The sequence below is a fragment of the Aplidium turbinatum genome, chromosome 7, assembly GCF_918807975.1.
Source record: "Aplidium turbinatum chromosome 7, kaAplTurb1.1, whole genome shotgun sequence".
Taxonomy (NCBI): Eukaryota; Metazoa; Chordata; class Ascidiacea; order Aplousobranchia; family Polyclinidae; genus Aplidium; species Aplidium turbinatum.
Window position 1 is genome coordinate 20,311,541 of NC_137478.1, and position 72,089 is coordinate 20,383,629.

Consider the following 72,089-nt stretch of genomic DNA (forward strand, 5'->3'; position numbering starts at 1 on the left):
ACACGCACACAGAGTGTGTCCCTGAAGCAGTGACACAGCCAAAAGGGGGTTTTGGGGGTTTCAACCCCCCCCTTTGGCAAAAGTGTGATGTCACGATATTGAGAATGATGCTTTCAGTCTCTTTATACCTCCAAAACAAAGTTTGCCTAATTTTAAACGAAACTGCATTAAAAGAGAGTTTTGCCAATACAAAACATTCACATATCTCGGCAAGGAATTAGCAACAAGAAAACACATGTAGAGACTTAGCTTTATTTTCGAAAAATGCGAACATGATCTTATTCTTTTGCTGTGCCACCGGACAGCACCATTTCACAGGAATATTCATACCCACATTTTTGTTAAAAATGCTCTCAGAATGCACCAAATTAAAAAAAAAATTTAAAATTTTTTGGTGGAGGTCCCCCCAGATCCCCCGCCGCTGGGTGTCGTCTTAGGCAAACATGCCATCGGTTTTGCCTGTCAGTTATCAAAAAAAAAACTATCAAAATTCCTGGTTACACCACTGCCCTCAAGTTCCAATTAATATGCACCACTTTGGCCGAAAAGCCGCAAATGTAGAAAACCCTACTTTGCTCAAACCATACTGCATTTGAGTCTCATTGAAAGCTGCATGTACCTCCTTCAGATTGCATAGAACCAAACGTTTCTGGTGTTCTTATTTTTTCCCATTTTTGTTACAAACACTTACTTTGTCCTTCACTCCTGGACACATACGACTGTTGTCATCATTTTTTTTTAAATGTATTATTTTATCCCGGAGTGTCAAATCCATAGCTTCTCCCTTCTTTTTGTCACATTGGCCTAATATTATTTTTTCATTTTGACAGTCCTGCTCTTTTTAACCATGTAGTTTGTTGCTTCAAATAGTTGCATAGTGCGCTCAATGGTTAACAGAGAGAGAGTTTGTATTTGAACACGTTCAGCATAGGAATTTCTTTGTTTGGATCTACAGTAGAACTCGGTTATTTCGGATTCGGTTAATCCGGATCTTCGCCTAATCCGGATAAAACTGGAAGTACAAATGATTTGTAATCTTTTTCTTGAGAAACAGCTTTGGATTATCTGGATTATTTAATCTGGATCTTCGCCTATTCCGGACAAAATTCGCTCTTTCTCTATCGCTTTATCCGGATTTGCTTTGTTTGACCGTGGTTTTTTGTAAGTTTTCCACAGAAATTCGTCTTTGGTAAGTGTTTTCAAAAGTTTTGAGTGACTACAGATTATTCCGACACGCATGTCTGAAGATGTAACTTTTGCCAGTGTGTTCTTGCGTTAGACGCAGAGTCTACAAATACATTCATTTTACATACATACTGCATTTCAAAAGAACTCTATCACTGGGTGGCTTATGTGGTGATCGCGCATCTCGGAATTGGCAGATGACCACACTAATGCGTTCAATTTCGGTGATTTTTACTGATACCCTTCTATCTAGGTAACGTCAGGCTTGATAGAACCGTCATCGGTTAACCCTTTGTTTACCACGGCGAGTTTTTTATGAAAAAAAATTGTGATTTTTCGTATACCGTCTAGTTATGATCCCAAATGCCTAACTGCAAAATGATTTTGCTGTACGTCCACCGTAACCATGGAAACTGTGCAATGGGACTCACAAGTCCCGACAGGTATTATGCGCCTAAAGTGCATAATTACTACTGCTGCCAAGGGTGCTTTACCCCGATTGAGTTTTGGGCTTTGTAGACGGAAAAATGACAACAGCAAGCGGCGCTGGTCGACTCTCAGGGTGTGCACTAGAGCAACGCACTTCAAGGAGAGCTCACCATTCAGCAGCCACCTAGTGGATGGAATAATTTATACAATTCTTCGACAATCAGCAAAAATTTTACTCGGCCAGTCTCGTTGATCAGACATGTGTCAGTGGTTCAAAGTTTCTCCAAGTATGTAAAACTTGTCAGGATTTAGTTTGCAGGAGGTTTTATCAATCCGATGATAATATTTTCACAACAGAAGTGAAGAGGATAGCCAAAATCAATGCAATACCTGAAGTCAAATAGCATACCACATGCATGGAGTATATTGACAAATAGTACATGACATCGAGAGGACAAGAACACACAATACACATTGAGAATATTGTAAATAAGGAAAGCACACGGAAATAGACAAACATATCACTGCTGAAATGCTGATGGTCCAAATAATGCAGAGACTAAAAAACAAACAGCAATGGCACACTTTATCAGACTTCATGAAATACCACAAAGCAGTTCTTTTGCTGATTGCAGCACAAAAATACATCACAATGAGAACATTTTGAATGTAGGTGAGACTCACAACCATTGGCAGAACAAACTTCACAACGTCTCCTTTCTTTTACAAACACAGGCTAATAGCACCCGCGATTTTCCAAATGCATAGATTTGGACACTGAGAAGTTGGACTTGCGTCTTTTGTTGCTTTTGACATTTGGTGAGAGAGTCTACAATGGCCTACCAACCTTGCTGCTTCTCCCAAGGGTTAGCAAAGTTTGTGCCACTTGCCTGCGGAAGTCCAACAAAGAGCAGTTTTGTTCCTCAAGCTTTTTATACACAACATAGGCATTGGCGACTGTCCGATCAATCACACCAAAGAAAATCCTGTGCCACCATTTTTTAGACTTGCGGTTGGTGCCATAGAGAGCACAAAGCATATCAGCTTTGTCAACTCCACCCATAAATGCATTATAGTCTTTGATCGCCACAGGACACTCGAATTCTTTCCTTGAGCCGTGTTTTAGTTGCCTTAGCAGGGATGTTGGTTCAATCCCATGCAAGTTGAACAACATGTGGACTGCTTTCCTGTCCATCAACTTGTAGTAAATCAAACCCTCTCCCACTCTGTGGTCAAACTGCCCATGGTCCAGTTGCTTATCGGAAGCAACAGTGTGAACTGGGAGCCCTTTTCTGTTGGGTCGAACTGTCCCGCATGCAAGGACTTGATTTCTCTTCAGGGTTTCTAACAACTTCACCGATGTGAAGTAATTGTCAATATATACTTTGTGGTATTTGTTTTTTATATCATCCGTCAACATTAGCACAACTTTTTCACCTAATCCGAAATCTGAATAAAGCTCGTCATTTTTACAGTCCTTGCCTTGGTATACATCAAATTTGCTGATGTATCCATGCATATCAGCTCGCACCCAGAGTTTGTATCCCCTTTTGATTGGCTTCATGGGATTGTATTGCTTGATGAAATGCCTGCCCTTGAAGAGAATCATGCTTTCATCAATGCTTAGATTCTCTGTGCAACAATACAAATCTTGAAATTTTTCATTTATCTTAGTTAGTAGAGGCCTAACTTTGTAAAGTTTATTCTGGTTTGAATCAGGAATGGAGGCATTGTCATTCACATGTAAATTTGACAATATTTGGGCAAATCTATTGCGAGGCATTGTGGATGCAACCAGTGCAACATTTACATCTAAATCTGCCCTCCAATAAAGAGGCCATGAAGGCAATCTATGATAGCCCATCAACATAATAATTGTTTCCCAAAAAGCCATAGAGTTCTCTTTCTGACATAACAGTTGCACACTTTTGCTTCTGTACTCGGTATAGGTAACTACTTTGTTCCAGAAGCATTTGTCTGATGTCAGTATCAACAAACCCCAGAAAGTAGTCTCCAGGGGTATTTGCAGTGGGGGCATTCTTAGTGTACTGTACCAGGAAAATGACAAAAGTTAACCCAACCTCTCAGATTTTCCTGAAATTTGGTACAGTTGTAGAACTTTTTATGCTAATTCCAAAAATGTAATTTTTTTGAAAATTGGTCTATGGAGTACTAAGTTACGGGTCGTTGAAATTTCCCACTTTTTGCAGGTAATTGGCAACAAAAAACACATAAAAATCATTATGAATATAACTTTGAAAAATATATTACCATTATAGTAGTTATAGAAGCATTTTTCTTTCTAAAAGTGATTTAGTATAGTGTTGTGTCATAATATTATCATACAAAACTGATCTTACTTTTTGCTTTTCACAATTTCAAAAGGGTTAGTTAAAACCAATTTTTGTAATCAGTCATGCGTAACGCAAAATTCAAACCCCTGTATATTCTGGTGCATAGCAGCTATCTTGTCACATGATACCTCATTTGATTCGCCTTGATGAGAAGAATACAATGTTAAAATATCTCCATGACTTATTTTTCCTTATTCAAAAAAATGGGTGAAATGTCGGAGCTGGTGTACAAGTCCCCCCCCCCCCTTGGCAACTCATGACAAAGACAGGACGCAACCAAACATATAGGGTGAAACTACTTTACCTTTGCTTTACTGTTCACACACTTCAACCCACATGTTTTGGTCAATTCCTCTTTGTCATGAGTTGCCAATGACTTGTATACCAGCTCCGAAATGTCCATTACATAACAAAAGTGTTTTACAGACTCAATATCTCACTCCTTTTATCAACCGTGCAAAAAATTCATATTTCTGTACATTTGATGTGATAGCATAATCCCCTAAGATCTCTACAAAGGAAGAATGTTATCTAATAATTCAACATGCATCCGTATATCCTACCCAGCACTAAACGGTCAGCGTAAATACAGCAAGCACACAAAATTGTACACTTTCATCAAAGGAAAAAGAGTTTCTGCTCACACTCAGCACTGTTTCAAATTGTGCTTTATATAAACTACACAGCTACATTGTCATTTGTACTTACAGAAAAGTAATGTTAATTAAGCCTTGACATCATGATTTATTTTGGAAAGACAACCATTTTGTGTGTAATTTTTCTTTGCATCCAGCTGAAAGGTGATATTGCCCTCGAGTGGTAGCAAGCGTGGGAACATCAATCATGCACAGAACATGCTGGAAGGGAACCCAGCAAACATCTTCATGTTGTGGCCAATGAAATGATCGAGAAGGACCATTTGGGTGCATGCACTCAACTAAGGCGTCATCGTTTATTCCATCAACTTTTTTCACAACACCAATGTACCATTTTTAGTCATACACAATGCAAACAAATTGACCTTCCGCTATTTGCAGTGGTGAAGATATAGTTGAATCTGATTGTGATGTTGTCACCAAAGCATCACTGCTTACTCTTTTCATCCCTAATCTCCCAGAGTTGAGTGGCTTGAAGTAGTGGAATCCACGAGTTCCTTTGATGGTCGTAGCGTTTGGTAGCGTATTGGTTCTTTCTTATGCTAATGCAATCCTTCATCCCAGGCATCACTTTGGTATTTTCATTATTCTGATAAAAATGCTTTACTTTTTCAACAACATCTTCTGAAAGAGATTTTCCTTTGCGAGGCAATGGCAATGAACAAATACCGCTGGATTTTTCAAGTGAACAAGCTATCCTAACCATTCGTTCGCTAACAGAAAACTCTTCTGCAATCTTCTTTCTAGACCAGTTACTAGGTGCCATTGTTAGAACTTGAATTTTTTGAGCTCTAGTGCAATCACTGTTAATTTTTTGTTTCATTTTAAAAATCATATCTTCAAATGATTTATTTTTGTTTTCATTATCGTTGTTCTTGGTGCTGTCACATTCCTCCTGCAGTTTTGCATCATCAAAATTTAGCGCATTAGATATTTTTGCACGAAATGCATGATTAATTAGGTCTAGTTTTCTCTTGCCATATTTTACTTTACTAGCTGAAGGAATACTGTGTAATTTGGTTGGTGACTCTCCAATTTGTTGCAAAGTTTCATTGATATTGTTAAATGATTCATTAGAATTTACGCTGCATTTGATTTCATCGATTTCGCTATCAGTGGAACTGGAAACTTCATTGAATGTGTTCTCGGCAGTTTGCTCTATGGCTTCTAGAATCTTTGCTTTGCAATTGATGCATATTTTATTTCCTGGAGCAACATTCAAATGACTGAGTCGAGATTTGATGGCATAATAAAATTCCAAGGATATAGGACGCAAACTTTTATTCTTGATAGGTTTTCTGTGAATGTGAAATGGATCACAACATTTTGTTTTTAGAGCTGAATAACGGTCAAGATAGCTGTACTTGTGGAAAATACAAATACAACGCAGAAAACATTCCGATCCTGTTTTTGCCGCAACACGAATATTCAGTAGCTCTCTCTCATTGATAGGCAAATCGTCTATAGCTAATACACCCTGCTTTTGTGTAGCATATGACTTCTTGTGACATTCTGCGTTTAGTAGGGCACCAACACTACAAGTCTCCATCTTCAGTGTGTAGTTTAAGTTATTTTACAGCTAGAGTACTCTTACAATCAATAGGTTACATACACTTTTTAAGAAAAATCTGCAAAAATATTTTTTTATTTCAATTCATCATAGCTTGAAAACAAAGAAATAAGTCATGGCAACATTTAAAACAAAGCAACTCCTCAACAAGACCTTTCATTTTAGCCATTACTCAACTTTCTAGCTGCTATGCACTGGATGCTATATGCTTTCGAAGTTAGTGTTACGCATGAATGCACACACCTTCACCCCTGGACTGAGACCCCCGTAATTTACCTATTCGAAGATTAAAAGTGTCAAAACGGCTGAAAAGCTCTTAAACATAACTTGGAGCATTATTATGCCAAGTTTCATGACAACACCACTTAATACAAGAAAGATATTCCATATTTTGCATTCATGTTCATAAAAAATAATGTACGTTCCGCTTCAGTAGTTACAAAACCACTAAATTTTGAAAGTCCGTAACTTCGTCATTTATTGACTAATTTTAAAAAAAAAATTGTGTTGGAATCAGCGTTGTTTACTCTACAAGCACACAAAATTTCAGGAACATCTGAGAGATTGGGTTAAATGGCCTGGATCACTTGACAGAGAATGGCCCAGTGGCAAACATAGCTTCTTGAGGTCCTGCAAAGAAAAATCAAATCATTATAGCTTATTTACAATGCACATAAATTCATAATATTCATGAACTTTATTACATGCAAGATCAAAAATATACAAAATGCTAAATTTAGAAGTAATTCAAACAAGTACTTGCAAGTACTAATTACTAATTTGGTTTTTGATTTGCATTTGGCCTATTGTATAGCATACCTTGGGGTGAATCAAATTTGCTTGCTTTCATATTCACATTTGCTTTCTTCCATACTTTCTTGCGAACACTGTGAGATGTACTGGTAACTTCATCAGTGCAAGTAGATGTACTAGTATCACCAACTTCTGCAGTATCACTTTCATTAGAAGTATTGTTCATGACAGTAACATCCGAACACAGATAATCTGTATCACTTAGATCCATTTCATTTCCAACTTCAGTATCGCTGTCAAAATCTGATTCTTCATCTGTAGATAAGGAATCATCTGGAAAGTTTTCCAATATAATCATTGCATCATTTAGTCCAGGGGTGTGCAACGTGCGGCCCGCGGGCCAAATGCGGCCCGCAAAGAACAATTATGTGACCCGCAAAGATGTGCCAATTTTGAATTGTGTGCGGCCCGCGAAACGTGTTTATAATTTACTTTAATCTGGTACGTGTGAACAATTCATTGTGGAGTGGATTATTGCAGATTTTGCACCTTCTGTTAACCATTTTAGAAGTCTCCCACCGGCCACCGCTAATCAATTGTATTTAATTATTTGGAACATAAAAATGTATGGTCACATAAAAGGCATTATGAACAAAGTACGACTTTAGAAAGCTCACGTACAGACAGGAAATCTTTTCCACTTTCCAACTTTAAGAGACTATGGAATGCATCCTGAGAAGAAAATTGAATTTGCTGACCAACTTGAAAAATTGTTGTATGAATTTTTGGCTTGTTTCAAGGACTTCAAATCTTATGAACATTTGTTTGGTACATTCGCTTCGCCATTCAACACAGACATTAACAAAGCACCAGAAGATATAACTTGACCTGATTGATCTTCAAGAGAAAACGGATTTGAAAGCAAAGTATTTAGAAATGAATCTTGGCGATTTTTACCGAAAGCATTTCAACTAAGATGACTTTCCACATTTGAAAAATCCATGGCTTCAAAAATGGCACTTTTTGGCTCAACGTATTTGTGCGAACATTTTTTTCTAAAACGGACGTCATGAAATCTCCCTATTGATCGGTTCTGACAGACAAACACTTGGAAAATGGACTTCGAATTGCGATCATTAAAGTAAAGTATTAAACTAAAGTATAGTATCCATTAAAGTAAATTTGGAAAAAGCCGTCGGAAAAAGAAGCCAGCTGCAAACTTCTCACTGAGCTCGTTTAAAGACGGTGTGACAATAAATTTGAATAGCAGTTTTCTTCAGAAATGTATGCGTCCTAACTTATTATTTCTGGAAGGAGATAACCCCTAATATAAGAATAATATGAATAACAAAAAAAATACTCTTTTGTGCCTGCAACTACTAAAAATCAGATGTTAAATAAATGTGCGGCCCGCGGTTTCACCCAGTTATTCATATCTGGCCCTCCTGTAATAAAGGTTGCACACCCCCGATTTAGTCGATATTTTTTACTCATTTTGAAGCAGTAATTTTACAAGCTTTTCTGAAAATAATACACCATTGTTCAGCTTCTGTACGACACCATAAACACACAAACATACATCAACTTCACAGTGATACACTAGCACTGTGTGAGCTACAACAATTTAGAAGTACCTGACTAGCATGCTCGATATAAAACTTTGCTGCCAAACAATTTACCATACATCACTAGTATACCGAAGGTTTAGATAATTGACCTAAAAATGTCAGCAAAACACTGACGAGACTTCTGAGTCCCACTGTAGTTTTTCACCTGTAAAGGACGAGCTAAACAAGCTTTACCTATTTTCTTTAGTCATTTGTTAACAGTAACTATATCATTAGGTGTAAAAAAACTCAACAAAGTCCAACACTGTCATTTTTGTACCAAAAAACATGATTGAATATTTCGACTAGCTGGTCAAACTGCAACTTGAAACATTTCTCAAAACTGATACTTTGAAGTACATTGCGACCCAGCCAAGCGTGAATTCTCTTTGTTTGAAAACATCTAGAGTTAGTACCGTACTCACATCGTTTGGTGTACTAAACAGAATAAAATGTTTCTCAAATCTTTCGGAGTTGAAGGGAAGCATTTTTGCCCAGCGGGACTTCAAAGTCCCGACGGTAAACACAGGGTTAATCCGGATCTTCGCCTAATCCCGATGGAATCGTCGGTCAAATCGAATCCGGATTAACCGAGTTCTACTGTATTTATCAGCTCACCGAACATAGAATTGTATAGTTGAAGATCGTGGTTTTCATTATCAGTCTCTGATTCTGATGATCACAGTTGAGTTTCATAGAGCTTTTCCAGACTACGCCTTAGTGACATCGTCCCTCTTTTTAGCTTCTGTTTTCCTTTCGATTCTTTGCTTGATGGTGCCAAGCTTCCAGATTTGACGGGTGCTTCATCGAGCCGAACTAATGAAGCGTTTTTTTTTCTGGTAAACTAAACTCTGTTGTACTCATAAGCTCACTGCTTTCAGTGTCAACTGATTCATCATCATGCATTTGTGTTGGACCTGAACATGTTGCCGCTGATGGAGTGCTAGTTTCATCAGGTGTTTGTTTTCATTTTATCATGCATGGACTGTGCACAACACACCTTTTCTCCTGGTATAACACATTCTGGTGGATTCATTAGACTGCCATATGCAACAGCAGTCACATCTTGCAATGACTTTCTTCTGATTTTGCTGTGCCTTGAATAAGAATCACAACATTTTCTTTTCAGTGTTGAAAACTTCTTTATAAGCAGTTAATCGTGATGGCAACATATTATGGTTTCAATATTAGCTTCAGATATTTTGGTTCTTAATGCCAACAATTCAAGTTCATCCTCTTCCACATTTTGCACTGTCTTTTTTTGTGTGTGAGTATTCTGATGACGCGGACTATCTTTACTGTTAAAACCACAACTCTTTACCATCTTAAGTTCTAAAATTACTTTTAGCTTATATTGGTACTGCTATCAAATTAGTAAAAATTAACACCTGAAAAATGAAGATATTAAAAAATGATTGCTAAATAATCACAATTTATGAAAAAATAAACAACTTTGCGGAATTGCATGATTGCAGGTCATCCGTATCATGTGAATTGACCCTAACATTATGTTGCAGAGCGATCATCTCCAACAGCATGCTTAACATAACAGTTTCTTCCAATTAAACCTTTTCCAGTGATATTTCTCCATAATTAAAGTAGTACCATAATTATTAATTAATATTGAAAATGGTTGATCTGATCGTTTTGCAAAAAAAATTGCACGTGTGGCCTGCGTGCATCAGCTGTAAAATGCTTGCACTGATTGTGAAATTGACGCAGTTGCATGCGCAACGGCATTACCTCATACACGAAGAGAAATAAAGAGAAAATCAATTTATCACTGCTATGCAAATTGAAATTGTTTGAAAATTTTTGTCTTTTATATTTTGGTCAATTAACCAACATGGCCATAAGTTTTTTTAGGTCACTGCAAAATCATTTTAGTCTAAGGTCGAAAAAACAAAAAGCTTAGATATCACTTCACGCCTGTATTTTTATTGGTCAGGACTTGAAATAAGTTTGGTCACTTTTTAAATGCAGTCTAGTAACTTTGAGTCACAATACTATATTATACTGCAGTTCAGGATGCTAATTGTAAAATAAAGAATACCAAGTTCCAAAAGCCTAGATTTTAAGTGACAACCAAAAAAAAGTTCTTTCCATAAAATACAGAATTTTTACATCCACGTATCTCAAAAACGAAAAATTATAGTGTTCTGATTTTTACAGAGGTTATGGTCCATTACCTTGAGTACAATTTGGGTGTTTCAAAATAAAAATTGAACTTGTTCCACAAGGTGAAATTCAAGGTCAAAATATAGGTGAAAAGGTCATTACTTCTAAACAAAGTTAAACTCAGATTTTAGTGTCAAAAATGAATTCCTGAGTCAATTCCTTTTAAAATGATACCTCACACATGGTCAAGTGGTTAATGAGAAATTGAGTTTTAAACTATGGCGCCTCGTCGAAAAGATCAAAAGTTCAAAGGTCAATAACCGTTGGTCCGATCATGATAAAATTTTATATTTGGGGGTTTCTGCCCATATGCAACAAGCGTGCAAATTTCATCAAAATCGGAGAAGGTAGTGTTTAACCCAATGGGTGATTTTATATGGTATGACCCAAACCAAGTTTTTAAACTCTCCCCAGAGGAGCATTTACGCTGGTTAGAAAGAACCTTTCGATTGTTCTCAATAACTTGAAGAATGTTCTGATACTTTTCTTATGTTTTGGAGTGATGTAAGAAATTAGAAGCAAGTTTCACCCCTGGACACTGGACAGCAAATAAGAACGTTTGCCATTGCCACAAAAAATCACGCTGATGCATTGCTTTGAATGCTCTACCTTTCTTTCTACTCTTCTCAATCCTCTATGTACAATCACTTTTCTTGAACCTGGATTGTCGCTAATGTTTGTTTCATCATAGCTTTCAGAATTTTCTGGTGCAATTCCTTCCACAGTTTTCTACAGGCTATCGGATTCATTGTTGATCGTATTTGTTAATATTTTTGCTCTGTTATTTTCAAGTGGATTAGTTGTTCTAGGTATCTAATGACTTTGCTGAATGTGTGGCGTTTTCTACTTCGATTTCTTTTTCCTACTTTGTGTTTTTTTTTTCCTTGAGAATGATTCCACATCAGTGGACTCCATATCTGACAATAGTTGTTCAGTGGTAAAACTTGCAGAACCACTTTCAGCTTCGACGTTTTTTTGTTGTGTATGGAGGGCACGTTTTAGATAAAAATGTACCGATATATCCGGAATGGCCCGCTTCGGTGAATCCGATCCCTTAACGGGAGATTTTTTCAATTTTTTTTTTAAATTATTGGGTATCGTAGCCTAATTATCATTGCCGTTTTAGGGTTAGAGGTTAGGAACTCACCGAATCGGACTCACTGAATAGTAGCAGACCCCGATATATCGGTATCGGTGATATCGGCCATTTTTTGAGTATCGGTATTGGCAAAATTTGGCCAATACTGTGGCCGATACTAAACATGCAAAAAAAAGGCGTTTGCTGCGGATTTTCTGCAGAAGCAAAGATATAGATTTTTTAAAGTGGTAACTAACGTCACATTGATGTCGGGTCAATCTTAACTTTTTTTTTCACTAGCCCACCGGACTAGTTGTTCCCCGTTTTCACTAGCTCGCACGATTTTTCACTAGTTCGACCAGTTTACTGACTTTTCACTTGTCTGATGCTGTATTAACAATAGTGATAACTACCCAGCTAACACTCAGCGTTAGACACTTTGTAGTAACGTTGAATCAGCATTTGATCACGATATTATTATTGTAACTGTCTCCGCCGCCAGTGTAGCCAAATCGTTTGGCATCCGCTGGCTTCGATCAGTCTTTCAACAAGGTTGATAGGATCTCCATTCTGTTTTGTCCTTTGCGATGTTTTGCAATCGATGGAGATGTGGTGTGCTGAGCAAGGATCCCAGGCCAAGATTCCCAGGCAAGATCACGATATATCAACAAAAAACGTTAATTTCGCTAACTGTTGCTTGCTGGCTTTGTGCTGGCGACTACCACGTGTCGTGTCTAGCAAAAATGTGAGAAAAAAGTAGTCACGTGCTCAGTTGACTGACTTTGCAGCCTTCTTCGTGCAACTTCGCCTCTGGCAAGCAAATTTCTGCAGTATTTCAGAGTGAGAGTGACGTCGCCAATCGCCATTTTGTAAACCAAAACTCTTCACCAGCGAATATTTTCACTAGCCAAGACTAGTACTGCAACATTTCTACTAGTCCGTGCGAATTTTCACTAGCCATTGGCTAGCGGACTACCGCTAAGATCGAACCCTGGATGTAGAAAAATAACAACCTGTTCAAATATTTGATACCTCACACTCCCATGACTTCATGCGCGCACCTTTTGGCATTGTTTGCTTACAGTGATTCTTTCACTCAAACAAAACGATTTGTTTGAGTGAAAGTGAACGCCGGAACAGTAAGGATGACCAAATTCGGTCTTATGTGAAAGATATGACACATACTGACAGGACACCAGAAACCATTAACATCACAAGGTAATAAAAAATCAATTGAAGTTTCTTTACTTTTTTCATCAGGTTAACTCAGCCATAGATGTTTCCATTATCTATATAGCAGCAACATTTCATTGTTTGGATCAAATTTGCTGCAACAGCCTTTTTTTTTGAAGATTCAACTTAGTTTTTAAAATGTTTGCCAAACTTCTAATGGAAAGCCTGTTTCTTAAACAAGATTTGGTGAGTTTTTGCAGGGGGTGATTTTTTGCACAATCAGTGTGTTCGTAAGCATAAGTCCAATAGGTGATGTTGTTTTTTTTGACCTCATCTGGTGCTGATATTAACTCTGTATTGATTGTATTGTTCTTCATATAAATTAACATCTTCTAAGGTAATGTATGGCCTGAACGCCTCATAGAATATTCCAAAACATTCCAAATAAAAATATTCAGGTTGCAAATACTTCATTTTTTGAAAATGGTCAATGTTCTCAGGAATTCTTTTAAGAGTTTTCTTGAAAGCCAAGTTAATAAACATTGTAGCCCTCTCTTTTATTGCTGTTATTTCATGGTTTGGTAGATTAGTGTTTTGCAGACAAGTGATACACAGTTGGCAAGCACTGGGTTGTAGCAAGTGCTCTTTCCATCTGGAATTAGTGAGAAAACATTAAATGCATTGACAATTGCCATTTGAAAAACTAGGGTACACAACTTTTGTAATCCAGCACTGTAAAAACAGGAATAGTTCATCATACAGTTTCAATGGATTAACCGACTCGCTTTCAAATTTGTCATTCAAATTCTTGAGCTGCTTGACAATTGGCTGAATGAACTGCAGATACAACTTATTCACAGGATTGCAAAACATCCCATGCAAGATTTCAACAGTGTAGCATATGTCAGTGGCTTTAGTCTGTCTAAACAAGTTGCCCCAGTTCACCCCATTGATTTAAAATTGCAGTTATTGCTGGCGCATGGCTAATCCAGCTGGTATTTGCAGCACCAGGAATAGCAAGAGGGCTATCACCATCATCCAAGTCCCTGTAAACTTGTTGGTACGTTTCCTTTCTTTTTGAAGAATGACTAAACCAATTATATGTTCCTTAAGAAATTCGATATTCCAAGGCAGGAGAGTGATACTGTTGCTGCAAGCCCAAGGCAAGGAATGACAAATGCATTTCACCAATATTACATTTGGAACTTCTTGCTTAAATAAAGAATACACCAAGTGATTTCTCCCGCACATTGTGCTTGCCCCATCAGTACCCAAACTACCCATGCCTATGACTTGGGAAAGTGGCAAATTGCACTTTGCCAATACGTTTGTCAGTGTATGGAATAACCCTTCACCTGTACAGTCATTGACTTCCACCACAAGCCCAAGAAATTGTGTTACCACATTCTCTTTTTTCACAGAGAAGTAGCAAACAACAATGCTCATTTGCTCTGTGACACTTATGTCAGTTTTTTCATCAATTATGAGTGACACAGGTGAAGTGTCAATATTTAGTAGAAGTTGCTTATGAAATGCAGAGCCAATGACATTGTTAATTAAAGTTGTGCATTTAGTGCGTTTCAAAGAGAAGGTTTTTGAAATGTCAGAATCTTTGAAAATGTGCATAGTACCTCAGATAAATGGTCTGCAGTAAGCAATGAAAAAAAGTTCTCCACGATTGCTCAAATGTACCGATAACTGAATCCTTGTTTTGCTCTTCGAATATTGACAAACAAGTCTGTAATGTTATAGTTTTTGCTTTTTAAAGGTGCACTGGTGCAGCCTATGTGAGGTTGCAGCGTCATTCAACGGGATAATTCCGTTTTCTTTACCAAGATTCACGGCTTCACTTGCTACATGAGATATTTAATCAATAATTAATAACACCGGATCTTCAGGTGTATAACGTACATGTTTTATGAAGTGCTGAAGGTAACAGTAGGTGACATTTTTCAACTTTTTCATTATTTTTTTCAAACAATTATATAATTGAGTTTACCTGATTTGACTGTGCTGATTCCGAATTTGCAGTCAGAATTCACCTATCACGTCACACTTTTTTGCAAAAATTGAATGAAAATTTAACTCAAAATCGGTTGTATTAAGGGCGCTTGTGCCCTATTACAGGTCAAGAGCTTCGTCCGTGAAACTAAACATAGCCGGCGCTTAACTTACTCAATTGGATTTGAGATTTTGTTAGCTTAAACCTCTTAATTCTAAACCCTAGACCCCAATAAAACATAATTATGCTCATTTACTCAATAAACTTTTGATTCAAACAACTTTTCTTTCCTATTCCTTATTGGTGTGTGGCATGAGTTTTCTTCTTTTAGCTTTTTTTGCTGTCTCACTATTCTTGCAGTCGTGTTTCAGGCACCAACAGTAGTATGCCATCAACGTTACATCCCATCGCCCTTGATACCGCGTTTCCATGGTTTTAATGTCCTGGTGAAAACGTTTACCATGCTCCTCACTCATGTCACCCAAGTTTTTCAGGAAAATTGTTCAAATGTGCTTGTAGAAAATGAACCTTTAAACTCATTAGACATCCAAGTGCTTGCTAAAAAACTAACATGTTTTCTGCAATATTTTGGTAATTCGGATCTTCTGTATTTCAAAGAAATTTAGATACAACTTTGGTGAAAGAGAACCATGCTTTTTTTCCATATCCGTCATGGTAATAAGAAAATGGAGGTCTTTGGTGAGTGTTTTGATCTGAGGTCCAACAAATACACCCTCTATAACTTTCTTGGCACTCAAGTGAGGAAACTTTTCCCGAATGTATTTAAAACATGCACCTTCTTTGTTGAGAGCTTTTACAAACTGTTTCATGAGACCCGGTTTAAAATGGAATAGTGGAAGTATAACATTAGATCTGTCGATAAGAGCAGGCTGGAAAACATTTTAATAGCCTGGTGTGAGATACTCCCTCAACGGCCACTCACGTTTAATCCAATGATTTATCCTGATTTAGCTGTCCCATTCACACATAAAACAAGGGTACTTTGTAAATCCAGATTGTTGACCCAGTAGCACATTTAGGACTTTAAAATCAAATCAAACTTTTTATGTATGAGTGCTATATTGCAACTTCGAAAGCAAAAGTTTCATATTTTCGTAAGACTCTTTCATGCTAGTTGAATGAGCTGCAGGGAAAGAAGCAAATTGATTTGTATTGTGCAACAAAACAGCTTTTAGGCTTGATTTTGATGCATCAATAAAGAGGCGCCAGTCGCTGGGAATATACACTGTTTCCAATTTCTCTATAAGACCTTGAACATCCACACAATAGACTAAAGAGGGTTCGGAGGCAAAGAAGCGTGTGTATTCATTCTCACGATGCTTATACCAAGCAAAAGTGGTATCAGTGCTAAGCATACGATTGGTTTTCAATCTGGAACCCACAATCAGAGCAGACTCTTTTGGCAGATTTAAATTTCTGACAACGTCCTTTAGTTCCACTTGATTGAACTTTGACTGCTGATCATCATCACACTCATACTCGGAACATTCTTCAGACAAAGACTCTTCGCTGAGAGAATCTTCTTCAACTGTTTGTAATACGTTTTTAGAGACAATGGAATTGGGACATCTTGCCCATGAGGAATCAGTCGTATTGCGCAAGGCAAGTTAGGGCATTGAATTCTGTGCTTGTTTTTGACATTGAATCTAAAAACAACACATGAGCAAAAGTAACATTCTTTTCCATGTCCATTCGGCTCTCTTCAAACCATTGGCACACCAAATGCTAAAGATTTTTGTTTTCCAATGCTCCACTGCCTCAATGATGACATGCATGTATGACACACTTTGTGCGGGGCCCATGGATTGCGGCTTAGCCACAATCAACTTCACCTCACCATTGTATATTCTGAGAACAAACGAAAGCATCACATGACGCTATCACGTGACATACAGCAATTGTGTATCGCAAGATATGGGTGGCCCAACGTGCCCCGCCGGCCCAACTTCCTCCAGTCTCCCCTACTGGAATTCCATGAAATTCCCAATTTTGTCTTCCATATTGGTCTTGCATAGGCGTCTCAAATTGATCTGAGGGCCCAATGAATACTTGTAAATTACCCCAATGGCGGCCATACACAAAAAAGTCACATAAACAAAAAACACAGTAAGAACGCAATAAAAAAGATATATACCGTAGTACTAGTAAGAGCACAATAAGAACGTAAAAATTGCAATAAAAAATAATATTGTGGCCTAGTAAGACCAAAAAAATAGAAAAACATTACTAAAACACAAAATTATCCATCGACCTGGACCTGGAGAACAAAAACGTTTAAATTTTGAAGAACTGACTGCTGCAAATACCGAAGTTACTATTACAGTTAACTTCGCTTAAACTGACCACCATACCATAATCAAAAGTCAAAAACATGCCTAAGTAGTAGTCTAACTACACTATTTTTCTAATCCTGCACACCAACACATTTCCAAGTTTACAGCTTAGCACTTTTTGTCAAACCTTAATAAAGAAAAACAAAAAAATGTGATTTGTAGCAGACGCAGTTTAATTCTTCCTGGTTTAAAAAAGTTATAGTATGAAACGTGACAAATTTGGTGATGTGAATGACAAGCAAAAATTTGCTTTGTTGACTGATAAAACAAAAAACTCTAACCGTTACAAATTGGATGAGTTTTGTGAAAGAGGGTTGAAAAATACTTTATTTTTAAATTAATTTGATCACTTTTATAAACATTTCAAATTTTAGTAAAAAGTGACATGGTGTAATTAACCATTGTTGTTTTTCAACATTATATACTAATACTAGGTAGTAGGTACGCAGTAATTGAATAGTAAGCTATCTCAGGTTTGTTTTCGCGCCTAGCACGACATGGCTATTCCTAATATTAAATAATTATATAATTGAACTATTTTTAAATAATTAAATAATTATTTATGTTTATGAACTGAAATTATTTGTATCGAATCTCACTTTATTTTTAGTCATATTCAAAATTGAAAAATCGACATTTTATGTGGCTTCAATAGATTTTTTCCAACTGTGTTATAATAATATTTTACTCAATGATTGTTTTCCAGCTTTAATATCACTTTAATTTTTAACTGTGGTCAATTTTTTTCATTGATGTATCAGGTACCGTTCTGCATATCAATTTGTGTTAGTTAACTGTTGGAAAGTCGTCATTTGCATATTGCTTACAAGAATGCAATTAGAATTATTTATCAGTTGGCCAAACAGAATAGCATTTGCAAACATGAAATCACTTGTGTGTAACATTGCACAACCTTTGATGCATTATGAGTTTATGACGTGAATATACTTATCTGTGTCAGAAAAAAGTGAAATGTCACCCAGCAATTTTGTCTTAATTAGGTCTGACTGCTATCGTACATCGACCTACTACTTCTACGTTCTTTATTACAAATTTACAGTCACATGATGCATGCTTTTTTCTAACCGCGATGTTTACCGCATGTGACTTTCTACAATCTTAATGTTTTTGTATGTTTGCTTCACTAAGGGCTTAGGTTTACCTGTTGACATATATTTTGTGCCGATCTGTTGGGAATGGTTTGGTAGTGAGTTTGATAGCGCTCTTTTTTAATTTCACAGTGCTTTTTTTTCATTGGGGAGCTTAAAGTTAACCCAGTTTTTTCAATTCTAACTGATGTTTTTCTGATGCAAAATGTATATTTCGGTTTGATGTAAGAATACTGGTAAATTTTGTCTATTTTGTTATTTCCAGAAGTGGGCAGTAGCGTGCTACTTTTGTTTCGCCGCTACTAGTGTGCCATGAATCGTTTTTAGAGATTTTGGATGGACATACCAGAGCATAAAAATAAAATTTTACTTAGAGCTTGTTTTCTATTCGACGTTGAAATGGCAGTGTGAACGAATGTGCAACTGAAAGATGGTGTCATTCGTTTTTATGGTCATTTTGACTTCACAAGCTACTAGAAATGTGTCAGTTTAGGACACAAGTAGCGTTTAGAAGTGGCGTTAGCACCACTCTTTTGCCGCATTGTAGCGGGAGTGATAGCATGCTGCTTTCAAAGTAGAGGATGTCCAGTGTCCACCTCTGTTTATTTCATTGTATTTCTTCTTCTGATGCATGACTTGTCTTATAATGAAGCCTTATACATGTAGCTATTTAGTATTAATTTCTTAAGTTAATCTAAATGTGATGCATTAGTGATGCACGTCTGAAATAAATCTTAGTATTCAGATAACAACTATCTCCCGAAACTATACATACTATATATACTTGGTATGTCATTTATTGATGCAAGACTTTTTTATCTAGATGACTATGAATTACTCAGTGAGAGCAGATTTGAACAATAAAATTGAATTGCTGTTTGCTGATATAACTACTTTGCAAGTGGATGCAATTACAAACGCTGCCAATGAAAGTTTGCTTGGCGGAGGTGGTGTCGATGGGGCTGTACACCATGCAGCTGGCCCCGGTTTGCTTAAAGCATGTAAAAAATTAAAGGGCTGTAAAACAGGTGATGCCAAAATTACAGAAGCTTTTAACCTTCCCGCAGAATGGGTTATTCATACAGTTGGACCAGTTGGAGAGAAACCACTTCTTTTGAAAAGCTGCTATCGCAGCAGTCTTAATCTTGCTAAGAAGCATAATTTGAAGTCCATCGCCTTTCCTTGCATTTCCACTGGCATATACCGTTATCCCAATAAAGCAGCAGCTGAAGTGGCCCTCAAAACAGTACGAGAGTGGTTGGAAGAAAATGAGGATTCAAGCTTGTCAAGAATCATTTTTTGCTTGTTTGTTGCTGTTGATGAAAAGTACTATAAGCAGCTTAAGCTAAAGTATTTTCCTGTAAGTGATCAGGTTGGGACATCACCAACTCCAAAACAAGGCTCAGTGCACTTGTCAAAACATGGTTCATCGACTACTCATGGTGGGCATGATCAACTTTTCGCAACTGGAAACAGTGAACTACTAGAAACGAAAAATGCACAAAAGGATGTTCTAGATATTTCAGCTGTGTCACTGCAACCAACTAAAGTAGACAATGCAACTCCTGCAGAAGCAAAAGGAAGTGAAACCAACCAACCCATTGTTCTTGAATGCGGATGTTGTGCTGGACTTTTATAGTCATCTTCATGAAAGTTGATCTTTTTGATACTTGACGCTATTCAAATTGACAGATTTAAGTTCATTAGCTCGAAGTTGAAGGGTCGACAGTTATTAGTTTTTTTTTTAGATCAGTAGTTTTCAACCAGGGTCCCGCGGAACCCTTAGGTTCCGCCGGTAAGTCTAGGGGTTCCACAAGTTTACATTCAAATCCGAGAGTCTATTTTATTATTATATGCATATTGTTTAAATATAATAAAATATTGATTAGGTTTGCCACTATTAATAAATTTGCTACACTTTAACATGTTCGCTGCAATCCCGAATTTTTGTTGTTTTCTTGTGGTGCGATTACCTTTAACTTTCTGCTTTCCCGCCAAATTTCGTTGACATGTTTTCTTTGCTTCAAGGAGTTCTTTCAGACAGTTTAATCATTTGTACACCGGTGGGTCAAATCGCCGTGAACGACTGAACGTGTTATTAATTAAATTTTATTAATCAAATGATGTTTTTTGTATAAGGCAATTAAATTATTGAACAGGGGTTCCTCGAGCTTTTGGAATGTTTCATTGAGTTCCGTTCCACCAAAAAGGTTGAAAACCACTAGTTTAGATGTTCTTGGTATTTTCTACAGGTGTCCCGCTTTGCCCCGCCTACGTTTATTGCTGAAATATGTGTTTTTATGATTGTTTTTAAATAATATTACAAAGCCATATAAAAGTACCATCTATGAGTTACGGCACTTTTTAAAACGTCTTTGTGATGTTTTTAAGCTAGCATTCGAAGGAAATTTTGGGAAAATTATGAATTAGTTTTGTTGCATTAGAATACAAAGACTAAATAAAACCAACACTATTAAAAGTTTTAAGTCTTATCTTAAACTTGACATTGGTCCTGGCTTCTGAAACTAACTAATATACTTTGATCAAGAACAACGATATGAAATTCACAAATGATGCAAGATTTTAAATCTTAAAACTCAACACAAAAGTCGCACACAAAAGCGTCTTTTCCATTGTAGTCAGAACACTTATCATGGCACTATGTCGCACACTTGCTGCATTGGATCCAGTCTTCTTTAGGTGGATCGTCATATAAGGAAAATTAGTCAACACTTCTGATTTTTACCCTTGCGCTTTCTTGATGTGATTTGAGCAGTAGAGGAGAGATTTATGCTACAGAAACCCTTACACTTGCTGTTGATTGGTTTCTATCCGAGAATGGATGTGTAGCAACTGGCAAGGTAGGGGGGGTCGGTCTGGACTGGGTTGCTTGAGATGCATGGTGATCCTTGAGAGCGATGGTGCCTCCGTAAATTCTATGTAAATTTGTTTCTCTAAATCTTCTGCTGCACTTTTCGACTCAGGCGAAACATTAAGTTCAACGTTACACTCAACCAAGTTATTTCCTTGATCACTCGCCGTTGATTTAGTATTGTTTGAGCATGAGCATGTTCGAGCGAGAAGTAACAGTCTTATAGTGATTTGTTTCTCGGCAGCCGATTTGTAGCAAGAATTGACAGCGACAGACACGTGTTTCGCCCATGAGGCTGGGCTCATCAGTATCGCACCGTATTCTGCCACAAATTTATTCGACCACCGCTTTACCAGTCAGTTTAACTCTTAAAAGAGTATGTACTTTCATAACTGAAGGAATATAAACCACTTCTTTAAACTTTTCCATCAACTGGTGGCCAAGATGGCCGACTTTTCATAAAAACGAATAGGGAGCGCTAACGACAATATCTGCGAAAATAATCCGCTGTCCCACTTTTCCTCTACATCTACTATCACAGGCACAGTACCAGCCAGTAAACCATCACTTTTTACATTGATTAAACATGGCACAAATAAATCGTCGGGAAAAATATTTTCATCCAATGGAAATATTCCAGTCTTTTGAAGCCTGAAGCAATGTTTGCCGGAGTGAAAGCTTTACCACTTAACCCTGCCAAGTCATGTATTGTCAAATACGACCCTGGGTTTGACAGCAACCAAGAGTTGCATGCAGTATTGTAATAACCGTTGAATGGGCCATAGATTGAAATATCCAAAGGAGAACAGTGCGGTGGAAAAGTTAATAATGTAACCCCATTTTCATTAGCAAGGTTAATAATTACATCAACTGATAAGTGACTTTTATGATTGTGCATTATCAATACTGATGGACTTGCTTTCGATGCATTCATATATTTTAAAAAATGCTTAGAAGTCTCAACAAACAACTTTGTGTTCATCCATCCAGATTGACGGGCCAAACCAAGACTGCCATTTGGAGCACCATTTAACATATGCGATATATAATGCACACGTAGAAATATATATGCAGGTTTAAGAGCTTGGCCAACTGCATAGTCACTGATACACCTCGCTCTGCTGATGTTAACTTTCCAACTTGCTTCAAGCCTTTTTCCGCCAATACCCTCTTTGGATTTTGTACTGTTGTGATGCCAGTTTCATCCAAATTTCAAATATTATTTGGACTTTAATTTTTGTTCAGAAAAAACTCTTTAAATTAAAAAAAAAAGCTTTACATCATGCCTGGTAAAGGCCATGGAACGAGCCAAGCTAGTAGCTTCAGAAAGTCTCACGGCTAGACTTTTGTCGATCTAAAAACTTGTAAAACCAGTCTCTTCCCGCTAAGCCATTTTTCCCAACTGGTAGGAATCACTTTGCCATTAGGTTTAGCAAATTGAAATGCTAATTGCCTTCTCGAGAGAGACCATGGAACATTCTAGACAAATTTATCAGGTAGGCTACGACGACAGTGCATCTTCTTTACATTGATTAAACACCTAAAAACATATTGTACATATTCAAATAAAAGGAAACAATGTCATGTTTGTAATATTATCCATGATGAAACTCGCAGCCTTTTCAAGTTTTTAATAAAACATTTAAAATGGTAATAAAACTTTTTCAAGAAACTGAAGCATGACACTTTTTATTGTACGAGGCTTAGTTTAAGATAAGGTGCCTTTAACTCTGTAGTATTTTTTTAGAGCTAATTGAGATTGTAGCAGCTAATAACTCCAATCGAGGAATCGTCATTGCCTTCATTGGTGCAAGTCGAGTTTTTCCCAATAATAGGCAACTGTGAATACTGTTTGTTGTGTCAACTAGCCTGAGGTAAGAAGCAGCACCATAGGCTTCTTCCGATGCATCTGAGAAATGGTGAACTTGGGCGTCTTCGACAGCACCAAAATTTAAAGGCTTATAACACCTTGGAACGTTAAGTGGTTCGAGCATTGGCTGAAGTTCTACCATTTTGTCCACGTGGCTCATCCCAATCTAATTTCAGTTTACAGAGCTTTTGAGAAAGCACTTTCAGTGGTTGTACAGCAGCAGCACCAAGACCAAGGGGTCGTATGTAGAATTGATTACTGAAAGAATGCCTCGACGTGAAGCTGGTTTAATCTTTTTTTATTTTGAAGCAAATGGTATCATTTTCCACGTGCCAATAAAGTCCAAGTGCTCTTTCAGCAGGTAGGTCATTTCGAGAGAGATCCATATTTGACTTGCAGCGCTCTGACTTTGGAATTGATTGGATCACTTCTCGGTTATTGCTTATCCATTTTAAAATGCAAAAACCACCCTTGGCCAGTAGCTCACGAAGTTCCCTTACCAATTTAACTGCTTCTGAAACATTTGCTGTTGAAGCCAAGCAATCGTCTACGTAGAAAGACTCTTTTATTGTATCTACAGTAGTTGTACTGAAAAGAGATGAGTTGTCTTCAACTGTGCGTTTTAAAGCAAAGTTTGCACAACTTGGGGAGCAGTTAGTGCCAAAAATATACACATTCATTCGGTATTCTTGTAGGGGCGCTTCTAGATTTCCATCTTTCCACCATAAGAATCGGAAATGATCACGGTCTTGTTGAGGAACTTTTACTTGATGAAACATAGACAGTATGCCTTCTTGAATAACAATTGTTTCACGGCGGAAACGAAGAAGAACGCCGACCAGGTTATTTGTGATGTCTGGGCCTTTCCATGCATCCTGGGGACATCGGTAACGTTTTCGGTATATTGATTCATGATCATGTCATCAACAGACCTTTTATAGTCTATGTAGAAATTAGCGTCCCTTTCAAACTTTCGTTTCAAGTAAATAATTTTTTGGAAAGCTTGAGATTTGAGGGTAATTTTAGGTCCGGATTTCGAACGGGCAAGTCGATTTTCGCAAGTCGAGTGCGAGTCTTCCAAAAGTTTGATACTAGATTTAACAGATTTCATGAATTGAGCTTGTTGAACAGATAATTCGGGTTTACAGTTAACAATTGAGTCAACAGCGTCAAAGCACATGTCGCACATTGGATGGGTAGAAGTTTTGGTAAAGAAAGATTTAGTTTTACTTTGATCCTGTTTGTTGTTAGGATAATTCACTAGCCAGCCAACGGCCGTTTTGATGGCATAATAGCCACCTTTTGCTTGTATTACTTCTTGTGGTTGGAGAACGTACGGATTGTCATTGCCAGTAAGGAGTCCTACCTCTGCGTCAACATCGGGAATCGAGATGTTTGCAATTTCTGGAAAGTGTTTAGTGTCTTCTAGGGTAGGAATATTTGCATTTGAAACAGGAATTTGAAAGGTGGAGTAAAAAGAGCTAAGAGAAATGTATTTGTTTTCGCCAAAATCTGACATTTCGGCATTTGTGACCACCTTTACTTTGTTACGTTTGCCAGTGTTGTTTAGCGGGATGGTACAAATATTAGTTTCTTGACGGTCAGCAATTAGCAATTTTTCTATCAAATCATTTGTTATGAAAGATGTTGTACTCCCACTGTCCAAAAACGCTTGCGTAGTGATAGTTTGATTACTTCCTTGCAGGCTAACCTTTACTGGGATTATTGAAACCACAATAGATTCGTGGATGTTAGACCTGGCTTCTACGTCACTCAACGTTAACTGGGATAACATAGGGAGACACGTCATTATTTGTTTGCATTAGTTGCTGAATTCGATTGAAATTCTCCGTTTATATCAACATTTGAAGTAAAACTACTAGGCCTAATTAGTCTTTAGAAAACGTCATGCAATGCTCAAATGAATGCAGAGGGCTTAAGTAAAAAATTCGGCAGTAACAATAGGAAAGCGGCCTTTCTGCGCATTCGTCTCCCTACCATGTTCCGTTACCGAGTTATAAAAAATCCCCTATTTTTATCCCCACACGAGTTTCAACCACGCGGTGCCACATCTAAATGACTTAAATAAAAATTGCATTTTTCAAATCAGAGTACAAAATCTCATCATACGCAAACCCAAACGCTTTTAATTTCAAAAGTGTGAAAAAACAGTGTTTGTTCTTACACTCTGTTGATTGTACACGTACTATGACGCATTCATACGAAAATCAGTCGTTTTTTAGAATAATTCAACGTCTACAGACGTCGAATCTCTGTAAAATGCGACTGATTTGCTGTCTGGCTATATGTAGCTTGCCGAATTTGCCAACGTTGTCTTTATATTTGGTTTTTCAATCTTTCTATTGTTCATGCATGCCTATGATGTTATTTCTGCTACGAATGTCGACAAATCAGTCATTTACGCCTACGGTATACTACATTGTGCTATAGGAGGAGTATGCATGTATGAGCTGTATCTTCAATTTCAAATTAACAGGAAACGATCATGGCTCAGTAACAAAGTTCAAACCATAGCGATTTATATAAGTCGTTATGGTTCAAATGTAGATTAATTCTTGCACTTGATTTTTGTATGTTGTCACACAGACAGAATATGTAAAATGGCTTGCATCGGTGACAGTTGCGTTGCTTTATAATTGTTTCACTCCACTTGATATATCACTGTTTATTGTTAATGCGTTTGAAAAGTTTTTAATGACAAAAAAACGTAATTGATACTGTCTGTGAGCCCACAACACAAGATATACCTTACTTTACCAGATTTCTGTTCTGCATCAGCTCATCTGTAGCCTACCAACTTCTGTAAAAACAAGTTTTTCTGTCGCAGTTTCAGAATTCGGGTCAGTTTATTTGTATTTTTGACCATCGTAGCCGATCATAGCACTCGAGAACATTGTCCTCGGACTGAGACACGATTCTTTGAATGCTGCTGTCAGTATTGCGTAGCCTATTTGTAGAAACTTTAAACTACTGACGCAAGTCCATTAACCGAAATTGACGAAGGGAGGAGTTCAGTTCAGTTTGTTTGTATTTCTGACCATCACAACGAAAAAAACAACCTATATGACAAACATAAAAGAGGTATAGAAAAAGGTAGAAGCTACAAAACGCGGACGTTGTAACGGACGTTTCCGATTGTTGAAGTGCTGTTACCGAGAAATTATTCCATTCACTAGGTGCCGCTGAGTGGAGAGCAGTCCTGAAATGCGTCGCTCAAGCGCACACCCCGAGAGTCGAGCTTACGCCGCGTGATCTTGAGCCGGGTGCGTAACCACTGAGCTAACGGGGCGGACAGTAGCCTATAAGGATGGTCATTTTATTTTTGTTTGGATGTCAAACGTATAGCCTACATAAAACAAAAACGTACAGTGTGCATCCAATGAGAGAGTGCGAAAGACCGTAGCCCTGAAGGCGTAGGAGGTCGTGGAGTCTTGCAGAGCTTTATCCTGGCAGTTTCGTACATTATCCTTAGAGTATTCGGACCAGGAGTAGAGTTTGAGTCACAGACGCCGGAGTCCAGAAAACCTGACTCTGTAGGCCTACCCCTCTGGCTTTATTCTATTTTGCCTAAGTAAAATTGCGCTTTAGGGCGTAGCGATCCATTATTTCATCATATAAGTTTTCCTTTCTTTTACTATTGTGAACTAGTTTAACCTAAATTTATTTCTTAAACATTCTGTAATTTTCCATGTTAACTGCTCCCGAAGTAAATAGAAAAAAGGAAACAGAAAATAAAAGGGTTTGTTCGTCCTTTGACGAGAGCTCACATCAAACCAGCTCAAGCTGAGCTCACTTCCGAAAAAATAAAATAGATTATGCAGTAGGCCTATGTAACAATTTGACGACTGTTGAAATGTGAAAATTCGTAACCCTTGTTTCGTTATTCTACAATGTTTAAATTCCTTTTTGCTATAAACCTACAATATTATATGAACACCTTCTGAGAACTTAAAATTATAATTCGAATAACATTGTGTGGAAATTAGTTCATGGAGTCACATAGCTAAATTAGATAGGCTAAGTTAGACTGAATATTTATCAGGTAGCCTAGACAGACAGCCTTGATATTAATTCAAAATATAAACAAAAAAATCAATCAAACACTTATACTTAAACATATAGGCTACTTAAATAAAATGTTACCACATTGGTGACCCCGACGTGATTCGTCGTAACAGAAAATAAACAAACCCTTTTATTTTCTGTTCTCTTTTTTCTATTTACTTCGGGAGCAGTTTACATGGAAAATTACAGAATGTTTAGGAAATAAATTTAGGTTAAACCAGTTCACAATAGTAAAAGAAAGGGAAACTTATATGATGAAATAATGGATCGCTACAAGGGAACGTTCAAATATTACGTAACTCCTTCGAGGGGGGGTTTATGCAAAGCGTTACGTTAGCGTCACATCGGGGGGGAGGGGGTTCAAGCAAAACGTTACGTAACGCTTTCGAGTACGGAATGGTAGTTTTTTGTGCTGATATCGTATTGAAAAAGCGTTTCATTGGGGAGAGGGGGGGGTGAAAAAAACGTTACGTTGGAGTTACATGGGGGAGGGGGGTCAAAAATTCGGAAAAAAGCGTTACATACAGTAATATTTAAACGTTCCCTTACGCCTACGATGCTGCACAGATTACATAGGTTCCAGAAGTCTAGCAAAACAAGAGTGGGTGACGTCAGAGAAAGTTTGTGAGAGCTACACCCTACAACATTCGTTTCAAAGTAAACTTTACAAGAAAAATTCTATAGAAAGGTGATGTTGATTTAAAGCAGAGGTTTTTAAACTTTTTTGCAATAGACTACGACCTCCTCAGAGCAATCAACATAGCTTCGCGACCCCCCCAAAAATAATTAACAAAAGCATATTTAATGTAAAATTTAACCAAATTGGATTCACTATCACATCCAGTTATGTCGATTTGCTGCTTGAATATAACCTTATAAAACCAAAAACGTCTTGTCATAAGTTTGTAGGCTACGGCTTTAGCCTATTACATGCCCTCCCTCCAATTATTATTTCTAATTCCGACCAAGCTTGGCTAGATTGTAGAAGAACAAATAATAAGAATAAGCAATATTTTAACCGGTTGAATGTATTGCAACCTTTTATGGATACATTTCAATCAGCTTCATTGAGATTTTGGATGCTGTATTTTTTTCACAAGCTTGTCAATGTGTGGAACTATTGCTGAATAAACTTTTACATAAAATAGCCTATATAAACACTAAATTTTTTCAATGCCATAACTGGAAACGATAATTAATCCACTGATAAATTCATATTTGAGATAGTATTGCTGTTTTGCCTTGCTTTTAGGCCTAGGGGAAGGGAAGGTAATTTGATACGGAAGGTAATTTGATACACCCCCCCTACAGAAATGTACAAAAAATATTGGTCAAAAATATTGTCATTAGGTGAAAGATCTGTGAAAATAATGCCTACAAAAATTGCACCATGCAGCTAACTCGTGCTTTTATGGCATAAAATTGTGAAAGTGTGTTTTTTGAGTATTTTCTTAAAAATTTTAACTCATGATTATTTTCGTCTGGAAAATTAAAGAAAAGTTTCTGAAAGATGAAACCAAACTCATTTGACAGTTCATTGATAAGGCTTCAAGGGCATGTCACGTTTTTTCTGCAATGTGCATCCAAGCATACAAAAATCAGTATTTTATAAAAAAAATTTGAAAAAGGTAAATTGATACATGTGGAGAAGGTAAATTGATACAGTATATTAAATTCTTTTTTGTGACTGTAATAAATGTTGACATTGATCTACTTGATTTAAATAAGTTATTCTTTATTAACAAGACCTGCTACTTTGGGAAACAACTATTATATAAGCTTTCGTAGGCCTACACGCTATCTGCTGTCAAAAAATGAGAAAAGTGCAAAGCACCCCCCTTGAATAAGAACTCCAGCCAATGATCCTTCCCATGACCATCCCGCTGCAGAAGCTTCGCTGCACACATGGGCCTCAACAGTCATCTTTGCACCCAAGCACGCCAACCACATATTAAATTTTCATTTATTGCTTTGCTGTCAAAGGGGATTTCTGTATTAGTTTTACTGTATCAAATTACCTTCCGGGTGTATCAATTTACCTTCCGTGGAAGGTAAATTGATACATTTGAGTGACGTTTTTAAAATTTCAATTAAAAAAAAAGTAACAAAAACAAAAAAGTGAAAATGTTTTTAAAAAGTGTGTAAGGGATCAGACTTTCATTTCAGCTTAAAATCAATAGTTTGTGTCAGATAATTTTCAGTTATAGTTTCGGGAGAGAGTTTGCTTTTTTATACCAAAGACAGGCAAGACACAACAATACCACAGGGTTGAGCATTACAACAGTATATATTTTACATATTTACAAAATAGTTTAACATTCAAACGTTTTCGGCTTAACCTAAGCCCTCATCAGGAATCTGAAAGTATTAATAAAATGCAATAAATTTCAACTTCTTGAAGGTAACTAGCTAACTAATTGTAAGCATCAAGAAATACGCAGCAGTTAACAGGCAAAAATGTTAAAAGTGTATCAAATTACCTTCCTTTCCTCTATGCCATAACGAGTGGCACAAAGCAACGTAGGCTACAGGAATTAGGTGAAAAATATCTAGGAATAAAGTCCCAAAAATAACGAATGCTTTTCTATCGTTAAAGCCTTTGCAACGTCTGAAAGCTTTAACTATGGAAAAACTTCAGGTCGAGGAATGATCGGTTGCTAAAAAAGACTGTTTGAACTGAAAATAATACAATGGATTTTCAGGCGTCTCATAACCCCTACACGGCTTGTAACCCCCAAAGTAGTTGCGACCCTCAGGTTGAAAACCCCTGATTTAAAGGCATGAAACTTGCAATGTAGTTACAGGCAATAGACCAGGGCTACTCAACTGGCCTACCGCGGTCCGAATCCGGACCATCTGGGTGTTGATGGTGGACCTTGAGCTTTTGGAAGAATAACCTCATTGCCACGTTTCCGGACTTCTTTAAACAGATTTCTACTGTGAGGAAGCAAGTTTTACTGTGATTATCCTAGTTGCTGGGGGGCTTCGACTCCCAGACTCCCCAACACTTTCCCAGAAATCCAATTCTAGTTACACTTTACCTGAAAAAGTGGTTTGGTACAGATAGTTTATCATTCGTGGTTGCGTGTGAAATAATTTATTCACCAAACCGCAAAAAATATTCAACTTGTCAAACTGGACCTTTGTTAAGATGAGTTGAGTAACCCTGCAATAGACCTACGGTACAAAGAATATCACTAATAAATACAGATCCGATGAAGACGTTCAACAAATTTTAGTAGGTCTATTTGCTACTGAATTCATCAAGAAACTGAAAATTTTTTTATCTTTTGAATAAAAACCACTCAGGAGAAAAAAAAAGAACAATTCGATGAAAAGAAAAGTAATGCAGCAAAAGAACCGAACACATAAAGTTAGTGTAGAAATCTAATTTTCTGTTTTACAGTATGACTGAATATGACCATGACTTAGATCAGAGGTGACGAACCTGCGGCCCGTCAAAGAGTTTTGTGCTGCCCGCAAAACAATTTGACAATCGCTCATGCATTAAAGGCAAAATACATCTCAAATCTGTTTTATGCCTTCGCTGGTATAGGGTACACCTTTCCTTTGCTATTTTCTTCCCCAAAACACTAACTTTCAGGGTTAAAGTTAGAAAATAGGAAAGCTATAAGGTAAAGTTGTGAATCAATGATCGCCATCTCCTCCACAATGTAGGGGAGAGTGGGGTTAGTTGGAAGGCGGGGTTAGTTGAAAAATGATCATTTTTTTAACTCTCGATAACTTTTTTTAAATATTTAGCCTACTGCCAACATGTGAAGTGGTTTATAAAAACACATAATCCATGTTAGTTTCGAATTATTAAGTCAAAATATACCTGTTTGGTTGACAATTTTGTATTTTCTTACTTTCGAAGTAAAATTTTTGGCGTATTAAAAAACATCTTATGCGTCGATATCGTTATAGACAGGCAGAAGTTTTTTGGTGTGCGTCATCTGTAGGTGTTCTACAACACTAAGAAATAAAAAAATTTTAGTCCAATGCACCATGCTTGAATATTTTAGGAAAATAGTTTGTCATATGCTAATGGGGCTAGTTGGAAAATTGTTGGTGGGGTTAGTTGGAAAATGTTTTGATAACGGTATGACTATGTAGTATGATACGAGTATATTGTCGTGGTATGATAGTAAGTAGTATAAGCTCCAATGTACTTGTTTTAAGCAGACACACATTGTAAAATTTAATTTGAATAACTTGGAAAGTGCTATATATGTGGCATCACAAGTTTTATCAATGCGTTTATTAAAAAATGTTTTTACGATGATCAGGTGTAGAATTCATTGCATTTTGATCTTAAAGCAAGTAAGCATATTTGCTTACAACACCATGTAAATGTTTGTTGGTTGAAAAAAGAGTATACAGTTCATTAGTGGGCATTAAACTGACGTTTTTCAACTAACCCCAGGCATGGGGTTAGTTGAAAAATCAATTGTATGTTTGTTTATTTTAAATTTTTATTAAAAGCTTAATTGACTCAATACTTATTTTTGGTTGTATGATAGAAAACACCATAGATGATAATTTAAGCCACTTCAAGTTGTCAGGCTATGCATCAATTTTTTTAAATTTCACTTTAAAAAAAAACTTTCCGACTAGCCCCACTCTCCCCTAGTCCTTGACGCACAACAGCTCACACGTCAACGCCTGCCTTCCAGGCGCCCTTTTTCTCGACACATTGTGGCACTTCATGAAGGTCACTTCGACCTGATGAAGTCATGGAGAGACCGCTGGGAAACCATCTCACGGCCCAACCAGTTCCAAGTCACACCAGACACTACGGTACCACCTGGCTCAGACCTGCCAAGAAAAGAATGGGTAACTCTGAATCGCCTCCGTACTGGTGTTGGTCGCTTCAAGCACAATATGTTTACCTGGGGATTGTGTGACTCACCAGCCTGTGTTTGTGGTGACTGTCAAACAGCACAGCACATCATAAATCACTGTCCAGTGTTTCGACCTGAAGAACATGTGAATCTCATAGACCCTGATATGAAGACACTGCTCTGGTTGCAACAATTGGGAGATGTTACCTGAATTGCTGCCTCATAAGCAAGAAGAGAAGAAGTTGTGAAAACACTATTCACCAACTTCAGCTTGTATTTTTGGTCGATTTTTTACTGTTGTATGTTTCAATTTTGCATAAGATAATTTCAACTGTGTGGGTTTTATTACTTTCATCTGCCGTTTGTTACTTTTCATGAATAGTATCTTGAGTGGCTTCTATAAAATATGTCATGGTAGATTACAATTAAAAAATTGTGTTAAAAAGTACACATGCGTTATAGTGGCCCTATAATTCATGTGTAATTGACAAAGTGGTCCGCACCCGCAAAAAGGTTCGTCACCCCTGAATTAGATATTGGCTGTTGTAAAGACTAACTGTTGCTCAAGATGCTTCAATGGCAATATTAAGACTGAGTGTAAAGTTTGTTGTTGCTGTATCCAGGATCCAGGCTTACGCTTGGTGGTTGAAGATTTGGATTAAGTGGACGGGAAAGCAAGGAAGCCAATCTTCATGTCTATCTTCAGGCAGTACTTCGGCACGCATGTGCGCCGCAAAATTAATTAGAATTTTATGTTTGAAAATCGTAATATTTTGATTCAATTTTTGTGCTGCAACCTCTCTATACATCAAACTTTAATTTGAAACTAGTAGTTGGAAACTCTGAACTGATTTCTTCAGACATGTCAATGGTTCAGACAATACAGACAATACAATGGTTCACTGAAAATTTATATCCAATTCCTTAAATCAAAATGTAGTTATTACTATCTGAATTCTTAACAGTCTGTTTCACCTCAAACGGATCATCAGAAGAGTCTTATTCAAATAGAATATAATATTATATTTGAATAAGACTCTTCTGATGATCCGTTTGAGGTGAAACAGACTGTTAAGAATTCAGATAGTAATAACTACATTTTGATTTAATTCGCTCTGCTTTGCTTTTTTGCTTAGCATTGAGCACTTTTTGTAGTATTAATAGTTTTCATTGTTTTTATCCAATTCCTTATGTGCGTCAAAGGGTTAAGTGTCCTGCCAAAGACACAGACGCATGCTCTTAAGCGGTGTTGAACCGGCGTCTTTTCGAGTGCCGTACAAGGGCTCTCACCACTCGGCTATGCAGCTGACTATTTTAATGCAATTTTAGTGCGCATGTGCGTAGCTATGCGCATAAATCGAAATGATCTTTTTACCGTGTTTTACAATGAAACCAAGACCAAAAAACTGTTGACGGCTGTCTTGCAACATTTTTAACGTGCTTTAGTGCAGTAGCAAACAATATTTAAACTTTAAATACCATAAACAAAAATGACATCTGTGCAACATAAGGTAATTTCACGCAAAAAGTAATTTTCAGGATAGGGTGGAGGGAGTTGGACAGAAATTTAAGAAAAAGTTATACCAGAGGTTTTAGAATATACTGTTGTATCATAAAATTAGGGCTAAATTTGAAATTAAAATTAGCTCCACCCCACTATATTAGGCTACATTGGGAAGTAATTGTAATTTAACAACTTCAGAACAATGTAATTGTAATGTAATTAAAATTTTTGATGGTTTCATTGCAGGTTAATTGTAGCCTACTTAGTTGAACTGAAAACTATCTAAGTGATCCAACTCTGGTGCACATTGGGCTTTTATGTGGATTTGTATAATTTGCATGCAACAGCGGCAAGCACTTCAAATATAGTTTGAAAAGAAGCATTAGAACATTAGTAAAGGCTTTATAAAGTTTATAGTATCTGAAGCAGAAAAGGTTGTTACACATTGTGGGTACCAGTCACTTCTATTCTGTACGACGTTAGCCACACCTTACATTCGATGACTTTAAAATCCTGTTCTACAACTTACAAATCCACTTGCTGCCTGTTCAAATGTATCATACTGTAGTTTACTTTATATCATTCAAATGATTTTTAACGTTGCGTCAAAGTGCCAAGTCATTCGATGCTGTATCTCTATGTATCTGTTTTATGCTAAATTTGTATTTCGACTGATACACGAAGAAAAGAGTAGTAGAGGAAACACGTGAACTTTTGCAGGTGCTAGCGTGACAGATGAGTTTGTATTCAAAATACTGATTGCTCAGATATCGACTGGATTAAATTTATCGTAAGCTAATTGGATAAATAAAAATTGCTTTTCAAACATTGATTGACATACTGAGCGATTCGGCTTATGCAGTCAACAAAAAGGTTAGGTAGAGAAAAATTGGTGTAGCTATTGAACCATTGTTGTTTGGCTTTGTGCGGGGAAAGAGTTTCAAAGATTTTAAGTTACTTTTTGGTATGTAAATTAACACATTATTGCCATCGTCGGTATATAATAGTATTGCAGAGAAAATAATAGTTTTTGCTATGTAGTTAATCTTGTGAAAACACGACTTGAAGTGGGCTACTTTTACGCACAATGCTGTGTCTTGTCGCTGAGCTCTCCGTACCAAACCGCAAGATTCATTATCGTGTGGTGCTATCGTCATTCTATGTACATGAGTTAGGCGTAGGCTAACAGAACACGATAGATTTGCTGAATAAATTTAAATCTTCCAATTAGACTATTCTAAGTAGCATTCGTATCCAATTGTTTTTTGGTTTGTTTTTGTAATAAATATAAAATATAGACTTTTTTGTTTTTGCTGATACGACTGAGTTCGTAATCTGCTCTGAAGATTTAGAATTTTCTTAAGTTACTGTACTGTAGTTTGTAGGTCTCATACCATTATTTATTTTCAAGCGCTTTTATTAAAGTGAGTTATTTCAATTCTTTAACTGATGAGCGAATGGGGATGTAGGCTTATGGGTAGAGAATCGAGAAACGTGATGTGGTAGTGTAGGATGCGTGTGAGAAAATCTAATGCACATAAGATGCCAAATACTTATTCAGATTAAAATCACAAGAGTGTTGGATAATTAGTATTTAAAAGAAAGTCAACTTTATTGCCTCGACAACAGTTATAGGAGGTCAATGTCCGAACTTTAGGACAGTTTATATTCAACCTAAAATAAGCTTGTCTGCATACTTAACTGCTCTGTTTTTTAATTAATAACTACCGTATTTCGAACAGATTTAGTCTTTCTCAAGACGTTCTGTTTAGTTGATGACGGCAAATAAAAAAAAAATGCCAAATCACATTAAGATTTGTTTGAGCTTTATTTTGACAATCACTTTTATTGCTAGTTGTTCCAGCACGATCAACAACAATGCAAAAAGAAATTTACAAAGTGGGTTAGGCTGTGCAACTAAATGTTTACTATTTGTTTTCTCGTAATTTTTAAAGTGAGTCTGTCATGACTTCAGTAGCCTACTGTACAGTATGTTACTTAATCCTTGAATTTAGTTTCGATAAAAACCTAGCTCGTTAGCTGTATTTAAAGCTCTAATTATTTCTACTAAAGGTCAACTTATCACTTGTCAACCAATAGTAATTATGTAAACACCATACATGTTTTTTAGACTATATTGAAAGACTTGTGTGGCTCTGTTATTATGTCTTGTATTTAATATATTGTATGTGATGTCATATTTGATATCAATTGATTTCCCAGTTCGAGGATAAAAACCCAACAATCAACAATAAAACCGATCATAACATTGAACTAACATGGGTGGTTCCTCAGCGCTTCTTTACCCAGCAAACATTGTACCTCGGCCCAACGCAGTGTGACAGTTGGTAAAATAGTGCTCCTTTGTTGACCCAACGTATCTTGCACCATTCGTCGCAGTTGGGCCCACTTATCTTAAAATTTTTGGGCTAACGTAAAAAAATTGAGGAGTTACCGTAGTTCGCCGCAAATAATGGCGTTGGCCCAACGTTCTGTACAACTGCACATCAACATTGGCAAGAACGACTTCCTAATTCTCAGTTTTTTTATATTTTCATTGTCCCATTGCAATTGTAAAAGGAATACCATGAAGAAAACTTAAACAATTCTTCGAAGGTATCTTCAATTAAAATATTTCAAAAGTTAACAAAGTTGACAAAACTACACTACCCTCAGCCAACCCGAACAACCGTCAGTTAACGTTGGGCCAAGGAAAAATGTTTACTGGGTAGCGATGCTCTTGGTTCAACGTTTTACTTACATTTAGAAAAACGACTAAAAATTGCAGTTTACTGATATATTCCAATCGTGTTTTATTTTCAGGAAAATGTTTGGTCAACAAAGCTCTTTACAAGGAGGGAGACAAATTCCAACACTCTTTTGACGATTGTCTGTATAACTGCACATGTGCTTTCAAAGACAATGGCGACGCCTATGGGAACTGCTCAATGAGGCAATTTTACTTTAAGCTTTGGTTTTGGTATTTTTTCAAATTGGCAGCCTATTCCCAACCAATCAATCAGCGCCTTTTAATATTTTTACATTGGTTCCACGATGTTTGATGTTCAACCAATATAAAAAAAAAACTATCTATTTGCTGTCTGGGTTTTTCCGTTCGAATAATAAAAAGAACTCATTGCATTGTTCAGATGTCCACCATTTCGCTACCCTCCAGGTTGCACCCCAACGAAAAATCAGTGTAACTGCTACGATTCTTATACCTGTCCAGAGGCCGGAGATAAATGTGAAGACTCAGTGGTAAGATTTGACTTTCATGTTGCAAAACACAGAATGTAATTTATAATCGGCGTGAATTCTAGTGTAGGCTACGTAGCATTCTAATATACCGTAGCCTACCCCACGAGTTTAAAGGTTGAGATGATAAAACAAGTTAAACTCTTCGAAAGTGCTTCACACTTTTGTGTTAATATAATGCATGTAGGGGAAGGTATGGACCCATGACCATACCTGACCCATGAACCACCCCCTTCCAAATTCGAATAAAACCTTATAGTAGGTTTTTTATCAACTAAATAAGTTGCATTTAGTTCAATAGTATTTCTTGGAAAGTTCTGGATGGAATCTTTTAAAATTTTGCAAGTTAGAGGGTGGGGTGTGATTTTGAGGTGTTTTAGTAAAATTTCTCATTTGCGTTTGGAGCTTTACAGAAACTTAAATACAGCTAGCATCGAGATATAAAATTCAGAAATTGTAATGGGCTATATAGTGCAGGATTTAGTACAGTTCATTTAGACTTTACTTCATTTTAATTAAGTAAAGCTAAGATGGAACTTTGTCATTAACAGTTCTGACCGATGATCCACCAAAAGTGTTGTCCCTTGAACCACATAGTTCATGGGTTAGCACAATGCCTAATTGAGGGACAATAAACAAATTTCATTTATTTTTTATTTTAGAAATTATTGTGTATTGTAAGTGGAGTGTAAAGTATTATAAAATGACTAGCAAAGCTGGTGATGCCTTATAAATTGTTTTTGTCCTCCCCCCACCACTTGCAGGAACGACAAAACAAACAGTTGACATTAAAAAGGTTTGAACCGACTTTTTGCAGTTTAATATTGCTTAATCTATTTCTGCAAACTGTTAGCAGTGTGCGCATTTGACAGTGTATTTATTGTATCATAAAATTTGCTCTAAACATCTTTTAAGGTCAAACTTATCAGAGTGGTTCAAGGGTCCATACCCGGTGGTTCAAGGGTCCAAACGCGTTTGCACCCTTGAACCACTCTGATCACCGTCAATGTTGTCAAATATTTTTGTTGATCCTATAATTATATGTGGTTGAATTTTTTACACAATATACTGAAGTAATCACACTATGTTGTGTGGAAGTTTCGTCATCATAGATTGATTAGTTAACCAACTATAGCTTTTAATGTGAAAAAGTGGCTCATCAGTCCATACCTTCCCCTACCATCTTCAATCACATTCAGATACAATTTTTTTGTTTAATTTCGCTTACTACCACACGCCAACCAACCGTGCCACAGACACGGGTAGAGTTCAGCTAATTACCACAGATTTACACGAACTTGTTCGTGGGGTTTTGATGATCTCCATGAACTGGTTGTCAACAAACGCTTGCTCAAGCCTACGTATCACCCCATGTATATCAGCATTTGGTAAACATGGCATATTGCTAGTGAGCCAACTTGTTAACGTGTTGAAACTCAGCAATGAATAAGCATCTCGGCTAAATGTGGCTCATTGTTAGCTTATCTTCTCGTTTTTGACTATGTCGTTGTTTATCATTTTGGGTCAAGCTAGGTTTGTTTACATAGACTGGAAGGACATACCAAGTCGGAGAAAAATGGACCAACGGATCATGCACATGCACTTGTATTGGAAATCAAAAAGGCATATACCAGTGTCAATGCATCAGTAAGCTGGCGTGTGTTAGGTTAATATTAGCCTACTAGCAGGTTAATGTGAAGTATGTCGAGTATATTTTGAATTTATTGTCTATCTTCACAAATATTGAAAAAACAATCAATGTTTTTGAGCTATATAAGTACAATAAGGTCCCCTCAAACAAGTTTTCTGCAAAAAGTAAACTATAGGCTATATTCTGAAACAAAACGTTTGCCAGACAGATGCAATGACAGGAGTCTCCCTAAGTGGGAATAAAAGCGGTCAGTGATTTATCGCAGGGGTCGGCAATCACCGGTCCGCGGACCGCTGCCGGTCCGCGAGGAGTTCATAGCCGGTCCGCGAAGAATTCATATACTTTTACAAATTAAGTGAACGTTCAGAATTATTATAGTGGTCTAAGATTAACTGATAAAAATTCAAATTAATCTTTTTAATCAATACACATGTAGAGGCGTCCTTTCTTCATTAAACTTGCTAACCTCTACCACGTGCATTTTCTTGAGCTTGTTGAGACTGGCGAGGCAGCAATGCTGTTATTACGTCATAGTAACTTTTCTCTAGGTGCCATTTTACAACAGTTACTGTGCGATTCATTTTCAAAAAGAGTGACTTAACTTTTACGTTGACCATTCATTTGTGAGTGTGAAAAGTTTTTGGGAGTAGCAGTTTGACTATTGATTAAAAGTTCATAAAGTCAAACTATGGTAGGACTAGACTGTAATACCAGCATAACACTTAACAAAGCAGCTGCTACAGAAATTGGGGTCCAACTAATTTAAAGAGCGTCGGAGTATCGGAATATTTAGAATAAAAGCTAATTTATCAGGAAGTTAAGGGTAAGCTTAGGGTGAGGACTGAGGATTAGATTTAGGTTTATGGTGAACGTTATGATTAGTGTTAGGTTTCCGTAGACCGTAACATTCCCATAATTCCGACACTTAACGTCGGAAAGGAAAATATCGAAATATCCGATTTTTCGGAATTAGGGTTAGAATTAAGTAAGGGTTGGGGTTAGGGTTTGGATTTGGTTTTTGGTTGTAGTACGGTGAATTAACCCTCATTCCGACACTCAGTAAATTAGATGGACCTAAGAAATTGTTACTGAAACTTAATTGGTAAAATATTACAGATTTATCCGAGAAAAATGAGTACAAAACAAACATCTATGTTGAGTTTTTTTGGAAATGGCCGTGGGCCAACAGTATTTGAAAAATCTGATGTCGCAAACGAGGGGTCTACATCTACAACCTCAAAAAAAAGGAAGGCTTCTTTCATTCGCCATTATAAGTCGTCCTATGTAAAGTACGGATTCATTTCAACTTGTGATTCCGAAACACCTTATCCGCTCTGTCTAATTTGTAACAGCAAGTTATCAAACGACGCTATGAAGCCCTCAAAACTAATTCGGCACTTGCACACAAAACATCCCGAACTAAAAGGTAAACCTTTGGACTTTTTTGAAAGAAGAAAAAGTGATCACGAAGCTGAAAAACGATTACTAAGGACAGGTTTATCAACAAAGCCAAATGCACTAAGAGCATCGTACTTGGTGTCTCACCGCATCGCTAAGACTAATAAACCATTTACTATCGGAGAAGAATTGATTTTACCAGCGTGTAGTGATATTTGCCGTGAAGTTTTAGGAGAATCGGCAGCTAAAAAGATAGCGCAGGTTTCGCTTTCTGCGCGCACTGTTGCGAGACGTATTGAGGACATGGCGATAGACATTGAAACTCAACTGTTAGAGCGGTTGGTGAAGTCACCATGGTTTGCGATTCAGCGTGATGGATCTACTGATATGGAAAACAAAGCTGTGCTGCTAGTTTTTGTTCGATATCTTTATGAAGAGGATGTTCATGAGGACATGTTATGTGCTTTGTATTTGCCAAAAAAAACACAGCCTCCGAACTGTGGAAGGCTCTGAATGAGTATTTCGTAGGGAAACTAAACTGGTCTTTTTGTGTCGGTCTGTGTACGGATGGGGCTGCAGCCATGATTGGTCGTCTGTCTGGTTTGACTGCTCGAATTAAGGAGGTCGCACCAGAGTGCGAGGCCACTCATTGTTTCATTCACACTTCACAGAGAAATGCTGGCTAGCCGAAAAATATCATCCGAGCTTCATAGTGTATTCAATGATGTAGTAAAAATGATCAACCTTATAAAAGCGCATGCACTGAACACTCGGCTGTTTGAGCAGATATGTGAGGACATGGATGCCGAGCACAAATGCCTTCTGTTGTAGCCTACACAGAAGTAAAGTGGCTCACCAGAGGAAAATCACTGAACAGAGTTTTTGAACTAAGTGAGCCACCGCAAAGGTTTCTTTTGGAGAAAAATTCAGATCTTGCTAGCAAATTTATTGATGAAAAATGGGTTCTCAAACTTGCCTACTTGTTTGACATATTCAATCTGCTCAATGAACTAAATCTTTCACTTCAGGGCAAAATGACAACTGTATTCAAGTTGGCAGATAAAGTGGCTGCGTTTACAGAAAAACTAAAATTGTGGGAGCAGCGCGTAAACAAAGGGGTTTTTGACATGTTTCAAACATTAGCAGAGACTTTGAAAGACAGTGAGCCTGAGCAAGAGTTCTCCGAACTTGTGAGCAGACACTTGCTTAGGCTACTCTTTTAATAGAATTCAAGCGCTATTTTCCAAGCGCTAAAGACCCTCGAAATGCAAAGGATTGGATCCGTAATCCATTTATTTTCAAACCTGGTGAATCGACCTTACCTGTTCGACAACAGGACCAGCTCCTGGATATTGCTAATGACGGTAGCTTGAAAGTTATTTTTCATACAACGACTCTACCAACGTTTTGGATGAAAGTCTTGCCGGAATACCCTGACCTTGCCATAAAAGCATTAAAAACCTTGCTGCCATTTCCGACATCCTATTTATGCGAGTCTGGATTTTCTGTAATGGCAGCAACAAAGACGAAACCGCGAAACAGATTGGACGTGAGAGAAACATTGCGGGTGTCGTTGAGTTCTATATTTCCTAGGTGGGATCGTCTCGTTGAGGCAAAACAAGCCCAAGGCCCACATTAAATAATGACCTTACAGTATATGAGCTGCAATAAATTTTCATGGTTGAACATTAGATTTTTTTAAAGACCGGTCCGCGAAAAAATTTCATTTTGAAACCGGTCCGCAGAGCAAAAAAGGTTGCCGACCCCTGAATTTTATCGGAAGAAGATTTGATTTACACGTAGCCTACAAATTAAAACGACTTTAACAAATTGTCTTAAATCAAGAAATGTTATAATAGCCTACAACACAAAATGTTTATCAATGATCCAGGTAGGGGCGTAGGCTTACCCAGAACATTTTCATGAGGGTAGGTTGAAAAATTATCATTTGCATGAGGCTACGTAAAACTATGATAAGCTGCCTTTACACGGCACAAATCAAAGTAAGATTATAACAAGGCACCAATTCTAAACCTGAAATTTTACTATTTATTAGGACTACAAGACTGTCGAGTGAGCTCTCCCAACATACGTCTTTCAGTAGAAAACTTTGTAATATTTTTTGGATTAATTGGCAATGCCATGTATATTGTATAGGCTGTAAATGCAGTCAACTGTCCACGAATATTGAACGCTATATTTGGTCAGCCCTTTCGAGTCAAAATTGCATCTCACTTTCGTAGCAAAAGAGGGTTTTAAATATTTGTTGTGGTGGTTTAATTTACCCTACTGCAGAAAAAAGTAGTCTGAAGATGAAGTACAAAAGGTGAAGAAAAAACTCCAAGAGCTCATACCAGAAACATTTTACAAGCTAAAATGACTCAATGGCCCAACAACATCTCCCCACGCGACATCTATGCATTATTATACATATTTAAAATTACGTAATATTTTCAATATTGTAACACATCTTGTTTAGCATATAGCCTAGGCTACTTTTGATAAAAGTTGAAAGTATCTGGAAATTTTCTGCTTAAATTTGTACGAATCCCCCAACGTTTATATTTTAACTTTTACAACTTAAATCATGCAAAATTTTAGTTAAATAACTAATTTTGCATGTATTTAATACCAGCTTACATTTAATTCAATAAAGAATAGTCAATCATGATGAATTATTTAACTAAGAAATCAAGAAGTTTATTCTTAATAAAATTTGTAAAACATTTTGAAGTTCACTTTCTAAATTTTCATCACACTTGCTCAAATTCTCCACAAATTGAAAAGTCTGTGGAGTGCGCTCTCTTTCCTTTCCCCTAGCTCCTTCTCACCTATGTTGTGAAAAAGCGATTATTTGTAATTTACAGAAACACACAAGCCACCGGTTACAAGCTCCATTCTTCAAAAACCGTGTACACTTAATGAAACTGCTCAATGCTACAGTTGTGGTAAGTAGGCTACAGTACTTCTTATTTTCTAATAAAATAGATTATTGGAATCGATTATTACTTGCTTTTAGTGGCGTACGGTGATCCATTTTTTGTGTGCTTCCTTTTGAGAAAAAGTTTTAACCACCCACTTGGTTAATGTCACTTTATTCAAAGTCAGATACGTTGCAATTGTGCAAATTGCTACATGCGCAATCCACCTCAACCTTGTGCTTCCAATATATTCAATGAAGACAATTTTCATCGAGTTTTATTGAAAAGCCAGGTTCCAATAAAATGCATGTTACTTTTTTGAATTAAATTTTTTTTTTTCGATTTTTAGTGAGAAGCCAGATTCGGTTCCAAAGCAGCGTCACTTTCGTAGCTTAGGCTGCATGATGCGACATGTAATTACAGTAGCAAGCGATCAATTTTAGCAAACCTTGTCATTGCACTGCCTGTAGGCTATCTTTCAAAGCATTGCAATAAAGAAATGTGGTTGAGGTTATTTATAAGTAGCCTTTGGGTGAAGCAAAACCTGAGTTACGAGCAGAGTGTCTGTTATCAATAGTGAAATCTTCATTGCGTGGTCAAATAAAACTACTTGTTAAATTTTTCTTTACGCTTGCTTGATTCGAAACTAACCCCACCTTTTTAAAGAACTAAACTTATTCAAAGAAAGTAAAATGAGATGTGCATGTACTTTATTTTTCGCAGATACTTTGAACACTTCTACATCCAATTGCATAGTAAGACAGCGTTGTGAACAATGGCTTTACTTACACAAATTAAAAGAAAAATATCTTGTTATGTTATGCACATGCTATGGTCCGCATGGATACACCCGATGTGTGGCGAAAGTTAAATCACATAGAACAAGAAGGTAATTATACACGTAAAGGATATGACAACTTATATTAAATAAGACAATTAAAATTTGCAAAGGAATTGATTGGTTGTAATCGTCTTTAAGCATGGAATAGAATAGTCTTTTCGAAACATTAATCCAAGCACTTTGCATACCCCTACGAGTCTTTGAATCACTGACGTTTGCTCTGTTGCAGAGACTGATGCAATGCAGTTTCCGCTTGTTGAAGTAGTCTACTGTTGCTTGTGAATTATTTCACTCTGAGTGGAGAGCTGCCCTTAAAATGCTTTGCTTGAGCGCACACTCCAAGAGTGGAATTACTATAACCTACAATACACTACAAGTCAGAGACGTAGCCACGAGCGGCTTTGGGGAGAAATTTCTTCCCTGAAGTATTATCTTCCTCCCAAGTGGATTTTTAATTCTATTACAACGTTTTAATGACATTTTATTACAAGTTGAATGAAGTTTTATAAATGTTTGACTGTATTCAGTAGCTGTATTTTCAACAACTTGCATTTTAGCTGTATTTTGGGTGTCAAATCAAACAACCCTAACTCTTTATTTCAATTATTAAAATGCTTGCCCTCCTAAACAATCGCTTACCCTCTTATAATTTTCTTTTTACTTACCTCACTGATACAAGTAGTTATTTCAACTAAAAAGTAAAACTTTGTTACGGTTTAAGACACATGTGATAATTAGTTTGCAGTTTTAGTTTCAATAATTAGTTTCCTATTGTAAAGATATTTAAAAATTTAGTAAAGCGTATGTGACTTTCAGCTTACAATCAACCTAAATATGTCAGGTGTGTATTAGGGGTGTAGCCTATTATTAACAGTTGACATGAGGGTCCAGATGTAAGGTTGAACCCCGAATCACTTTTGAATACCAATTTTTTGGGTGACCTTGAAATTAAGAAAACGTTGCATATTGTTTGCAATTTTTTTTTTGAAGATGTTTTGCATATGAGAGGCTTCTTATGACTAGACCGACTGGATCAAATTTATTTTCTTAACTGCCCAGATTAGTAATTTATATCAAGTCGAAAATTTAGAAAGAAACTTCTCTCCAACTTCATCAAACTAGATTTTTTTTTATAAAAAAAAAGATAAAAAATCTTGAGTTAGCTAACATAAAAAGTTATTTTATAAATTTATTTTTTTAGTGATGCAAAGATTTTGAATAATCATACTTGTCTGTAGGACTGCTTGTAGGGGGCAATAGGAATATTTATTGCAGCTACAACATAAGACATCTGGTGACTATAGGACGCTCACAGAAAGTTAATTGCCCAGCTACCTTTATGAGCTGCTCAAATAAAAAAAATAGAAATATCTAAAATTAATGTAGACCGACACTCCAGCTTTGCTGATTTAACGTATAGTTTTTAGGCTGAGGTACACGATGACGTAAATAGGGAAGCGTAACTTAATAGGCCTACTTTTATTTTTGTAGATCTGCATTGCACTTCGTGCTGTCGAGTGAAGTGACAATTCAATCTGATAGCAAAGAATTGCATTTCGAACGAGACCTGGTTTCTGAGAAAATCTACAGTTTGAAAGTTACGTAAGATCCATTTGGAGAACATCTTATGCAATAACTTGTGCAAACATAATACGAAAAACTGGCAAAACAGGCTAGCATGAAATCGCGTGAGCAAATTTTTGAAGTATTGCAGCAGATGAACGTTTTCACTTGACAAGTGCGATCTTGGTTGCCATTGTGAAGTAGGCTACAGTGTTTATCAAAATTTTAACTTTTATCTGATTACTTGATGTCTGTTGTGAACTTTGTCATCACATCAGTTATGTTTTTGTTTTGCATTGTCAAAATGCATGCTACTACAAGTTTATCAGTGTATCCTACTAAATGTACCAAATGTATGCTACTAAAGTGGGATGGCGCAACGGATAAGGCGTTGGTCTTCCGATCATGCAAACCTGGTTCGACTCCCGGCTGAGTGCAAGAAGGATCTTAATGACTTTAATCAATTGAGTTTATGAAGAAAATTGTCCTGCCTTTCTTGACCAATGGTGGTAGCTGATTCGCACGGAAAACTGTCCTAAGTTAAAGTGCCTACCGCTATAGACTACAAGTCGTTGCAGTGTTTCCTTAATTTCATTTCCAAAAACAAAAAATAACCCGAACAAATTTTTCTTATGCATCGCTATTTTGTGTACAGTCGGCATTAATCTACCAGAATGAGTGTTTATGGTCTGCTGAATCATTACAGTACTAACTGCACTAAATGTATTGTTTTGCATTACAAAGAACGATTATCCGCTCTTGATTCTTATCTGTATATCTGGCCTTTTGTTAAATTTTTAGTTTTTTTATCTATTTTATTTCACCTTTCAGTCAAGACAAGAAGAATGGTGATGATGTTGGTGTATTTTTTCTTCATGTTTGAAGATGACCGAGAAATCTGAGTTGGAATTTGTTAACGTAGCCTATGTTGTTGGAGTGCATAGGCTACGTAGGATTATGATTAGTGGAAGCCGATCTGATTCAAAGTATTTTTACAGTAGCCTATATACAGCCCTAATACGATGCTATTGCTCCTCTATCATTAAACCACGGCCTCTTCTCAACGTCAATGGGACAACTTCAGTCACTAGAAAATTTTAATAGATGTACCATTGTACCTACAGCACAGTTCCACAACGTTCTCGATCAACTTTGAAAGATCAACAACGAAGCCAATTGCACGCCTCTGTCAGGTTTCTATTAACCCCTTGATGCTCTTCCAAAAGTCAGTGAAGTTCAACAAACATCAGGGTTGTATTTTTGGTATAAGTCCAGAGACATGCTACTGCACAGCAAAGGTTTACAAATTACGAAGACAAGCACTTGTTGACTATTGTAGTTTGCTGATTCATTTCACTAATGACTAGAAGGTTAGATGAAGTAAATGGGTAGCCTATAGTCTGCTTGTCTAGGATTTTAGACGTATTTCTATTCTTTATACTTATAAACACAAGAAAATTCTCTAGCTGAGCTGCAACCAACAGAATGAACAATCTTCTTGCTGTCGGTTGATAGAATTTAATGCTTGATATGGTTTCTACTGTAAATTACCTCGAGCAGGGGCTTTTCTCAAGCAGTGTGGAATGTGGATTTCGCTGAGACTGAGAGCTTCGTATGCATGGCGCGATGACAAGACCTCTGCATTGTCTTTACTGATTTGACTAAATCTTTTAATACAGGGTTGAGGAATATCCGTTGAAGATCATACATAAATACGAATTTCAAAAAAATTAATTCTATTGTAAAAAAATTTCGTGATGAGATTTATGTACACGTAGGCCTACAGTAGTGCGTTGTAGATGATGATATTAGTCAGTAGTCTCAATATGGTGTATTTTTGAAGTGCTTTCAGTCACAAATGAAGTCCAATCGGATTGTGTTTTGGCACCCGGTTTATTTAAGCTGGAATGATATTTTCAGCTATCACTCGTGTAAATAAATCCCTATTGTGGAACCATTGATTTTTCAAAAATATCTAAGTTACGTAAATATAACTTGTATGGAATAAAAGTCAAGTCAAGAAACTCATTTTATTGAAAAATTGAGATAAAGTGGCCAAATAAATCACGCAACAATAACCTACGATCACTACTTGCTGATGAAGATGCTTTATAGTAACAATAAGGTTTATCAATCTTTTCATTTGCAATTTATCACACCATGTTTTTTTTTTCATCAAAGTCAATCATCTCAATTCAATACATAAACAACTTACAGTCTGCACATGAGGTCGCATCGGATCCACCAGTTTTAAAAACTCGTTTAGCATTTTTGTAGCTCGGCTTGATTGTTAAATTTTGTAACCAGCATGATGTGCATGGAATTGTAACATCACAGATATTTTCAGTTTAACGTGCATTATATAGACTGTAATACATTATGTAACCAAAAGTAACATATTTCAATTTGTTTTCTTTGAACAACTGGATTCATCATAGCAGTAAAAAGCAGTTAACGCCCAAATCAAAACATCGACGTTTTTCAGCGTGTGCTGCTTAGAGCACATTACAACTTGCTTATCGAACCAAATATGATTCTTGGCTTTTACTTTCCAAAGGGAAAAAACATCACATTAAGAAAATCAGTAAGTCTACAGCTGCATGACAAAACACAAATACAAAACAAAATGGTTTATTATATAGACGGCGGCTATTGTAGCCTATACGTTATCGTGATCTTGTTGGCTACTATGGTAGCAAAAAGAAACAAAATGCCAAGGTGGTGTGTACAAAATGTAATGTCAATTCAAACATATTCAGCTGCTCTGGTAGGAGGTTTGCTGCTTGGTTTATAGGTGTAGCGGTAATCATCCTGTACATCTTCGGGATGTTCGCCGCAGAAAGCCAATAGTAATCCGGATACTATTGCCAAGAACTAAAAAAAATACAAAAGCAAATTCAAATTGCAGACAGCATGTATTCGTTTAAAATAAAGAGTCGAATGCTTATTTCTCTGTTAGGTCCTTACTTTGAAGTAGCTGTATCTTTGCATACCTAGTAATAATCTCTTCATAGCCTCATAGCCTACAGGAAAGTAAACAATGTAGACTAAGGTAGTTGGGCTACAAACTTATATTTGTAATGCAATACAACTATATAGCTAATACACAGAGGCGTAGTCAGGGCATATCGAAATATTTCAAATAAAAACTTACACTCTATTAAACCATCATTTGACAAAGTTTTAGGCTACTACTATTGATTTAGGCTGAAAATCCTCTCAAAATGCGTAATCTTAAGGTATGTTTTCTAAAATGTCTGGAGAGGTTCCCTAGACCTCCCTGTGCGTACTCCGCCTTCGGTGACGCGTCGCCAGGCATACTCACATGTTATTTGCTCCGTCTCAAAATTTTGTGCTGGTTCCGTCCCTGCTAATAGGCTACATCAAACCGACCAATCCCGTTCAAAATTTAAGACTGAGATTAAAATTAAACTTATTAGTTCTTCTTCTTTTCTCGTTTGACTTGCAGTAGCTTAGATTGGCAATGCCTCCTCGTCCAGCCAAGATACGGTAGTTGGGTCCAGTTGTCGAATACCAGTGATTCCACTTGGGGGCCGTAAGATGGGACATTCGTGGAGTATGTGTTGCATTGTTTGTTCTACCGCTCCGCAGACACATATCGGCGAATTATGCAACCCCCACCTAAACAAATTAGCTCCAGTACAGCCAACGTCACATCTGATCCTGTTCAATGTGACCCATGCCTTTCTTGAGAAGTCTGCTCCAGGAGGGATGGAGAGTGCTGGCATAACTGAAAACTGGGGAGGGATATGTGGCAGCTCGTTCCATTCTTGGGTCCATGTTTCCATGCAGCTGAAGTTCTTATCCACAAGTTGTGTAGCATATCGATGGAATGGGCGCCTTGATGATAGGCGTTGAGGTCTGACTGGTCCATTTGTTTGGGAGTGACTGTAGAGAAGGTGTTGAGGATCGAGTCTCGCATGTAGAGCCAGTTTGTGAGAGGCTTCTTCCCTACGGACATGAGCAGGAGCAATGCCAGCCAAAGTTGGCAGATAAGCAGTAGGTGTGGGGCGGAGTCAGCCAGTGATGATGCGCAAGGTACGTTAATGCACACATCCATCTTTTTTGTGTGTCTGCTGCGGTTCCATACAGCTGAGGCATATTCGGCTGAGCTGTAGACCAAGGCTAGTGCACTTGTACGCAAGGTTGGTGCTCGGGCTCCCCATCCTGTTCCTGCTAGGCTTCTCAAGAGGTTATTTCGCGAGGTAACCTTGGCACGGAGTGACTCGATGTGGGGTCTGTAGGTCAACTGCCGGTCAAGTTTTACTCCAAGGTAAGTTGGGTTTGCAGTGTATGGTAAAGGATTTCCTTTTAGCGAGACAGACAGTTGACGCTGAGATTCCCGATTATTTAGATGGAAAGCAGAGATTGTTGTTTTCGACGCATTCAGTTTGAGCCTCCACTTGTCCAGATAGTCAGCCACCAGTTTCAAACTTTTTTTTCAGACTTTTTCACCAGTTTTGACTGGCATGAGGTGGAAAGAAAACTTGAAACTTATTAGTTATGTCAGTCCAACAGTTCATAAGGCTGTAAGTCAGAAAGTTCATAAACCAAAGCTTTGAAACAGGTTCGTATCAGAACGACTACTTACTCCTGCCACCCAGCCGACATAAAGAGCTGCACCATATACATAGACAAAAACAGCTTGCTGCTGCTGCTGGTATATATTGTTGAATTGGTACTGTCGTGTGACTTCAACAGCATACCACGAAACGACGGCTTCTGTTAATACTCCTGTTGAGAAAAAGTATTAATTACAATGTTTTCTGTTTGTTGGTTAATCTTCATCTGTTAAAGAAGGGAAGCGAGCACATTTAGCTGAATCGTAAAAAAAAAGGCTTGACGTAGCAGCAACTTACGTAGGCAATACGTTCCGAAAACTAAAAGTACAATGTCTGGAATTAACGTGTGACTATGATAAGCCTACATCTCTTGCTTGATGGCGTGCCCAACCAGTCAAGGGAGATCTACTAGTAGAAGGGAGATGGATTTTAAATCGACCGCGGGTGCTGTAAGAAATACTTTAAAAACATCCTGCAATGGCGAAAGTATATTTAAGCTTCCCAGTCGTCTGATTTTCCCAACAGTAAGTTTTGTGGTAAGTCTAGCAGATAGCCTGGTGAGTTTGTAAAACAACTGAACTGAAGTTTTGTAGGTTACGTTAGATTTTACTTTTGAAGAATGACAGACTGTGCGCAGTTGATAAGTATGCAATTTTATCAGAAAGAATTGTTTTCTGGAAACCATAAAGAGAGCAACACCCCCTCAATAGTTTTCTATTATAATGCTGCAGAGAAATCGCTATCTTATCAGGTTTGCCACTACAAAGGGGAGTGATTTCCTTTTTAAACACTCCAATTGAATTGTTTTGTAGCTATCTGGTTTATTTTTTTGTTTCTACTTTTTCTTCTGTTTGTCCTGAAGAAGAAGTTTTTTGTAACTTATGTTTAGTTCTGAAGAGTCGATATCACTGGTAGTTTTTGTATAGCTGAAAAGTTGACATGTTGTTATTCAGTGGAACTGCTCATGATTACGAGTGATTACGCGCTAATGAAAATGAGTATAGTTTATGATGTTGATGTTGGACGTAGGCCTATAGACCGTGGAGGGGTTGGTTACTTAAAAAGTAGATCTTGGGAAAGAAAGGTTGGGCACGCTTTAATATAATTGATGTAATATAGCCTACCCAATTACTCATTGATATATTCAAACCATTAGCTCAACTTATAACCGGAGGTCATCAATGGTCTTACTAGGTCTACACTTTCACAAGAACTGTTTCTAGAAAGAGAGTGAACTTTTACAAACAAAAATTGTAAGCGATAGGGATGTTTTCTGGTAAACAATTATTAATTTTATTCTTACTAGGCTACTAAAGTTTCAAAATGTTTCTTACTCTTAACCAGATCTCTTTTCATTGAAAAGTAAGAGCTTGTATATGGCTGGGCATTGCTTTTCGAAAGTAAGCTATATTTTAGGCTCTAAACGTAAGTGTACAAACATTGTTGTGCTGTCATAGTGTTCTCACTGTACACGCCTTCAGTACGCAAGCAAACATGACGATAGTGCCTCGTACTTTGAATTGCATAGGGGTGGTCACGATCAGACCTGGGGCCTAATAGCGACAGCGTCTGACAGAATCAATAAATAGAAACTTCTACACCGAACACAGACAGTGTCTTTAATAATCATTCGTTATCTCTGCTTGCAGCAGATTGTGCATCAACATGGGTTACTTGACAGGGTTCCATGTGATTTCATGAGCCGTATTGTTTCCATGCTGGCTCAAGACAGATTGGAAGAGGGTGATAGGGGAAGGGAAGGTAATTTGATACGGAAGGTAATTTGATACACCCCCCCTACAGAAATGTACAAAAAATATTAGTCAAAAATATTGTCATTAGGTGGAAGATCTGTGAAAACAATGCCTACAAAAATTTCACCATGCAGCTAACTCGTGCTTTTATGGCATAAAATTGTAAAAGTGTGTTTTTTGAGTATTTTTGTAAAAATTTTAACTCATGATTATTTTCGTCTGGAAAATTAAAGAAAAGTTCCTAAAAAATGAAACCAAACTCATTTGACAGTTGATTGATAAGGCTTCAAGGGCATGTCACGTTTTTTCTGCAATGTGCATCCAAGCATACAAAAATCAGAATTTTATAACTTTTTTTGAAAAAGGTAAATTGATACATGTGGAGAAGGTAAATTGATACAGAATATTAAATTCTTTTTGTGACTGTAATAAATGTTGTCATTGATTTAGTTGATTTAAATAAGTTATTTTTTATTAACAAGACCTGCTACTTTGGGAAACAACTATTATATAGGCTTTCGTAGGCCTACACGCTATCTGCTGTCAAAAAATGAGAAAAGCGCAAAGCACCCCCCTTGAATAAGAACTCCAGCCAATCATCCTTCCCATGTCCATCCTGCAGCAGAAGCTTTGCCGCACACATAGGCCTCAACAGTCATCCTTGCACCCAAGCACGCCAACCACATATTAAATTTTCATTTATTCCTTTGCTGTCAAAGGAGATTTCTGTATTAGTTTTACTGTATCAAATTACCTTCCGGGTGTATCAACTTACCTTCCGCGGAAGGTAAATTGATACACTTGAGTGACGGTTTTAAAATTTCAATTAAAAAAAAGTAGCAAAAAAAGAAAAGTGAAAATGTTTTTAAAAAGTGTGTAAGGGATCAGACTTTCATTTCAGCTTAAAATCAATAGTTTGTGTCACGTAATTTTCAGTTAACAGGCAAAAATGTTAAAAGTGTATCAAATTACCTTCTATGTCACCAGATTATTACCCGATTTATCCTCACTGCGTTATACAAGAAAGAACACAATCGGTACCCTTTTTAAAATCTTTGGTATGACCCGACCTGGAATCGAAACCAGGGCTATTTCACCAGAGGCGAAGGCGATAACCACTGAGCCACAGACAGTGTCTTTGGTAGTCCCTTAATAACGCAAATTAAGATTGAAAAATATTTTGGCTTCCTTGTTAGTGTCACCCTCATGATCAATTCTTGAACTTGGGCTTGCATTGTTGAGCGTAATGTGATTTTTGAGAATCCGACTGCACTCCTAATCCATAAGGCCAAACTCCAATCCGACTCCAAAAAATCTCATTATTTTAAGCTTGGAGTCCACTCCACTCCAAAATCAAATTATGAGGTGACGTGATAATGGCCAATGCCACAATACGTAAACACAAAATAGTTCCAGTCAGGTGTGCAAAAATATTTGATGAACTTTAGTGGCACGTAAATGTTTTTGGTGGCGTAAACTTAGTCGCATCGCCGTAAAGTTGAAAATCATGAGTACATTTTTCCACAAACATAACTACTGTAGAATGGTGAGCGTTAAGTCGCTTCTAACTTTTTCTAGACCTCTGCTATGTTTGGCATATAGCCTACTGTTTTTCGTTGTGATGGTCAGATATAAAAACAAATTGATCTGAATATACGTGACTTATTTGATTTTACTAAAGAGCAAAGTTGCTGAACCAAACTCCGAATCCACTCCACTCCGAAACTTTTGTGACAAATGAAACTCCAAATCTATAAATTATTTTTTGAAAATCTGGCAAACTTCGGCTCCACTTCATGTTCAACTCTATGGGCTTAATGTTAAACAAGTGTTGCCCGAGATGAGTGACAGCGCCAACAGTAAAAAAGGTCACGGTTTAATCAATAGTTATATTGGAGTGTTTGTAAACGTAATATAGCAGTGAGTGGAAAGTTTTTGGATTCTATGGACCATTTTTCATTTTAATGCACAAAGAAACTGTTAATGCGAGTTTATTTAAACGCTACAGTAATTAAACACTGTTTTGATTGGTAAGATGGACCTACTTATTATTCATGGTAGCCTATCTTATGCATAAACGAAAAAAAATGCAATAAAAAATTGTCTTAATTAGGATTTTTCACAAATACATTTTTAATCTAAACAAAATAAAGCTCTTCACATAAAATAACTTGCTTGTAGGCTTAGGAATTAGATTCTACATTGGGACTATCAAACAGTCTTCTGTGCTACTAAAAATGGACTGTAAGGTACCTGCCAGAAACATAAGTCCACCTCCGCTGCGGCTTGTCCACACCTTAGCATTAGTGCCTCGCATGGCAGATATGCAATCCATTCCAATTACTCCAGCAATAATTCCAAATATGGAAAAAATTGTGGCGATGCACATCAAAGCACGTTGTGCTTGTAAGTTTGCTGGATTTTATGAAGATCAGTTCAAGAATGAAGTCAAATGAAAAATACAAACAAAGTTGAGTTAGTTGCGCTGCTTTTTGCAGCAAAAATTATCCTGCTTGTTGATAAAGAACCTCACGATGCCGTTTAACTATCTCCAACTATTTTATATTTAGCGTAGAAACAAATTTTAAAATAGTAGCCCACATTCAATAAAACCATGCTTGGTTGAGTCTCAGAAATTCAATATTTTCCATTTTTAGCATCGAAATTAAATCAAGAATAAGTTGTGGATACGCAGAACATCAAAAAAAATGATGTGATCTTTTAAGAAAAACGAATTCATTAAATCAGATTGTTGTTTCGGATCTTGTAGGCCTACTAGGCTACATGTTAGCTTGCTATAGGCCTAGTGCTTTTGTTTTGAAGCGTTAGGTATTGTGGTGTAGGCCCTTTCTTTGCTTGCTGCAGCATTTGGTTTTTGTTTCTGCACAGTTGCAAAATTTGACACAGTAAGCTCAGAAAATATAAAATATACACAACATATTGTACTCGTATGTGACAGCATAGGCTCCATAGAGGAATTCATTTACAGAATCATCGAAAACATATGAAGCGATGCGCTGAAGTCACAAAAAATTACACAAGCGAAATTAAAATTGTCACTAATAGATAACGCCTACGCAGTCAATAAGTTTGTGAAATATTATGACTCAGTGACTCAGCAGCGCACGTCAAATATGATGCAATATTTACATGACTGGTATTGTTACAATAGAAGGTAAATAAAACATAAATTTGGCAATAATTCACCAGAAAATATCTCACATTGACGCAGCAAAAGTAGGCTATTGTAGACTTGACTTTCTTTTTACTTCGCTTGACGAAAGCAATCTAACCGACATAATTCACCTGTAAAACCCGTTGCTTCAATTGCAAATATAGCCTAAACCATGTCACATTGAAATCACCAACTAACGAAGACCACTTACCGTCCAGCCCAATGAGACTTTTGTCGTATTGATCGCATCGAATCTGTCCTGGGTAAGGGACCGTGCAACGAACCCATAAGCCTTGATATTGCTCAACACCCATTGCACTGCTTTGTGAATCGACTTGAGAGTTTCGCTTCCATTCTTTGGAAGCCAGAGTGTATATGATTCCAACAGTAGCAAGAAGAGCAAGAGCTACGCCAAAAGAGTAAACCGCTTTTGCCATTTCCCTTTTTTCGTTTTATCAGATCCGGCAGTCAAAAACAATAGATTACTGACCTTGCAAAGGCAACTTAACGTAAAGATTTTTCAATTTAATCAGTAGCTACTTTAGGAGCAATTTTTCAAAATAATTTTGCTAAACAAAAGGTAATATTAATATAGTTCGTTAAACAAATAATTTAATTTTTTGCAAGATTTTGCGTAGGCCTAACAGTGCAATGTGAAAACAACCATACAAGCGCCAAAATTGAAAATTAATTCTACTTTACAATGAATTTTCTTTTCTATTCAATTTTCCATTCCTTTCGCGACCATCAATATTGCAAAGTGATGTAGAATACCGAAAAAAAATCTGAATATTCTTAGTTTTGATTGATTTATTGACCTCAATCAAAAGCATGCGTAGCCTACTTGTCTGATAGGCTACAGGCATGATATAGCTGTTTGGTGTAGTCTGATGATTGCTTGCCAGAAAATATATCGATCTTTTCGTGAGACCTATTTTTTACTTTGGTGACAAAACTCGAATTACCCTGCATTTTTTGTCATCTCACAGACAAAAATGTTTTTAATTATACAATGAAAGTTTGTTAAATACAACTTGATTGTGTTGATTATTGCAGTGTTGACAAAAATGTATTGATTGTTAAAAAAGCTGCACTCCAAAATTGCAAACCGAAAAGGAAACTACTTCAAATTAAAAGCTGCTGAGGCATCGCAACCTAGCTTTGTCAAAGTCAATGACAACATTTTCAACGATTTAGGTTACTCATTCAAGAAGATGAAACAGCCTATCTTTTTTCAAATGCCAAACTCAAATATTTAAATATAAATTAATGCAACAACTGACTTTTCCAATTTTTGCTTTCATAAGTTACGAAACTTTTCTCAAAAAAGATCTAGGCTAATTGTAGGTTGCACTAAGCTACTTTAACAAAAAATACTGAAGCAAATCAATTCCGGACCAAATGTTATCCGATAGGCGACTCAGTTTTAATTTTTTTAAATGAGGAACTAAAACATCTGCTGACATCAGACAGGTATACGTGTAGCCTAGTCCATACGCAAGACTGCTATGAAACATTACAAGGATCTTGCTTTTAAAGTTTAGAGATAGTGGCTCGTTTATTCCAGTTCTTTTGGTTAATCATTAACCAAAGCAACATTGATAGGCTACGTAGCTAAAGTTACTAATTAATATGTTGCAAAACAAATATGGTTTCCCTTCTGACGCTGACAGGATGGAAGAAATAGACTTTCTATTTGTTTCAATGTCTCCCTGCAATTCTGCTGTGGGTGTCTAAAACAAATACCTTTTTACGTCACTATACAGCAGGTAGGTGAACTCACGGCTGCGCGTTGATGATAAAGTTATAAAACATTGAACCTCTCTCATGCAAGTTTTTCCTCCTGTATTCTTTAATCTGTATTTCAATTTTATTCACATTTTTGATTGGCATTTCGATTATCTGGAACAACTGACAAATAAATTATCAAACCAAGAAGAAGGACTGTTACAGCTAATGATTGCAGTTACAACATTACAACTTATCTAATAAAATGAGCTTTGCTTAAGCACCTTCATCGTTACTTACTTCACAAGTGTGGATAGAACAATCTGTTTAGGCCAAATGCTGCGGGTTTGCTTGCTGTGGCAATAGTGGTTTATCACGAGCTTTCAGCTTTTATTTCATCATCATCATCACGTGCCGTCTCCGATCCGAAGGTTGGCTGTCATTTGCTTCCACTCACGTTCTTCCGCTACTCTTTTTGCTTCTCCGATGCTTGACAGGTCATCCCACTGTTTTATATCATCTCCGTCTCCTTCTATTCCCCTGCACCTCCTTCCTTCCACCACACATTTAAAGACCAATTGATGTAGCTGCCCTGCCGATCCTCTCGAAATATGTCCCGCAAATTTCATCTTTTGTTTTGCTAAGTCGCTTGCCCATCTATCTTGCACTCAGATTCTTTTCCTAATTGCTTCGTTTGTGATGTGCTTTTTATAAAAATGATACTTTTAGTATTCTTCTGTAGCACCAGTTTTTATTTACGTCGTGTTAATTTGTGTAAATTTTCTTTTATATGTTTTCAACATGAATGTGTCAACTTTGAATGCAAGATTTAAATAAATAAAAGAATGATTGCAATGCGACTAAATGTATTTTTCCAAAATGTTCTAAAAACAAAAGAATTACTGTCAGTAGCCTATAGGTAATATCAAATGCATCCAACAAACGGAATTAGATTTAGACTGCAGGTAACCACTTAATCAGCCGTTGTGGAAACTGAACACTTACAGCGTGTTTTAAAATCTTACGTCACAATTTTGAAGTTAGTTTTGATTTGTTAGTAGAATTGTGTAGTTTTAGTCAACGTAACTTTCTGTGAAATAATTATTGTAAAGGGATTGATGTTACAGTATATTAAACAAAATAAGTAAAAAAATTGCATTTATATATCTCCACATCGATAGTGCAAATTATGTCCCTAGGTCCTGTATACTTTCTCCACACCGTCTGTGTCTTTTGAAGTGTTTACGAAAAAACAAACTGTTGAGTAATTTTTTCCTGATGATTTGTCAACTCTAGTTGATTAGCTAGGGATTTTCTTGGTTCAACAAATAAGATGGAAAAAACCCATTGTTTGAGATATATCTTTGATAATTTCATACGCTTTTACAAAACACAGTGGCTGCAAGCTTTTGAAACATAACAACACGCCGATAGAATGATCTTTCTGGGATTACTGAATTGCATCCCACGTAGCCTACAAACCTTTCAATGATCTCATCAAATTGTTCTTCAAAAATTGCTTCTTTTTTGTTAAATTTCGTAAATAATTGATTCAATACTTCAGGTGATTAGCTCTTGAAAACCTATTTTGGCTAAATTAGAAAAATAGGGCTGTGTTTTTGTATCAAAATCCTCCTCATGCCGCACAGTTCTGCATTAATGTTTTATCCATACGCCTAGTGACAAGTTTTAATACTGCAGAAAGAATTCTAACGATCTGAAAGTTACAGAATAAAAAGATTGTAAATTTCACTGTATGATAATTCAGCAAGTGCACTGCTGCTGAAAATAAGGCACTGACTGCACCTGCATGTATATAGCCTACGCCAACCAGGTAGCAAGTGCATTTTAGTAGAGTCTTGAGTACCCCTTGTATGTAAGATATGTCGTTCTTTATAGTTGAATTGACGATGTATAGTAGAGTGCACCAACTTTACTGCACTGAAACATGAAAAAAAAACTGCTCTACAACGATGCTATAACTTTGAGCCACACCTACCAGACAATCTAAACTGCGGATGAAACTGAAAGAACGTGCTGTGCTTTGCAGCAATTAGTAGGCCTATGAAACTCAATTAAATAACTCACATCATTAAATATCATTTCATAAATTCTATCAATCACCTCACTAATTTTAATTCATCAATTTAATAATTTAGATTTAGAGTGAAAATGCTACCCCGTGCTGGTAATGGATGCAAAAAAACTGTTTCTGGTGGCCTGAAGACTTGCACTACCACTACTCACATGAGTTGCTGCATTGTGAAGTTATTTGTTTTTCAGATAACATTCCTCTTCATTTTTTGGTCTTTTAGCCGCTTAAAAGTGCCTACAAAATTATTTCGTCGGACCGATGATAAATTTTCTGCAAAGACAACTGTTAAAATTTACTTTTCAAGGTCCTTTTTATTTATAGTAGGCTAGATCATAGCCTACCGTTGTTGCAGTACTTCCACATTGGTGCAACTTTATAGCACAAGGGATAAAAAGAATTGGTTTTAGAATGTCTTCCAAACCATAAACACTGAGCATTAGTGTGATTAAAAGTTTGTTCTGGGGTTATACAGTACAATCATGTGCGTTTACTTTTGAATCATAACCACATTTTGCCAACGCAAACATGTTGGGTATTTGAAACTGAAATCAACGTTTGTTTGTAAAGTGAGTTGATTTGTTGACACTTGCCATGAAAAATCCCATACGCGTGTTTACCATTTCGTAAACCAAAAATTTAAAATGTCCATGTCTGTTTTAAGTTTTAATGTTAATGATTGAAAAGTACTTAGGCTTACCAAAGTCTTACAAAGTGTACTCAACAAAACAAATAAATCAATCCTTCGTTTTTTACTGGCTTCCTCGAAGAGTACAGTATTAATTAAAACTTTCCTAAACACAAAATGCGAAATCAGTCAAGGAAAGAAACGTTTTTGCATATCATTATGATCGTAAAAAAGTCGAATTTGCTTTGTTTTGTTACTGTACCGTAGTTGCAATGTCATCTTCAAGAATGGAATCTTCATTTACATGGGATAGGCTACAAGTCAGGCCTCACTCATTCCAACGCACTTCAATTTCGGTATTTAGCATTGAATTTTTTGCGTTAAACGCGTATGTTGAAGAAATCATTCGGAGGCAACCAGTTCAAGTAATGTAAAACTATTGGTGTGTAAACCTACCGCACGTCGAAAAATAGTGGCTTACTGTACTTGATGAGGATTCCTCTTGACTGTTTGTTTGTCGTATCCAAGCTTACGCCCGGTGATTGAAGATTTAGATTAAGTGGACGGGAAGACAAGGAAGCCAATCTTCCTGACCACCTTCAGGCATGCCTTTAAGTGTCTCACCAAAGACACAGGCCTTTCGAACGCCGTTCCAGAGCTCTCACCACTTGGCCATGCAGCCGACCGTCTCTTGACTGATAAACCCTTTATTAAAAAAAACATCTTTGCTAATAACTGCCTTACGATTAACATGCTAAGCATCAGGGCCCACAAGAGGGGGGCCCGATGAGTTCAGGGAGGCCCAACAAAATGTATAAATTCAAGCGCTAGAAAGGTTCATATCAACGATTTTGCATAAAATGTTGTTTTTATAACTTATTAGTTCTGTGTTTTGATTAGGCCCCTTCATGGGTATGCCCTTTTTTAAAACTACAAATTTTCAGTTTTTTTTAGTTCAGGGGGCCCAACAAAATGTTCAAATTCGCGTGTAAAGGTCGATTTTGTATATAAATGTTGTTTTTTATATTAGTTTCGTATTTCGATTGGCCCATCATAGGCATTCCTTTTTTAAAAAGTAGGCTACAGAATTTTCAATTCTTTGAGTTCAGGGGTGCCCAACAAAATGTTTAAATTTGAGTGCTAAGGTCTTTTTGATTTGGCCTGGCTCAGCATTGAATCAAAACTAGCCAAAACAATTGATTTTGACACAGTCATCAGAAATTTTTCTGGTACAAAGGCCAGAAAAGCTCTTCTAAAAAGTAAATAGGCTTTATGTGAATAGGCCTGTTTCAGAGTGTAGATTTTATGTGATATTTCAGTGTGCGCAGGCCTTGAATTTGTAGTTTTTGTGATGGTCAAACGTGTCCAATTGAACTGCCTCCTTCGGCTTGTTAAAAATGCAACACCTAATCAAATTAAATCATTTGCAAATTTTCATTGTCTATTGCAAAAACTTTAGGACTACTACCGCCGGGTACTCCGGTAGCCAATTGTAAAATAAGGGATAGCAGTGTAGGCTACTCTACAAGTTGTTGCAAAGGGAACAAAAAACGTGATTAGCCTATTAGGTCTACTGGAGCCCATGTCAACGTTAGGCTACCAGGTAAGCCATAATGAAACTGGATAAATAAATTATTGAAATTCTTCTGTGGCCGGAATGGAAAAACTATTTAAAACGTAGCTTCAATTTCAAACTTAAAGTAAGCCCTAAAGTTCTACGGAAATCCAGTTTTTATTTGATAAGTTTTGGCGAATGTGAAGTGTAGGCCTACGTTTTGGTCAATAGGTTAACCCAGGGTGGTCCAAGACTGCGAACATGAAGGGCCACATTAGGGTCTGAGAAAAATTTCACGGGCCGCATAGCGAGAAATGATAACGCGTTGCTGAAAGTAGAAACGTTGTTAAATAAAAACTTAACTAGGTTGCGATTTTGAACTTCTTTTCTATAGATTTCGATCTGTTTTAGCTATATTCTTACTGTTCGCAGGCTATGAACATTAACAAATCTTGTCGCTGACAAAATACAGTTGCAATGAAAGGACTGAGTTTTCTGTTCTGATCGACCTAATGTTTTGCTGCACGCCTAACTCACTTTTTAATCTCTGCTTGCGACTCAAAAAGTGATTTTCAGCTAGTAAAAAAGATACGATGCATAACACGTCAACGAATTAGCAAACCAAAACAATTTATTGTTTTTTGCTTTTGCATATAGTGTCGATCTCTGGTTTAAATTCAGTGGTCGACAGACGTAAGCAGGCATCCAGGGTTTTATCATCAGCCATTCTGTTCCCTGTGTCGCTTTTTAATCGCTTCATAACGGAGAAAGTGCCTTCAAAACGGAGAAAGTGCTAGCAACAAAAGCAAAATATCAACGCACGTTTGTGTCGTCACAAACCGACATTGTTCCCTTATAGTAACCTATTGACCAGATTATGCGCGATTTATTTAGGGTTGTGGCGAATGTAATGTATTTATAAAACGTAGCAGGGTTGCCAGATTGGCCTTTTTACGGCCAAATGTCAGAAATTTGGCCTTTTTGAAAAGTGTTTGGCTGGACAATTTTTGTTTGGCCGCTTGGCCTTTTTTTGGCCTTTTTTAGTTTCCCGATTGGCATTTGTTTGGCCTTTTTTTCTTTTGGTTTTCATAGTTCTTTTAGTTATCCCTAGCAACAGTGAAAAGTTTTGGTGTAGCGTTTTACATCATGCCCATTTCAAAGACCTTGCTAGCTATGCTTTAACATGTCTCTGCATCCCTCTCAGTAATGCAGTAGTAGAGAGGATTTTTTTATTACTTACTGCAGTGAAAATAAACACGAAACAAAATGCAGACTGAGCTTTTGGAAACGATTTTGCGAATACAAACGGACAGGCTGCTGAATGGAAAATGTTGCACAAACTTTGATGGCAGTGCCATAATGATAAGGCTTTTCACATCTGATATTGTTTATGGTGAAACTAGCAGTAACGAAATGGCAGAGGCGCTAGCTTTCCTATAATAAGGAGTGTTCATTGTGGAAAGATGTTGGACATAAATGCAATTGATTTCTTTGATTTTGCAGTGTTGGGTGTTTAATGTAGCCTACAAGTAATTATATTGGGTATAAATATTCTATATATATACTATTTCATATTGCATTAAGTGATATGCCAATATTAACTCCTTCTCACTAGTCACCTAGGTCTCACTGGTGGACGTTAATGGCTTTTTAGTCTACAAGATGACGCTTAGCCTAATGTTGTATGCATATTTCAGTTGTATTGTAATTGTTTCCATACCTATCTGTTTGTATTTTATGGATTGCATTTTTTCAGGAATTTTACTAAGCGATTCTTCTTTAACAGATAACATGTAGAACAATAGAAACTGGCTAAATATTATCTAATTTGTTGTTGAAAGTAAGTGCAAAAACACCACTGATTTCAACAAAGAGAACAAAACCTCAGGTTTGGCCTTTTTTTCTATAATTTGGCCTTTTTTGAGGATGCATTTGGCCTTTTTTGTTTTATCAATCTGGCAACCCTGAAACGTAGGTGTATTTTTAAACCTTGGATTGAGCACTGATAATTCCGGCATGCACAAAGTGTTCGCGGGCCGCACAAAAGCTTCACGTGGGACGCATGCGGCCGCGTGCCACAGTTTGGACCACCCTGGTTTAGATAGTAATAACTATATTTGATTTAATGGTAGCCTACTGTATTTCTTAAGCTTTCCTTTTCATTTGTTTTCACCATTTATTTCTCAGCAGTCTTCTCCGGACAGGCCATTCCAATGTTATTCTTGAATTTCAGGAACAGTGTCAATATTGATTCAAACAGACATTCTGTAGTTAACTAGTTATGTAGCGTCTGTAAAGTCTCGATACATGGTACAGTGATAGATGTAATCATGTAGGTACATTTACATTGGTAGATTGAAAGTAACTTAGAAATATATTCAACTTTTAGTGAGTAGCAGTAGCCTAATGACCACTTGCTGTGGAAATCAAGAGAAAGTGACCCTCAATGCTGCTTGAATGCAGTTTCACTCAAACAAGCAAAAAAATCAAAGAAGGGAAAATAAGAAGCAACAGCCTATAGATCCTGAAATGAACTTGATATGTTTTAATGTCATGAACCAATAACAATGCAATGCATTTATCCTAAGTTTGCTCCCCTATAGTCTCTGTAGATTTCGGTATTTTATGTTAATGTAAAGCTGTATGCACATACATGCAATGCTATGTCAGCCATGCCGGATAGTATTGCCAATTTTGTCTTTGTGTGTAACTAGTATGTATCGGTGAATTCAAAGTTGTAAACACCACTACAATACTGCATTCTTTGTGAAATAATGAAGTGTTAAACTTAATGTATGCTTTGTATTATTTTTTAAACAGTTCTAGTTTTAAAATAGAAACACTGTCCGGAAAACCATGTGAGCATTGACCTTGTGGATTACCGCGCACCGCAATTTTTTCTTGGGATTTGTGAGATATTGACCTGTCACGCTGGGGGGGCCGGCATCAACATCTGCACCGGGGCCTGGCGGCAGGGGTGCATTCCTAAAATTTTTTGGGGGGGGGCTCTAACACTTAGCTGTGTTGTTATAGACAAAGTATGTATAAGTAATCGGTGTAGGTTAGCCAACAATGTTTACCTTTTTTAAAAGGAAACACTGTTCAGTATGTTTTTACTTCTGGACATCATGTCGAAAAACAACCCATGCTAAAACATAGCTTGAAGTACAGAAAAAGGTAGAAGCAACAAAACGTGAAAGCGTGGTTGAATCCGATATAAAATTATAAGTTTGAAATTTAGCTTGGTTGCTACACTGCAATCTCCTTTGCTTTTTTTTTACTGCGTAGGCCTACACTTGAAACTCGATTTCCATGAGCTAATTCCAATCTCTTAACTCAATTGTAAACTTATTTGTATGAGCCAATCCTAAGCACACTTGCAAAAACATTGACTGCAATAGGAAAGTAAGGAAATGCAATTCTTGAAATGAGCGCTTGTGGTTGCAGATTTGCTATATAAGAACCAATAAGCTGCCAATCTGACAGTTACACTAAAATCTCATTTAGTTATTAACGAACAGTTTAAAAAACTCCAATTACAGCAAAAGCATATTCCAAGTTGGTGCAAACGAGATTACACAAAACAAACAGCCTGTCTGCCAGGTCTTTGGTTTTATGGGCTAAGTTTAAAGCACCACGACAGTCCTTGGTTTTAGCCAGCAAACAGTTTTTGCGGAGATCTGAGTTCATTCAATGTGGGCAGCTTAGAATGCTTAACTTGAACATCCACAGCCGACCGATGAGTCTGCAACCACTTCTGAGTTGCCGCAGTGCCATTCCATAAATGAGGAGGTGGTCCATTGATGCTGATGAACAACAATGCTGAAACAAGTGATATGGTCAGCCGTGATCGTAGCTGTGTGATGACCAAGTTCATTTGTGAAAATCCACGTTCGGCTTCAGCAGAACTTATAGCAATCATGTTTAGTAGGCTACTACGTTCTTGAGCAACTTTATCGTATCTGGTATATGACAAGCAAGCCCGCAACCAGGGGGGGGCATTGGGGGCATTTGCCCCCCCTGAAATTTTTTGAAAAAATTTTAAGCGTTCTATGCAGTATGAAATGTACTATGAATAGACGTACGTCGTACACGTACAGCCATACTGTAGAGCAGTGATTCTCAAACTGTGTGCCGCGGCACACTAGTGTGCCGCCACAGATTCTCAAGTGTGCCGCGAATCTTTTTGAAATTTTGGAAAAGAACTGTATAAATATTTAAAATCAGCCATTCAGACAAGCATGCGACTTAAAAGCGCTTTAACTCCTTCAATAGATGATAAATAAGCACATGTGACGATGAAACCAATTATGGCATTGTCGATACAGCAGGGTAATTGCCACGTCACTATTGGGCTGCTATGTTAGCTATTGCTAACATTACTTCTCACCATTTGGAAGCAATGAATCAAGCGATCTTTCTGCAGAAGAAGAACAGCTCATTGATTTACGAAACGACCCATTTTTTCAAACGCTGTTTCCACAAAAAAACTTGGATGCGTTTTGGCTGTCTGCTTCCAAATCCTATTTCATGATCCGTGCAAAAGCAATCAAAATTATATTGCCATTTGCATCTTCATGGCTGCTGTATGTGAACATGGCTTTTCTGTTTTGACTGAAATTAAAAGCGGTAAACGAGAGAGACTGCTTAGAATTGACGATGAAATTCGGGTATATGTTTGTCAACAATGCAACCTCGTTTCAGTCGAAGCTTATCTTGGTATAAACAAGCACATCCATCGCATTGACACGTGAAAATAATTTTTTTTAAAGTGCAACTTTTCTTCTTTTGTAAGTGTGCCGCGTGCGTTTTATATTTTTTCTAATGTGCCACAAGCTGAAAAAGTTTGAAAACCACTGCTGTAGAGTGTAGACTATCGAAACCGAAAGTAGGCTACGCTGGTTGGAAGCCATGCTAACGATTTTGTTCGATAAATTCTCATGCAAATCCATCGTACTCAAATTCCAAGCGCGGAATTGGTGTTAAACGAACTTGCCAAATCAAGTAGAAAGTTAGACATTAGTCTATGCCCTATGCTCTAAATTAAAATGTCATTTTGCATTTGCAAACTCAATTTTTTTGAGTCTACAAACATAAAAACTTGTTGAGCCAACAAAATGATTCAGGATTGTAATTTATAATTACCGTATTGAGTTTATCCATAATTATGTATCTGTTTGTTTATGTTGATGTAAATATATGTTATTGATTAATTTATGACTCCAGTCGTGCCAATGCAGTTCGTAGCCTACAGATGTTGTATTTTATTTGTAATCGACTGAACACATTAGGCCTACTGTATTATCGTAATTTTCTTCCTTGGGTAGTCATAGCTAAATGAGAAAAGGTTACAAAGGCTAGTTTATTTTAATGCTGTACTAAACAAAAACGTGATTGACATAAGTTATGACCACTGAACCGTAACATGGTAGTGCCACACACTCTATCAATGGGCGTGGACATTAACATAAAAATGTCACAATGCATCATTTTAATGTTTGTTTTTTGATAAAAATTAAATGCCCCACCCGAAAATATTTGCTGGTTGCGGGCCTGATGACAAGGATTGTCAACTTACAATCGAAAATCGGAAATAGGAGTGATGACATGAAATCTCTCCTCTATTTTTCGTAGCCTAATCTCTGCTCCCCTTCTTGCCATGGAACTTCGACTGCAGCAGGCCATAACTCTGGTAGAATAATTTCCAAGCTCTTCACAGAATTTTCATTGTTGGTGTCCACTAGGGTGTACCATTTTGCAAAAAGTTTTTAGAAATTATTGCGGCTATGTATTACGGGTTTCCACTTTTGTTAAAAAGCATTTTGGTAGAGTTTCAGAATTTTCCCGCCAAAACTGTGGTTCTGCCGCCATTTTGAAAAAATGGCGTCCAGATAAGATATTATGAAAATCTGCAGCCTTAAACTGGCATAATGTGATCATATAATATGTCGATTACGGGGTTTTTGGGGTCGCAGAACACGAATCTGAAGTCAAAAGTGCTCTACGACAACAATTTTGCAAAGTGAAATTTTACCACTTGAAATTTATGGTGAAATTTTGCAGACATGGACACAACCTGACCAAGAATACCTCACCCCAGAATGAGCATTCCTGAAATATTGTCAAACTGTTGAAATAACAACACGATTCATTTACAAACAAATTGAGTTAATCACTCTCAAACACGATCCATCCCTGTTTCTTCTGCATGCTATTCCTTATGCTTCAGTCCTGATTGATTTCAATTCCCAGTATTTCATCAACACAATAGCCTACCAAAGTTATGCAAGCACTCAATTCACTGAATTTTTGACGAATTTCTTTAACAATTGAGTTTGGCTAAGGTACCTTTTTTGTAATTTGAGAACTGTGCCTTTGCATGGCAAGCAAGAGAGCTTGCCGGTGGCTTTCGTCAGAACACCTGTCAAAAAAATCAGTGATTAGCTTAATCCCGCGTTCCGCAATATCGTTGACCATCCTTACGTTCAAAACGAATTTGCTTAGTTTCTTATAATCACTGAAGTTTTTCCATTCTGATACTGGCATTTGTTGCCACTCTTGATCAGTAAGTTCCAAATTGCTTTCCCAATTGTTGCCTCCAGCAATGTAGCCTACAAGTACCTTGCCACTTCCCTGAATTGACGGCAGTCGTATCAAATACCTCCATCAATGACACCTTTCTCTCTCCAGTCTTCCACCAATTTTATAATGGCCTGTTCCTGAGATGATCTGGTGCCGTCTGGTCTCATGCACCCCCAGAAGCTTTCATTTCTGCATTACCTTTATCATCAAAACTAACGCCAGATACATATACACAGCACTGTTTTGATGAAACATTTCCTCTCATTTTCAGAATCCTACCGGCCTAGTGAATTATTGCCAAATCAGGGGCCTGGAACTCATCTCTGATAATTAATTTGGGAATGAGAGGACCTATAGTCTTATTAGCTAGTCTATGAGCTGCTGTGACTGATATTAGTATCTTCGACTTGTATGCCGGACGCTTGAGCCACATAGCGAACATTGTTCTTTGCCGATAGCTCATCCAAGTCGATCAGATGTTAAAGGTATAGGCTAGGCGACGTAATACCCATTTTCTTTTCCATTCAGGAGTTTTCCAGTTGTCACTGTCACTTTCTGTTTCTTCATCTGCACTTAAGTTCAACTTCACGGTTTTCAGATTGTCAGCAACATCCTCTTTCTGTTTCCTTTCACCAGATGCACTGTGTCATTTTTCTCTAGCTCAGTCCCGTCTCTTCTACAGAGCATCTCTGCCCAATGCGCAACCTAGCCTACTTGATCTCTCTGGAGCTAATTTTTCAGATGTTCCAAATCTGTCTCCCAGTCAATAATACCGGAATGCATGAGAATTGATCGCTAAGTAGTCTTACATATATTCAGAGGATCCTTGAGCTTTTTTTCCATATCACGCAAACGTTTTTTTAAATGAATCACTATTATTCCTCTCACGCCTGGAATCAAGTTCTAGATACCAAGTTTCATACAAATTCTTCAGATGCCGGTCTATATCCGCATTTTTAACAATAACCTTTCACGATTACTTCTCTTTTCCAGATTGTTTCTCGTTTTTCTTGCCAAATACCTAACCCACGCCAAAATGATGTTTCCATACCAGGGGAATTTCCTCCCTTGCTATCACGATGGATTGGTTGATCGTTCTGTGACTTTCGTCTCTGAGGAACAATAGCCTAGCAAGAACGTCAGAGCTTTTAGGAAGCTTTGGAACACCTAGTCTTTCGCTAGTGTTCCCAATGAGGAAGAACTTTCTTTTTGGTTTTTGTGCCAGTGAGTGGTGTGCTTCACCGGCCGTCTCATTCAGTGCCATTTATTACTGATCGGAATCTTGTAACTTGCGTACGATCACTAGCTACTCTTCGAGTCACTGAGCTAATGATGATCTTCGTTGTGTAGAAGTAAAGCATTTACCCAGTTGGGAGAGTTCACTTCGGCTTTTCGAACTTTTTGGTCTGCCATGGGGTACTCTGTTGCCGTCCATTAGTTAATAAGCAGGTAGGTTAGTAACTAAGTACAGGCTATAGGCTATACTGTGGACTAGTTAGTAGATTTTCATCGGATGTGAAAGTACACAAGAAAGTACATGTTAATTTTTCCCTCATACTGATTGATATAATCACACCGACTAGAAAAGTTTATGCATAGCCTACATGCATTTCAAGGTTAAAATGACAATAAGATGCTCTTTTCATGTAAATCTGCGGTCCAAAACAGTGTGGTCACATCTATATGTCAAAATTCACTTTGCAAAATTGTTGCCGTAGAGTGTTTTTAACTTCAAATTCGAGTTCTGCGACCCCAAAAACTCCGTAATCGACATATTATATGATCACATTGCGCCAGTTTAAAGCTGTAGACTTTCATAATATCCTATCTGGAAGCCATTTTTTCAAAATGGCGGCAGAACCACAGTTTTGGCGGGAAAATTCTGAAACTCTACCAAAATACTTTTTAACAAAAGTGGAAACCCGTAATACATAGCCGCAATAATTTCTAAAAACTTTTTGAAAAATGGTACACCCTAGTGTCCACCATCCTGCTTCCAATGTTCTCAACCAAAGCTTGAATAAATTGATTACGATCAAAAGAAGGGTAGGCTAGTCTCTACGTCGAGCTTTGAACTGGTCCAATGTTGTGCCTTTGAAGGAGTAGTTTTTTGTACTTCCGGGACTCAAGTTAACAACTTCATCAAACGAATACTTTCCTTCTTGAATAGCTTTTTTTATTTGAAGTAGAGAATTAACAGTCCATTTGACATGACGATTAGCTACTACGAAGTTGATATCCCAGTCTGGAGAGTTTTTGACAAAAGTGATAATTGGCGATTGCTATCAACTTATGTTCGTGTTTTTTTGCAGTTCTGTTGTAAGAAAGCTGTTAAAGTGTTACTTGTTCAGTCGAGAAGTTGTTGTTCAGCCAGAAAAGCTGAAAAATGGAAGCTTGAACGAGCCCCCCCTGAGCCCCCCCTACATCAAGCCTTTTCGTTTTTCGGGGGGCTGAGCCCCCCCGAGCCCCCCCAGGAATGCAACCCTGCCTGGCAGGGCTCTTGGAGGCCCTGCTAAGCATATATTACCGATGGCGATAGAACTGCTGCTTTCCGCGAAACTATGAAATATCCACACTTTTTCGGATAGATTTAGCACTGATAATGAAAACATGATAGCAAACGAAATAAAACTAGGCAACTTTTCTGTCCACCAAAATTTCAGTTGATTCGCACCGTTCTTGCACAATGCACACAGCTCAATGCACCAATTTAAATGTATGCATGCTGGTGGAGTTGAAATACCTAACTTCTATTAGCATTCAGTTTTAGGCAAAACGAATTTAATTTAAGGCCAAATCTTCCAAGGCTTGTTGCACAAAAGATGGCGTATGTATGACGCGTGAAGTAAGCCTATTGTCACTAATCCGCTACGTTAACGTACATTTTTCGTTGGCCATGGCCCTGGATTTGAATGCTGGATCTGAACTTTTGTGTTAAGTGACAAGACATTACATTGAAAGTTATGTTTCAACATTGTAAAAATGGCACATACCTAAGTTTAATGTTATTAAAACGAAAAAATATCGTCCACTTGGTGTCGCTGTTGTCCCGATTACACTGAGTGCTACTATAAAGTATAGTTAATTGTTGGCCTCATAGGAACATATTTCATGCTTCGCTTGGATAACAAAAGACGCCACAGTTTTTTTATCTGTTGTCTCTTAACCAGGGCCACTTTTGTAGGAACCAAGTCCAAGACCATTGTCCCAACATCACTGCAAAGAGGGTTGAGGAAACCTATACGCTCTTCTTGACCATAGCATATTGGTTGGGCGGTTGTAACGGAAAAGATATAGAGCCTATAGTAGTATTTACAATAGTTTTTGTTGTGCTTTCTATGTTTTGTCAGTTCAAAAAGCCACAACGGCGACTTATTTATCTGTGCCGCTAAGCAAGAATTTAAAGGTTGGCACAAATGATTGTCTTGATTTCAGTCGGGGCGAATGCCCATCCGGAGAGACTTAGATTTTGGAGTTGTGCTAATGGTTTGGCTCCAGTACCAGACAAATAAGTTCTGGAGAAAGCTCAGAGGGATGAATATCTCCAAGAGCAAGGATATTGTCCAAAGATGTTGGGTGCAAACATTATCTTACACGCCCAATATCAGTATGTACAGGCAACTTTTATTGGCATAGTCCAGGCGCCTATACAGGCCGTATGTTGATGCACATGTTCAATGCATTGGTCCAATATAGTCTTAGCATGGGTGGCCATATGGTTCCTTTACAGTTTACGCAGCCAATACTGGCCCAATATCGGCAACTTGCATTTTTTTTACTCTTGGTAATATAATTTATTTCGCATCAGTTGAGTGCAAATAGTGTTAATGAAAATGTTTCCTAATTGGCGATTTTCACCAACTGTCGCAGTTCTTTCGGGCAGTGCTTTGTTAGAGAGCGAACCCTTCGCATGAATGTTTCTGCTGGTCTTCCTTGATTTCGTTTGCCTTTAATCAATTTTGATGACAAAAAAGTTTCATTATAAACTGAGTTCATTGGATGTTGTATTCTATGTCCCAACCAGAGAAGTTGACGTTTGCTGATTTGTTGAAGCAGAGGAGTTTCTCTCAGTCGCACAGCACCATATAACAAGTCATTGTGACCATACTCAGTCCAGGATATTTCGAAAATTCTTCTAAATGATTGTGTGTGGAATGTGTTAATGGTATTTTGAAGTTTAAATGTTAGTTTCCATGTTTCACAGACATAATTAAAAACGGAAAAAACAAGTGTTTTGGTACTGGTAGGCTGCTGCTTGCAAAAACTCAAAAATATATAATTTGGCATTTTTGGACAACTATTGACTTTTGGTAAGCAATTTATTTTTCAAATTGGTCTAAAAAAATTGTTGGAAAAGCATCACACAAACTTTCCAAAAGATAAAAATTTTCCAATCACAGTAATAAATCATTTTACTGTACCGGTGTATTAAAAATTTATGTTGCTGCATTTGATGTTCTGTTAGTAGGCTATGCTATATCTGCTATACACATGCCATAAAATAGCGTTTTCTCAAAAAACTTTCTTTTTTAACAAAAGTGTATCTACTTCTTTATTTCTTGTTCAATCTTCTTCAAATTTTCAGAAAATGTTTATAGCAACATGGGCATTCAAAAAATAGAACAGTTTTTTTGAAATTTAACTTACTATCCCTTTAACAAAATAAAATGCAATTAAAAATACCTTGTTTTGAAGTTTTATATTTTATGACTCAATATTTCTCATAATTGATCAGTCAT

The 72,089-nt window shown here is 37.1% G+C and overlaps 3 protein-coding genes across 3 annotated transcripts; 2 read left to right on the forward strand and 1 right to left on the reverse strand.

The window, feature by feature from the left end:
* The first annotated feature begins 14,582 nt into the window (after positions 1-14,582).
* Positions 14,583-21,546, forward strand: LOC145774695 (macro domain-containing protein RSc0334-like). Its single transcript, XM_082585987.1, has one exon. The coding sequence runs from the start codon at positions 19,272-19,274 to the stop codon at positions 20,085-20,087; it is 816 nt and encodes a 271-aa protein (XP_082442113.1). The 5' UTR covers positions 14,583-19,271; the 3' UTR covers positions 20,088-21,546.
* A 14,551-nt stretch (positions 21,547-36,097) lies between these two features.
* Positions 36,098-46,028, forward strand: LOC145773822 (uncharacterized). The gene is made up of 7 exons (XM_082584950.1): positions 36,098-36,140; positions 36,448-36,577; positions 36,774-36,882; positions 38,427-38,526; positions 42,796-42,876; positions 43,573-43,738; positions 45,182-46,028. The coding sequence occupies exons 1-7, from the start codon at positions 36,098-36,100 to the stop codon at positions 45,294-45,296; spliced, it is 744 nt and encodes a 247-aa protein (XP_082441076.1). The 3' UTR covers positions 45,297-46,028.
* A 1,236-nt stretch (positions 46,029-47,264) lies between these two features.
* On the reverse strand, positions 47,265-55,330 carry LOC145774727 (claudin-19-like). The gene is made up of 4 exons (XM_082586025.1): positions 54,977-55,330; positions 53,844-54,005; positions 49,866-50,008; positions 47,265-48,127 (listed from the first exon to the last, which is right to left on the reverse strand). The coding sequence occupies exons 1-4, from the start codon at positions 55,200-55,202 to the stop codon at positions 47,999-48,001; spliced, it is 660 nt and encodes a 219-aa protein (XP_082442151.1). The 5' UTR covers positions 55,203-55,330; the 3' UTR covers positions 47,265-47,998.
* Between the last annotated feature and the right edge of the window lie 16,759 nt (positions 55,331-72,089).

Coding starts and splice junctions, on each gene's coding strand:
- LOC145773822 (XM_082584950.1), top strand. CDS start 36,098: ATGGCGTTGGCCCAACGTTCTGTACAACTGCACATCAACATTG. Junction 36,883..38,426: donor ATAAATGTGAAGACTCAGTG/GTAAGATTTGAC, acceptor TTGTTTACATAG/ACTGGAAGGACATACCAAGT. Junction 38,527..42,795: donor ATACCAGTGTCAATGCATCA/GTAAGCTGGCGT, acceptor TGTAATTTACAG/AAACACACAAGCCACCGGTT.
- LOC145774727 (XM_082586025.1), bottom strand. CDS start 55,202: ATGGCAAAAGCGGTTTACTCTTTTGGCGTAGCTCTTGCTCTTCTTGCT. Junction 54,006..54,976: donor AAGTCTCATTGGGCTGGACG/GTAAGTGGTCTT, acceptor CATAAAATCCAG/CAAACTTACAAGCACAACGT. Junction 48,128..49,865: donor ATGTCGGCTGGGTGGCAGGA/GTAAGTAGTCGT, acceptor TATTTTTTTTAG/TTCTTGGCAATAGTATCCGG.
- LOC145774695 (XM_082585987.1), top strand. CDS start 19,272: ATGACTATGAATTACTCAGTGAGAGCAGATTTGAACAATAAAATTGAA.